This window comes from Leuciscus leuciscus (assembly GCF_965113295.1).
Source record: "Leuciscus leuciscus genome assembly, chromosome: 10".
NCBI lineage: Eukaryota > Metazoa > Chordata > Actinopteri > Cypriniformes > Leuciscidae > Leuciscus > Leuciscus leuciscus.
The window spans coordinates 17,843,564-17,910,982 of record NC_138734.1 but is presented as its reverse complement, the minus strand read 5'-3'; the positions used below and the strand labels follow the sequence as shown (position 1 = coordinate 17,910,982).

At 38.9% G+C, this 67,419-nt stretch overlaps 2 protein-coding genes and 2 long non-coding RNA genes across 5 annotated transcripts; 1 reads left to right on the top strand and 3 right to left on the bottom strand.

The window, feature by feature from the left end:
* Positions 1–15,792: 15,792 nt before the first annotated feature.
* On the bottom strand, positions 15,793–19,373 carry LOC309508700 (piggyBac transposable element-derived protein 4-like). Its single transcript, XM_082183182.1, has 3 exons — positions 18,899–19,373; positions 17,924–18,010; positions 15,793–17,695 (listed from the first exon to the last, which is right to left on the bottom strand). The coding sequence occupies exons 1-3, from the start codon at positions 19,153–19,155 to the stop codon at positions 16,090–16,092; spliced, it is 1,950 nt and encodes a 649-aa protein (XP_082039308.1). The 5' UTR covers positions 19,156–19,373; the 3' UTR covers positions 15,793–16,089.
* A 14,242-nt stretch (positions 19,374–33,615) lies between these two features.
* LOC309508283 (extracellular calcium-sensing receptor-like) lies at positions 33,616–37,228 on the bottom strand (the record flags this gene model as incomplete). Its single annotated transcript, XM_082182813.1, has 6 exons — positions 36,819–37,228; positions 36,344–36,635; positions 35,336–36,127; positions 34,943–35,170; positions 34,693–34,816; positions 33,616–34,523 (listed from the first exon to the last, which is right to left on the bottom strand). Exons 1-6 carry the CDS (start codon positions 37,031–37,033, stop codon positions 33,616–33,618), a joined length of 2,559 nt encoding a protein of 852 aa, XP_082038939.1. The 5' UTR covers positions 37,034–37,228.
* Positions 37,229–39,336: 2,108 nt separating this feature from the next.
* On the top strand, positions 39,337–40,637 carry LOC309508563. The gene is made up of 3 exons (XR_014209552.1): positions 39,337–39,351; positions 39,442–40,207; positions 40,561–40,637. It is a non-coding gene; the product is annotated as an uncharacterized lncRNA (long non-coding RNA).
* LOC309508540 lies at positions 40,427–43,921 on the bottom strand. 2 transcript variants are annotated; one of them, XR_014209520.1, is made up of 3 exons: positions 43,705–43,921; positions 41,028–41,645; positions 40,427–40,923 (listed from the first exon to the last, which is right to left on the bottom strand). It is a non-coding gene; the product is annotated as an uncharacterized lncRNA (long non-coding RNA). The 2 variants fall into 2 exon arrangements; XR_014209521.1 differs by having other exon boundaries at positions 41,028–41,639; positions 43,705–43,920.
* Between the last annotated feature and the right edge of the window lie 23,498 nt (positions 43,922–67,419).

Genomic DNA, 67,419 nt, shown 5'->3' with positions numbered 1-67,419 from the left:
CAACAACTCCGCCACAGTCTGGAATACAGCCAACAACAAATCGACACGCTTACACAAAAAAACAGTTCACTCCAGAACTCCGTTACAACTATCACAACGCAACTGTCTACTGTTACCACTCAGCTGGCCTCCATCACTTCCGAAAATAAAACGATGAAAGAAACAATTCTGGACTTACAAGCACGTAGCATGAGGGACAACCTGATCTTCACCGGCATCGCTGAATCACCCACTGACGAACCCGAGAAAGCAGTCAAAGATTTTATGGTTAAACAGCTCAAACTTCCAACAGAAACTGTCAACAACATCACTTTTCACCGTGTTCATCGTTTAGGAAAAAAAATCAGTAACGCCACCCGACCCCGCCCAATCATTGTTAAATTCGAACATTTTAAACAAAAATATTTGGTTCAACGGCAGGGCAAACAGTTAAAGGACACTCACTACGGACTTAACGACCAGTTTCCACAAGAAATCATCCATAGACATAAACAGCTAATCCCCATCCGCAAGCAAATGATGAAAGACGGCAAAAGAGCAATACTTACAGTGGACAAATTATACATTGATGGACAGTTATTCAAAGACAAGGACATCACCCCCTGGCTCTACTAGAACCCTTCCCTCAACAATATCATTCCAGCCATGACGCCCCCCACCCCCCTTCATTTCTTGTATCTATAATATAATGCACCTATGTCTCGCGGCACTATACATGTATGCACCTCAGTCACCTATGTTTTGTTTTTCAACCTTTGTGTTTTTTGTTTTATGTGACTTGCTGTAAATGCTTATGTTTGTTTAGTGCTATCATGTCCTACTGTTCTGTTTTCTATGTTCAGCACAATTCATTTACATATATATGTCAGTATAGAAATATTAGCTCAATATGCAACTCAGATTCATAACCTGGAACATCCGTGGCGTTAGCTCTCAAATAAAAAAAAATATAGTTCTCAACTATTTGGATAATCTACAGGCAGATATATGTTTACTACAAGAAACACACCTTGCAGATTCAAAACGAAACACCCTAAGATCAGCACAATTCACTCACTCATTTTCAGCCACTTATAATTCAAAACAAAGAGGAGTATGCATCCTGATAAGCAAAAAAATTCAATTTGTTCATCATACAACTATTTCAGACCCAGAAGGACGCTTTATTATCATAAACATAACAATTAACAATAACCCGGTAACAATCGCCAGCATACGGCCCAAATTTAGATAACCCTGCCTTTTTCCACACTTTTTTTTCTTCCATTTCAAATTTTTCAAACGGCCCGGTAATTATAGGAGGCGATTTTAACACCGTAATTGACCCATCACTTGACAGATCCGCAAGTAATAAAAGACACTGGCAATCCACTGACACAATAATACAGTCCATGAGAGATTTTGGCCTTGGTGATGGTTGGAGGCTACAGCATCCAACTGACAAAGAATATACATTTTACTCGTAAGTCCATCATAGCTACTCCCGTATAGACTTTTTCCTAACTAGCAATTCAATTATACCAAATATCTCAGAGCACAAAATCTACTCCATCAGCATCAGTGACCATGCTCCAGTAACATTCATATGGAATCCAGCTAATTTACATAAACACATCAGTAGATGGCGTTTTAACATTTCACTTCTTAAAGACCCAGAGTTTGACAGTTATCTTAAAAGAGAGTGGACATCCTTCCTAGAAATAAACGACTCACCAAAGTTATCAGCTTCATTACTTTGGGAAACAGGCAAAGCAGTATTACGAGGTACAATCATTTCATTCTCCGTCCATAAAAAGAAAATAGAAAAACAAGAAGAAATCAGACTAGAAAATAAAATAAAAGAACTTGAAATATTACATGCAAACAACCAAACAGAAGCAATATATAATGAATTAAGAAAACAAAAATTCCTACTAAACGAAATCATAAATAAAAAAACTCAATTTCTAATTCATAGACTCCGTCAAGAAACCTACCATCATAGCAACAAATCTAGTAAATATTTGGCCAATCAGATCAAAAGAAACAGAGAAAAAGTAACAATTGCAACTATTAAGGACTCAGCAGGGAAGCCTACCAACTCTCCACAAGAAATAAATACAATATTTCGAAACTTCTATGCCAAACTTTATTCATCTGATAATAACATAAGACAAGATGATATTAATTTATTTTTCAATAATATTCAACTCCCAAAACTTAACACCGAACAAATCAGCGCACTGGATAATCCAATCATAGAAAAAGAACTCCATATCGCCCTGAGTCTAATGCCTAACAATAAAGCACCAGGACCTGATGGCTTCCCTGCTGAGTTCTATAAACATTTCTGGTCCATTTTATCTCCATTATTCATCAGAGCAATAACGGAAATAAAAGAAAATTCAAGATTACCAGTGCACATGAATACAGCCACTATTTCACTTATTCCTAAACCTAATAAAGATCCAACCCTTCCGTCAAACTACCGTCCTATATCTCTCATTAACGTAGACATTAAAATAATCAGTAAAGTTCTTGCACATAGAATTGAAAAAATTATCCCGCTCATAATCCACCCGGATCAGACTGGTTTTATTAAAGGTAGGCAGGCATCCAACAACACACGCAGATTATACGATTTAATCCATTATTCATCACTACAACAGGAAAATACCATTATAGTCACTTTAGATGCAGAAAAAGCTTTTGACAGAGTCAATTGGAATTTTTTATTCACCACATTACAAAAATTTGGCTTTGGTGAGTCGTTTATTAATTGGATTAAAATTCTATACACAGCACCTTCTGCCACAGTCACAACCAATGGACTAACATCACAAAGCTTCACACTGCACAGGGGGACTAGGCAAGGATGCCCACTCTCTCCTTCTTTATTCACCATCTTCATTGAACCCTTAGCAGCAGCCATCCGTCAGAACCCACTCATCAGAGGAATCCACACACCCCAAACACAACACAAGATTAGCTTATATGCCGATGACATTTTACTCTTTTTGCAAAATCCTCAATCATCCATGCAAGAAATAACTAAAACCATTGATTTATACTCTACAATATCAGATTATGCAATAAATTGGAATAAATCTTCAATTCTTCCGCTACATCAAACTAAATGGGATGTTGCAGCCCAGGTATCACCTATTCCTTTATGCACAGGCCACATCACTTATTTAGGCGTTAAGGTTTCCTCCAGGCTGTCAGAGCTGACTGGACTCAACTTCACTCCTCTACTTAAAACATTAGAAGACGACCTTCACCGCTGGCACAACTTACCACTCTCCATCCAGGGCAGAATAGCTATAATCAAAATGACAGTACTTCCAAAAATAAATTATTTTTTCTCAATGATCCCAACCCAACCTTCTCTCAATTGGTTCAAATCTTTAGACTCCATCATTACCCGATTCTACTGGAAAAATAAACCACCACGTATAAAATTAAGCACTTTACAAAAACCCAAATCCTTAGGAGGATTAGAAGCACCGCATTTTTACCATTACTCACTAGCAAACCAACTTCAATACATATATAAATGGACTCACCCCACTCAGTCAGACATGGCCACATGGCTAGACATAGAACAATCACTCTGCGAAAAATTGCACATATCAGACATCCCATTTCTTAGTCAGTCCATTAAACGCCACCCATGTTTCAAATCATTGACAATAGCCTCTGCTCTGACAGCCTGGTGGAAATATCATCACATCACAAACTCCAATCAGGCCCCATCTGAACTCACCCCACTCTGGAATAACCCTGATTTCACAAGCAACAAAAAAACACTCAATTTCCATAAATGGGCACAAAAGGGCATCTCACATTTAAAGCACATTTTTCAGTCTAACAACTTTGTTTCATTTTCTTACTTAGTCCAGGAGTACGGTATCGGGAGCAATCAATTCTTGAATTATCTGCAACTCAAATCAGCTGTATTATCCAAAATCAACAACAGAACTATCAACATTCACCTTCCTACCGCATTAGCAGATTTAATTAATATATCCTCCCCGAAAAAATTACTTTCCAAAATATACAAAATTATAGCTAATTCAAATAAAACCATATCTTTACCAACAATCAAATGGAAAGAAGACCTTTCCATTGCTCCTGATACCGACTTCTGGACTCAAATTTGTAAAAATATTTATTCCATGACTAAAAACGCCAACCTTCAGCTCATACAGTATAAGATAGTGATCGACCGATATTGATTTTTTATAACCGATACCGATTATTTGCATGTTTATGTGCCGATTACCGATATGCAGAACCGATATTTATTTACTGTTATACTTCTGTTTTTGACACAATTATTACAACACAAATGAACTGAACAAACAATTTTATTTATAACAATCACTCCCTCCTTGCATACATAAAAAACTTTATATTTATACACAAATAAATAGAGGGGTCTGAGTCCAAAAAATAAAGTGCATTGTTACTAAGTGTCTTTGTTTAAAAATAAAAGCTTTGATGAGGTAAAAAATAAAGCACAAAAATTATTCTAACATATATTCAAAGATAGTTGAGTGATGTATCTTTAAGTGGTTCCACATGTTGGAGGTATTTTTTGTATTGTATTTTGTATTGAAATGTAATTCATTTTAAACAGTTTTAGAAGGTTTATATGTGCCATTTAATAGGTTTAAAGAGTGAGGAATAATTCACTGGGTAATATTAATTCACTGAATAATATTAGCTGGAATATAACATTATCAGGAAAGTAACAAACAAAACAGCATATTTGCATTTTCCAACTAGTATGTTATTAATTATTAATAATGTTTTTGTCGGTCTAGATCATGAAATCCTTTCTGACAAAGTGCTGTTTAGTTTATCTATGCGTTTACACAGAACTATATAACTTACTCAACCGCGATCGCGCGTGGAGATAATAAATAATTAATTTCCACAGAGCGGTATTTATTTAGATTTGTATTAGCGAAATAATGGTTATGCAGTAAATGATAATATAATTTAGGTTGTTTAAACGAGATAATCTTGTCAAAAGTTTCATGCAGTAGCCGTGCTTGAGCATTCCTGGTCATCAACCCAGTGAGTGCGCAGCAATATGAACAAACTTTTTTTTTTCGAGACTATATAAACAGCACTTTGTCAGTTGACATTTCATGATCTAGATTGAATCTAGATCATGAAATGCCAACTGACAAAGTGCTGTTTATCTATGCATTTATTTTACACAGAACTCAACCGCGATCGCGCGTGGAGATAATAAATAATTAATTTCCACAAAGCGGTATATTTAGATGTGTAACGTTATTAGCGAAATAATTGCTATGTAGTAAATAATATAATCTAGGATGTTTAAACAAGATAATCTTGTCAAAAGTTTCATTCAGTGGCCGTGAGCATCCTGATCATCAACCCAGTGAGTGCTCAGCAATATGAACGAACTTTTTTCTCGAGACTAATGGTGAGCAAATACAACTGATAGAGAATTCAATTCAGTGCTTTTATTTTCAACATGCACTCATTCATGTCTGTTTTATTTAATTCATGTAAAGTTACGTCTTTATTGGGGCAGGACATGACGGATTACGCTACGTGACTCCATGAGTTCGTCTCAATTTTTTAGAACCAAGCTGCATAAATAAACTAGGCTATATCAGGCATTCATGTCTCAAATCTCATTTCTGCATGTCTGTTATGTTAAATAAAGTTGAAAAATTAAAGCAAAGCAAGCAGAACATATGTTTTACCTGTGCACAGAGTTGTTGTTGACTGATCTCCTCAGACGCGGGCTGCAATGGCGGAATTCTCAAAACGGCCACAAGATGGCGCCGTTTATCGGCGAATCCGATATTACAAAACCGATACCCGATTATGGGAAAATGCTTAAATATCGGTAAAAATATCGGTAAACCGATACATCGGTCGATCACTAGTATAAGACTCTTCATAGAACACACTACACTGGGGAAAGGCTGGCTAAAATGGGATTCACATCAGGAATTTGCTCACACTGCTCACAAAACTGCCTGGACACATATATCCATGCCACATGGCACTGCCCACCCATTAAACACTTTTGGAAAGACGTCACTGAATCCCTGTCCCGCCTCCTGGGCTGCCACATCCCATTATCCCCCTTACTCTGTCTACTAGGTGATCTATCAACTCTCAATCAGGAAATAACAAATAAAAGGATACTCCTTGTAGCCCTAGCCATCGCCAAGAAAACCATCTTCTTGAACTGGAAATCCCGAAGCACTATTTACATAACACACTGGAAAAATTTGCTCATAGACTACATCTCCCTGGAATATTTTACACCTCATTACAACTGTATATCGGAACCTCAACACTCCAGATCAGACCTCATCCAACTATTACAAATCTAACACACTCATCCTGATTAATTATGTATTCATTTATTATTATACATTTATACAAGGTTTTAGTAATATTGTGAGTATTTTTATTATTATAATTATTATTGACAGTATGGTTATTAATATTTTCAATATCATAGAAACATTTAACAGTGATGGAATGATGGCGATGTGATGATAATTTGCTTGATATAAGGACGATAATGGTATAATGTATATATTAAATGTTTAAAATAAATAAATGAATAAATAAATAGATAAATGAAATGATGATGATAATAGTGATATAAATATATAAAATATAAAAATATAAACAATACAAGTCAACACCTAACACATGACACAGATGATTTTAATGCACCAAATGCTGATCTTAATGCACTTCACCTTCTTTTAATGCACCACCTTAGTTTAGGCATACATACAAATAGTAACTGTACAGTGAATGAGAAGAAAGGGAAAGAAAAAAAAAAAAAAAAAAAAAAAAAAATGGGAGGGGAAAAAAACATGCACACAGAAACTAGGAGAGGTGTGGTATGTGTTGGGTGTGTGTATTGTTATTATTATTGTTATTATTGTTATTATTATCATCATTATTACTGCTATTATTATTATTGATATCACTGTCGCCGTCATCGCAAAGTATTATCATCATCGCCATCTTTAGCATTACTATTATTAGATGAAATAAAATAAAAATAAAAAACTTTATTATTACTATTGTTGTTATTATTATTATTATTATTATTATTATTACTATTGTTGTTGTTATATTATTATTGATATAACTATTGATATTTAGTATTACTATTATTACTGTTATTACTGTTATTATTATTGATATACATGTTGTTATTATTATTGTTATTATTGATTTTATCAATATCAATAGTACATCAGCATTTCTAAGATCAATCACACCTGGCATTTGCATTGGGCGTCCAGTAATAATCTCATGAGGACTCAGTCCTACTGTTCTGTTAGGTGACGCTCTCATACTACACAGTACTGCTGGCAGCGCTTCAACCCATGGTACTCCTTCCTGATGCATTTTGCTTAACCTGATTTTGATTGTTCTGTTTGATCGTTCAACCTGTCCTGATGCTTGTGGCCTGTAGGGACAGTGCAGATTCCACTTAACCTTCAACATTCTGGACACCTCCTTGACAACCTGTCCTGTGAAGTGTGTACCTTGATCTGAGTCAATGCAATCTGGTAATCCCCATCTGGGAATGAAATCAGTGACAAGACATTTAGCGGTATGTGCAGCTGTACCACGCCCTGTTGGATAAGCTTCTATCCATCTTGAGAACTTGTCTATTACTACCAAAACGTCAGTTTTTCCCTTACAACGAGGCAACGATATGTAATCAACTTGCAAATGACGAAATGGTCCTGGTGGAGCTGGGGTATGTGCTGCTGGTGTAATGGCTGCTGGTACATCATTATTTTTCTGACATGTAACACACCTTTTGGCTGTTTCTGTGGCTACATTTCTGAATTTTGGATTCCACCATTGATTTGAGAACCTGTGATTCACCGTTGCTGGACCACTATGACCCAAATTGTGTATTTGTTGAGCCAAATATGGCAGCAGTGATTCGGGAGCAACATACTTCCCCCCTTTGGTCCAGCAGCCAGATGAATCGACGGTGGCTCCTTTGTCTAACCATGTCCATGCTTCATATAGAGGAACATCTTTGTACAAATCAATGATAGATTCAGGAGGCAGAATTGTCTTCTGTGCTGTACTACCTGAACACACTTGTACAGTTACATAGGAACAAGCCTGTTTAGTTGCTACATCTGCAAGAGCATTACCTTTAGCTTCTGTAGTGTTAGTTGTGAGATGTGCTTTCACTTTGATCACCGCTAATTTCTTTGGAAGTTTCATGGCAAACGTAAGATCTTTCACTAATTCAGCATGCTTAATGGGGGATCCAGCAGAAGTTAGAACTGTCTGCTTTGCCAAATGACACCAAAATAATGAATAACCCCAAAAGCATACCTGGAATCTGTGTAGATATTTGCAACTGATCCTGAAGCTAGTGTGCATGCTCTAGTTAAAGCTACCAGTTCTGCAGCCTGAGCTGAAAAATGATCTGGAAGACGACCTGAAGCTACCACCTCAGTGGTGGACGTTACTGCATAACCTGCTCGTCTGTTCCCTTCAATTACTTGAGCTGAACCATCAACAAACAACTCAAATTCTGCATTCTCTATGGGAGTTTCTGCTATTTCACTTGTCGCTGCGTATGTAAGCGTAACATAATCATGAGTCATTTCGCCTTCATCCTCTAACACAACTTCAGTCATTGCAGACATCATACATGTTGAGGGGTTCGTGACTGGTGCACACTGTAAAACAATGTTCGGGGCTGTGAGAGTAGTTAACCAATTTCCCCAACGAGAGGAAGTGACAGAAGTGACTTTTGCTTGATTCATTAGTGCGGACACTGTGTGAGGGCATCTTACGTTTACAGTCTGTCCTAACACCATTCCTGATGAAGCCTGAAGCGCTAGATGAACTGCCTGTACTGCTCTGAGGCATGGTCCCATACCTTGAGCTACTATGTCAAGTTTACCAGAATAGTAATGAATTGGGCGTAAACTGCCCCCATGATCTTGCATTAGACATGCAGTCATGAAGCCTACGTGTTCATGGACATAAAGCACAAATGGTCTATCAGATTGGGCAATTCCTAATGCTGGTGCTTGACATAGTGCTCTTTTCAAATCATTGAATGCTTTGAGGTGAAGTTCTTCTATACAAACAATATCTGAATCTTTACCATGGCCTTTCAACAAGTCATAGAGAGGCTGAGCAATCGAGGCATATTCTTCAATCCACGGTCTACAGTAACCTGCTGTTCCTAAAAATGAGCGGAGTGTTTTAATGGTAGTAGACGGAGGTATGGCTTTGACTGAAGCCGCTCGATCCTGTGTAATGGATCTATTTCCTGCACCAATTGTTTGACCCAGAAATGTGACTTGCTTTTTAGCAATTTGAGCTTTGTGAAAGCTGCATTTGTGTCCTTTTTTATGCAAATAGTCCAACAATGCTGCCAATTCAGTTTGATGTACCTCGTGATCTGCTGAGGCAATCAAAATATCATCGACATATTGGATCATATTGGACTGTTTTACTGGACATTCTGGGTCACACAAATCACGTCTGACAGCCTGATGGTATATGGTCGGGGAGTTTTGAAATCCCTGAGCCAATCGGGTCCACTGATATTGTTCATGGTCAACTGTGAAAGCTAACCATGGCTGGCTGTCAGAGTGCAATGGTACAGAAAAGATTCCATTAGACATATCAATTACTGAAAAAATCGTACAATCTAATGGTAAGCCATTACAAATTGTAGATGGATCTGCCACTAGCGGGGTGATTTTATCAATATGTTTATTGGCTACTCTGTAGTCTATTGTAAGTCTCCATGTTGCATTGGACTTTTTGATGGGCCATATGGGTGAATTACATGGGCTATTGGTTTTAACTAGCACTCCTTGCGTCAGCAACTTTTCTACAATAGGTTTAATTCCCTGTATGGCTTCCTTACTGATCGGATACTGTTTGGTAACCGGGGGTGGAGTTCCTGTCAATTTGACTGGTTCTACACCTGTCAATAAACCACAATCATCCTTGTCATTAGCCCAAATTGGATGATTCAGTAAGAAAGCATACTCTGGAGGGATTGCATTATTGGTAGAAACATGTGCTGAGGAAATTTTAATGCTAGCAGATTCTGAGGACATGTCTAAAGTTAGATGTACTTGTTTCAGTAGATCCATGCCTAAAATTGCACCTGTATTAAATGGAGCACATAGCAATTTTGTAGTCAGAGTTTTCGGGCCAAATTGTACCTCTATGGGCGGGGTTTCATACAAAACAGAATCTTCACCTATTATGCCAGTTAAAGAAAGTTTGGTTTTCTTGTACGGGATGTCTAAACCTTTAGCCAATTTTGTAGGAATTATTGTAATTTCTGCACCTGTATCAAGCAAAAAATCTATCTCTCTCTCTTGTATGCTACCTTTCACAAAAATTATTTTGTCATTATGATGAATTACAGGGGAAAGGTAGCTACTCACAGCCCCAACAATTACTTTTTTTTTTCCTGTTCTTTTTGTGCTCTTAGAAGAGCCTGAGCGAGCTGTCCTAAAGTTTCAGTGGACATTGGCGGAACTATGTCAGGGTTGTAGGCAGGCTGAGAAGGAGCAGAATTATGCATTCTATTTCTTTTATTATCTTGCAACTTCTTCCTACACTGTTTCTCCCAATGTCCTAATTTTCCACAGTAGTGGCATTTGTCTTCTTTTTTAGACCACCTATTGTCTTGTTTCGTTGGGTTAAACGTAGCTGCTGCTACTCTCACTTGGGTTTTAACATTAGCATCTCTTTCCCATGCAGCTAACCTGTCTAGGTTACTTCTGAGAGTTTCGTTACCCCACGTAATATCGAGGAATGGCAAGGCTGATCTGTACTCAGCCATAAGACCATCTGCCCAAATACGGATCAGAGCTCCTTTATCATCTAGTACACTTTCCGGGTCATCAACGATTCCACTATAAGTTACAGCTACCTGACAGAACCTCTCAGTATATTCACTAACAGTTTCTTCTTTTTTTTGTACACAACTGGTAATTTTCGACCAATCTATTTTGGGTCCTAAGAGATTCTTTAGGATTTTCAAAACACCTTCTCTCAAATCGCCTTTACTGGCATGTTGCAGTTCGGAAGTAACAGCAGACTCAAAATTGTTGAATTCAGATTCAGTTAGAATTTGTGACATCAGCTGTGTGACTTCTGGCAACGACATGTCGTAAAGACGCATTTTACTGATCAATGCTCTTCTAAATTCAGAAAAATGTGTGCGTGCTGAGGGTAAGCTCTGGGATAGTCTCTCTACATCTTTAGGTCCTAGTGCTTTGGCAACAGTTTGTATTTGGACAACAGAAGAGTTGGGAGGAACACTTTCAGTTCCCTCAATTCCCTGAGACCTTCTCCTAGCGCCACATACCTTTACTGAGTCTACAGGCTCATCAGTTACTGATTGAATGGCTACATCTGTTTCAAAGAAAGCTTGTAAATCAGGGTAAATGTTATCCAGCTGACTAACTTCTTCTACATCAGTTTTTCCTATAGCTTTGTTGCGGTTCAATTTCTTAGTCAACGAAGATATTCTAGCACGGAGCTCATTGATCTGTTTCTCTAGCTCTGAGTTTCGCTTAGACTGTTCTGTAGCTTTTGCTAAAACAAATTCTCTGTGACAACAAATAATGCCCTTCACATTGTTTTTGCGGATGCTTGCTCCAAGCACCTTTTTACACTCATCTACTGACCAAGTTTTGTCTGGGTGAATTTCATATTTCTGAGTTAGTTCCTGTCTAACTTTTTCAGTGACTATTAGGTCCATTTGTTCTCTTAACATTTTTTTGAATTCACTTTCTGACCACAATGGAGTCGCAAAACCACCTTTTTCCATTGTGGGGATCAGTCTGGCATTTTTTCTAAACATTTCTGTGAGTTTTCTTTGTTACCACACAATCAAAAAAAAAAAAAAAAAAAACTAAAACTTCTCTCTAGTGTCTACACAGAGGGTACACTTGTTAACACATCAGCTATTGTTAACTCTCCAAATGACCAACACTTCACACTTAACTTCCCTGCCTACAAGAACAGAGGATAAACCAAAATATTAGCGATGATGCTAACCGTCCCTGATAAAGCAGAGGATAAACCTTCACTAACTTTTACAGAGGATAAACCTTCTCTAGCAATGTAGAGGATAATGCAATTTCATCTCTAATTTTTTTTTTTTTTAGAGGATAAACCAAAATATTAGCACTAATGCTAAATCTTCCCTTTAAAGCAGAGGATAAACCTTCACTAACTTTATAGAGGATAAACCTTCTCTAGCAATGTAGAGGATAATGAAATTTCATCTCTAAAAAAAACTTTTTTAGAGGATAAACTTAGTTAACCAAACCCTGCAGCTGTCTGTTAACTCTTCTCTGACAGCGCAGAGGATAAACAAATTTGTACTGGTCTTTAAAGGTTCTTTTGAATAGAGTAGCACTCACCAACCCTTGGTTGTAAAGGAAGATTCAGTCTGGAAATCTTTGTTCAGCTGGAAGTTTCGCTCTGGATTCCAAAAGATGCAGTCTGGAAAGCAGATCTTTGTTTGAGCTTGAAGTTTTCAATCTGGAGGAAGCTGGAAAGATTCAGTCTGGCAGTCTTTGTTTAGCTAGAAGTTTCGCTCTGGATTCCAAAAGATGCAGTCTGGAAAGCAGATCTTTTGTTGAGCTTGCTGTTTCAATCTGGATTCAGGTGAAGAAGCTGGAACTCTATCCGGGTCACGGCACCAAATTGTTGTAAACTCAGAATCGAAGACCAGGAGACTTTTGTGATCATGTTCAAGAAAGTTATTCTTTATTGAGGACTTCGCGTTGACGTGGCTGCAGTTCTTCCAAAGTCTGACTAAGTGGACGTTCTCATACAGTTTATATACATTTAGGGGCAGGAACCAAAACTTTGTGATGAGACAGGTTTAGGAACCTGTTCTAGACTGAGAGTGCTGCCCATCCTAATCCACTCAGCATATCTATTCAAATGCTGAGACCCGAGTACAGGACTGGCAGGACTCTCTTGCTAAAACACAAGCTCCAAGAGCCATTAAAAGTTTCAGTAAAACAGGACTGACCGGAGTCTTATGCTAGAAAACTCTGATAATAATAATTTATACCTAACCTTAACATGCTAAATTCAATGTAAACCTAAATTAAACATTTTAATAAATTTGTAATACAACAGAACCAAGCAAGTTGACTCATGAAACCATTTGTTTATTATATCGCATATCGCAATCACAATATTGACCTCAATTATCGCAATATGACTTTTTCCCCAAATCGTGCAGCCCTAGTTGTGAGAATACCGCCTTTTCTAGTATCTTTGACAGAAAAGGTAGATTCGAGATTGGCCTGTAATTGACTAATTCTGTACGATCGTTTTGCAATAAGTTGCGTTTTTTTAACAAGCAGTTTAATCATATCCAGCTTAGCATAGCAAGTTTTTGGTATGTATCCTAATGACAAAGATGAATTAATGATATTAAGAAGAGGATCTATGACCTATAAGTGAAGAAGTTCATAAAGTCATTACTGCTGTGCTGCTTGGAAACTTCTTGGCTTGAAGCTTTATTTTTCGTTAGTTTAGCCACTGTTTCAAATAAATACCTATGGTTTTGTTTATTTTCTTCGAATAGGGTTGAAAAATAGCAGCTTTTAAGGCCTCTCTGTATACAATCGAGCTCTCTTTCCATGAAATGCGAAATACCTCTAGTTTTGTTTCCTTCCAGTTGCGCTCCATTTTTCTGGCTGCTCTCTTAAAGGGTCATGAAACCCTAAACCAAATTTTCTGAGATTTTAACAGAGGTATGTGTGTTGAACACCATTGAAGACAATGTTAGCATCTGTTAGATTTAATATTAGGGGGAAAATGGTTAAATTTGATTTTTTTTCCGCTATTTTCATCTTCCGGGTTTAAAATCTTCATTGTGCCCAGAGCACTATAGTACTTTGATGACTCATCGGTGTCTCATAATTATTCATGTAACTGAGTTTTCTTATCCAATGAGAAGACACTTGCTCTTAGTTATTCATGACACCACGTGGATGTAATGATTCACTAGACTCAGTAGGATCCATTTGCAGCTTTTAATAAGAAAGGTCGTACAGGCGGGGTCAAACAGGGCAGATAGAGCAAGGTAGATGAAACAGCAGGGGTAATCCAAATAACAGGCAGAATTCAGGGCAGGCAGCAATAATCAAAAGTCCAAGAACAGTCCAAGTCAGGCCAGGCAGATAACAATCAAACAAATGAGGAAACAGTCCAAGATCAGAAACCAGATAAACGCTCAGAAAAGATCACCAAGGCAAATCAAGACTTCGCAGAGAAGTGGTGAGTGGAAGTGGCTTATATGTGTGTGTGTAAATGCAGTGCAGGTGTGAAGTAATCAGTGCAGTGCAGGTGTATGAATTAATCAGTCCAGGTAGATGCAGGATGGGAAATGTAGTCTGTGAGTGAATATGATAGTCCGGTGTGGAGTGCCCTCTGGTGGCTCTCAAGGGCACTCCAGCTGGCGACCGTTACAGTGGAACTTTCCAATGACAGACATGTCAAACTGTGATATCGCGTAGTAGATCCTACGCGATATCACAGTTTGACATGTCTGTCATTGGAAAGTTCCACGTGGTGTCATGAATAACTATGCAAAGATGGGCGATACTGCAAATTTCGGTATCGATCCGATACCAAGTAAATACACGGCCAGTATCGCCGATATCGATACCGTTTATAAAACTACCCTAATTATAGTACTAGCCTACTACTAGCCTACTAGTACTAGCCTACTGTTCAAAAGTTTGGGGTCTGTAAGATTTTAAATTCTCTTCTGCATTTGTTTGATCAAAAATACAGTAAAAACTGTAATATTATAATTTAACATAGGCTATCTGTTTTCTATGCCATAGTAAACTGTAATTTATTCATGTGATCAAAGCTGAATTTTCGGCATCATTACTCCAGTCATGATGATAATTCATTTTAAAGGTGAACTAAGTTACTTTTTTACCTTAACCCTCTGAGGTCTAAGGTGTTTTTGGGGCCCTTGGGATGTTTTGACATGCCCTGACATTAGTGCTTTTTTCAGTTATTTATAAACATGTTAATGGCAAAGGTGTAAATTCACTCTATATAGCACAAACAGGGCTAGCATAATATGTGAGCAACAAGTATGTAGATGTTTGTATTTTTAAGAGAATAATGTTTATGCGTGGTTATTGAAAAAAATTAAAATGAAAGTTGCTGAAACAAGATCACAAAACTCATACTAAATATGCGTCAATAAGACTTTTGACAAATGGATGTTATCGCTTCGGGTTCTGGCTTCAAAATTATGTGAAAATAGTCTTGCTTTATCGTTCACAGAAAACAGTACATTGATTTAAATTGTGTAAGACAGGTTTTGCTTGCAAAGCCAATATGCGAGGTGGGCGTGAAGGAGGAGTGGTTTACACCTTAGAATACACCCACTTTGCATAATTAGCCATTCATTCAGGTGTGACACTGACTGAGCCACAATGCAAGGACAAAAGATATATTTAGAAGAAGGCTTTTATTGACCATTTAAGATTTTGCTTACATCTATCTTGTAAATATGTTTTGCTATTTTATTAAAAAGGTTACAATTACAACAATAATTACAATTTCAACAATATTTCAAGTGTACTCTTTCTTTGTAAAAAAATGATTATAGGCCTACATTTTATCATATGTATTCATTAGTTTGAATATAGCCAACATTGGAACAGCTAACATCTTAGTTGATGACGTTATTTTTGACAAAAATTTTATTTTATATATATATATATATAGAACATATGAGCAGAAATTGCTAAACAAAAGCTTATTTGATGTGGCTGTATATTCTACAGTAAATAAAAAAATAATCAGTCGGCTATAAACAAAGCAATTGTGAGCGATAAATAAACAAAAGTAAAGGCAGGTATCTCACAGTAAATGCTTATGCCCCGTTGATGCGGGCTCTAAGCGAATCAAATGTGAGCAAAAAAAACAACAAAAAAACATATCAGAATGATTTCTGAACTCTGATGGTTAGTGGAAGGTGGTCAGCAGAGCACACACATCTGAACACAGTCACACATCTTTATGCCACTCTTGAAAACAGTTCCTGTTCAGTTGAAGACATAAGTGAACATTGCATGCCTGGCATTTCCATGGTGTTAATTGCTTTTTACCACGCACTGCTTTGCAATGCACACATGAGCGGCGACCAACTGTGGCAACATCCCTGTCATCTGAAGTCAGCTCAGCTCCTGGAACCGGTACATGGTCACTATCGGTCCGTTTTGGTGCCGTTTTCTGTGACACACCACAGAGCTCTGTGATAAGTTGCTCCATAAACTCTTTATGGGACAAGTTACCATGTAGCTCTTTGTGCACAATGAAAGAGTTGGTGGAAGCAATGTCCAAGAAGTGTAGAAAAATCTTTCTGTACCACTTCATGGTTTTGTGCTGTGTTGTGTAATACTGTATCAGCTGATCAGACAGGTCAACGCCCCCCATGTGCTTGTTGTATTCAGTCACAGGTGCAGGACATGGAAATGTCTTTGTCCTCCATGTATCTTGCGTTTTCACCCTCCTCTGCGCAGTGTTTCCTGTATAAGCAGGATGGATGGTAGAACAGACAGATACCTCTCGTGTGTCCATCCACTTCACAAATACAAGAGGACCATCGCGAATCCACCTGATGGATCCCCTGGCAGATTTTTTAGAGAGTGAATTAGCTGCATTCCGAGGGCAGTCCTTCCTGTTGTCCCTGTAAGTCCCACATGCACCAAACTTCATTGCAAACAAGTCTTTGAGGAGCTTTGGACTTGTATAAAAATTGTCCATGTACACATGGTACCCAGAACCTAAAAATGTGTGGTCTAAAAGAGATGTTACAGCATCATATGACAGTCCATGGCCTGTGGGAAAGTTGTTCTTTCCTGTGTACACAGAAAAGTCCACAGTGTATCCATTCGATGAGTCTGCAAGAACAAACAACTTGAAACCCCATCTGGTTGGCTTGGCTTTCATGTACTGCGTCATACCTGTGTGTGCTTTGCATGCCACCATTCTTTCATCCACAGCTAAGTTTCTTTTAGGATGATAGATGGATTTACAAGCCTGACGGATCGTGTCCATGAGAGGTTTGACCCTGCAAAGACGGTCATGTTCAGGTGTGCCCCTCTTTCTGTCATTATCCATATCTGCATCTGGGTGACTCATGTGCACATTCCATGAAATGATGCGGTATCTGTCCCGGGACATAACTGTAGCTGGAAAGGGTACGGAGAAAACACTGCTTTGCCGCCAGTAGTCGCTGATGGAGCTGACCTTCACCATGGCCATGTAAAATAGCAACCCAATGTAGCGGTACATCTCACTGATGCTGACATCTGTCCATTTATATTTGCTGCCCTTTGCAGTTGCCTTGGCAGCCTGGGCATTGGTGTTGTGGCACAGAGTTGAGACAGCACTTTCTGAAAAAAATTGTTTGAATAGACTCATGGGTGAATGTGAGTCAACAGGGCTCAGTTGTGGTCCAGTTTCCCGTGCAGGACGGAAGCGCACAGTCTGTGGAACCATGTCAACATCAGTCTCTGTTTTCCATGCCAGAGTGGACTGCCTGTTGCTTGCCTGCTTGTTTGCCTTGGCTCTCTTCGGGACAGGTGCTTGGACATGTTCATTGTCACATCTGTAAAAAAAAACACAAAAAAAAACAAAACAAAAAAACACGTGAGCATGCTGATAACACAATCAAAGAAATTGTATTATCATTATCGATCACTAATGGCCATGGATAAAAAAAGACAACGTTTTTTTGTCATTTCACACAAGAATAGGTAGGCTACTTTTATATTATGACGCTGTAAACACAATCAGGCTACATTTCATCTGTAAAATATTACGTCTATGCACTTACTCAGTATGATTCTCCATCGCACTGAGAACTGAACGACACCTGCGTGCCCCTCTGCGGGGTGCTGGAGAAGGAGAGCTTGACACATTCCTAAAAAAACAACAACAAAGTAAAACTGTTAGCATACATTATTCAAAGTAAACTGATGAGCAATTGATGGTTATGGACACACAATGTTTTGTTGATAGGCCATAGGATGGAGAAATATCTATTTATGGGCCGTAGACCGCGTCACCGCGAGTATCTGTTGATGGGCTATATACACCGCATGCATTTAGTGACGCACGCAATGAACGGATCGTTCGCGAACGATCACTACACTACATTTAAAAAATGTACACCTGTATTCACAAACATCTGTGCATAAGGCAGTATTGAAGCATGATAAACTGTCATAGGCTAACCAAAACCGAACATTTATATAAAAATATAATGTATTTAGACAGTATCACATATTTTACCAGAGGCTGAAATATATTTGCACTAAATCACATTATATAAACTAAGTAGATATTCACAAACATGCTACATTACGCATAAGGCAGTATTGAAGCATGATAAACACTGTCATAGGCTAACCAAAACCGAACATTTATATAAAAATATAATGTATTTAGACAGTAGCCTATCACATATTTTACCAGAGGCTGAAATATATTTGCACTAAATCACATTACACCTAAGCAGATATTCACAAACATGCTACATTACGCATAAGGCAGTATTTTAGCATTTTAACCAGTGTCATAAGCTAATCAAAACTGAGTGAAATATATTTCATATACAAATATATTTAAAGAGCAATATTACATTTAAAAAAGTTTACACTTGAGCGTATACACGAATGTTAGGGATATTGTAAGGCAATCGTTCCTGTAAGATGTCAAAAGCTAGCCAAAACTAGGCAAAATATAGTCTGAAAATTCATATGAGTTCTATATTATCAGAAAAATAATTATATAACAGTAAACAACTTACTCAGAACATGTATCCTCGGCGGGATCAATTCGCTCTTGAAAATGCACCCGTTCATCGTCCGAATTGCAATCTTCCTCTGAGGAAAAGGTGAATTCTTCCTCGCTGTCCAGAATCATCTGAAGGGCGTCTTTACCGGAGAAACGTGCCATCCTCGGAGCGCGATGAACTATCAGTGAATCGGATGAAGAGACTGTGTTTTTATGGCATTGATCGGGGGGCGTGTGCGATGCAAATAGATTACCTAAACTATTTACCATTTGAATAGCGCCGGGGGCGGGGCGGCCTCAGCTCATTAAAGAGATAATGAAGCAGAAGGAAAAACGGTACCTCTCCTTGCTTTCAAACGGATTACATAAGCTGAGAATATTTGTTTTTTATATAAATTACTTCGTTTAAAAGAAGAGATTTCAAGCTTCATAAAGACATATATCACGTGTCTGTGTGAGAAGGATTCGCGGAGTTATTGTTCATTTTCGGACGCGTTTCAGAATGGACTACACTGACAGAGAGAAGGCAGAACTCGCTTCGTGCTTATTTTTCTTTATTTGTCAAAAAGCAAAACACTTTGTTTTTATTGTGAGTATACACAAAAATAATACACATTTAACAGAATCGATTGATGTATGACACGTGTTTGTAATATCAAAGTCAACAGAGCAAAATTAATCTCTTTTGAACTGATAAAAAAAAAAGCGAGCTGGTATCGCCGGCGAGACCGCCGACTTCAGGGGGTTAACCGAACAGCTTCGGAGTCATTGGAATGGTTATATGACATTTTTCGGGTTGAATGGTGGTCGTCTCGCACCCCCCGAGCGCCTGTGAGCGGAAAGCGTCAGGAAGTATCGCGTGATATCAGGTCTCGCAATGTAACGAATTGCTTTACGGCACTGCACACATAAGCCGTTTCTCAATATGCGTTCTTGTTTGGACTTGTGTTCTTGTGGACTTGTGAAACGTCATCAGTCGCTGCCCAAGTACTGTTCCAATTCAAAGTTCACATCTAGCCAAGTCCAGTTCAAATCCTCGGATGTGTTCTTGATCCGCCCCTTTTACCGAGGATGCATCGAGAGGTGACTTGTGCGGACTTGAGACAGCCAGGTATCCCAGAATGCATCTCACACCAACCAGCAAGCGTCAATAGCAGAGGAGAAACCCCGCGTAATTTAAAAATACTGCTGTAATTGTGTCACGAAATGTAGTTTTAACCCTCTGGGGACCAAAAACGTGCCCCTGCGTTTTGCTCGTTTTTTTTTTTAGCAATGTAAAATAAGCTCAAACTGCTGTTAATTTTGATCTTTCATTTTCGTGTTATACATCAATCGATCCTGTTCAGTTTCTATTTTTTTTCTGTATACTCACAATAAAAATAAAGTGTTGTGCTTTTTGCCAAATAAAGAAAAATAAACATGATTCAAGTCCTGCACTCTCTCTGTCTGTGAAGTCCAATTTGAAATGCGTTCGAAAATGATCTGATACTCCGCGAAAATTCAGTCAAACAGGTAAACATACCCACGGGCATAAAGCTTGAAATCGCTTCTCTTAAATGAAGTAATTTATATAAAAAACAAATATTCTCAGCTTGTGAAATCTGTATTAAAAGAGAGCGATTCCAGTCAAGCTTATTAGAGCTCATTCAAATGTAATGTAACCACGCCCCGGAGAGCGCGCGCTATTCAAACGCAAATTCTGAACCATTTCAGACCTATGAAACGCCCACATCAGCTGTAAACACATGCAGCGCGCCGCGAGTGAGGCATAGCCTACCTAATAATCCTGGAGAAAAGTTTCCTGAGAACAGTGCTGATATGAGGAGCAATAGATGAGGAGAGAGGTAGGCTAAGTTATCTTTTCTCAAGTGTTATGTGGAATAACGTTATGGAATAACGTAAGTGTAGGCCTATGTAAACCGCAAAAAGATGAATCGCGTTTCTATAATATGAATCGCGTTTCTGTGAGATGAATGAAGGGTACATATTTGTAAAGACTGTTTAGCCTAAATATGAATCGCGTGTCTGTGTGTGAAAGAATAAACCGCTTTAATCAACTAAAATGCTTTGCTATAGCCTACTGAGATGAGTAAAAATCAACTGAAATATGTTGAAATAAAATGTCTTTGTATAAGCAACGTATTAAACTGCAAATTAACATTAATATGCCCTAATATTTCATAAAAACAACGTTACAGTCAGGCGAAATATGAAAGACAACATTTTGTTGACTAGATTTGGGTACAGTTTTTACTGTAGAATATACTGCCACATCAATATATATATATATATATATATATATATATATATATATATATATATATATATATATATATATATGCAAAATACTATTTTTGTCAAAAATAAAGTCATCAACTAAGTTGTTAGATGTTCCAATGTTGGCTATATTCAAACTAATGAATACACATGATAAAATGTAGGCCTATAATAATTTTTTTACAAAGAAAGAGTACACTTGAATTATTGTTGAAATTGTAATTATTGTTGTAATTGTAACCTTTTTTAATAAAATAGCAAAACATATTTACAAGATAGATAAAAACACTGGCTCAGTCAGTGTCACACCTGAATGAATGGCTCATTACGCAAGTAATTATGCATAATGGGTGGGACATTGTATTCTCAGGTGTAAACCACTCCTCCTTCACGCCCCACTCGCATATTGGCTTTCCAAGCAAAACCTGTCTTACACAATTTAAATCAATGTATTGTTTTATGTGAACGATAAAGCAAGACTATTTTCACATAATTTTGAAGCCAGAACTCGAAGTGAAAACATCCATTAGTCAAAAGTCTTGTGGACACATATTTAGTATGTGTTTTGTGGTCTTATTTCAACAACTTTCTTTTTTTTTTTTTTATATAACCACGCATAAACATTATTCTCTTAAAAATACAAACATCTACATACATCTTGCTCACATATTCTGCTAGCCCTGTTTGTGCTATATAGAGTGAATTTACACCTTTGCCATTAACATGTTTATAAATAACTGAAAAAAGCACAAATGTTAGGGCATGTCAGAACATCTCAAGGGCCCCAAAAACACCTTGGTCCTCAGAGGGTTAAGAGTATTTCAGGCGAGAATGTAGTTGTTTAAAGCTCAAATCTTTGGTTTATTTATAAAGATAGCGCCTATTTAAAAAATTTGATCTGACGTTTTCGGAGTTGTGAGAACCAGGCAATCGGACGCTCGGTGCTCATGTACCCCGCCGAGAACATCCTTTCCTCGGTTAGTGCTGCTGATGTTTGCCGCTGGCTCGGATGTCTCCAGTCTAGTCTCTCTAGTATCTTCTCTCTAGTGGAGAGATATAAATTGTCTTGTGTATATCTAACGGACAATTTATTTATTTATTTATTTTATTTGTCTTTTTAATCTATAATTTGTTCCCTGGCAAAACGTTAAGGTGAGGGCAAAGTGAAGTTTCATAGCTTTATTTAGTCTATTTAACTTTAACGTTGTAGCCTAGAGAGCTGACTTATGTTTGACTGAATCGTTTGCTTTATTATTGTATAGCTTCTTATACCTTTTAGGCTACTTATACTTTTATAATGGCTATTATTGATCATTAAAACTGACATTTAACAAAAAAGGTTATGTCATTTTATTTTATATATTTAAAACATATAAAATATTTTATTATACATGTTGCCTACATTCTCTTCACTGTATGTACATATATAATATAATAAAATGACACAACCCTGTCTCTTTTTGCTAAATGTTAGTTTTAATGATCAATATTATGATGTTTTTTATTTATCATATTTTTTTAATTAAAACAAAAAGAGTCAGTGTTGTGCTTTATATTTCGTGTTATAAATATGCAGTGAAGATAATCAATTGAGTTGCCTGAACCACATTTGTGTGGCCATTATGTTTAAGATTTTTTTAAATGAAAATGAAAAGAGGCAGAGTGGTGGTTTATAACATATTTTGTTTTATTTGTAGCCTAGATATACATAAAGAGATAACCGGAGTAGCCAGAGCGAGCTGAGTGACGCGATCAAGTACGCCGCTGTTCCATTTCAGAATTATCGGACTTGTGTCCTCCCGTCCTCGGGAGTTCGTTCTCCTGAGTCGAACTTGTCAAGTCCGAACTACCAAGGACTCAAGTCCGAACTTTGCGTACTTGCGATTGAGAAACGGCTATACACTATCTAAACATTTATTTGCTAGCCTTCTGTGTATCATACATACCTCAGTGGACATGGCTCCGTGCGTTCGCCGGGTTCTTTGAAAACAAATGCACATGACCAGCGGGAGAAGATGGGAGGGGGGAGAGTCGCCAACGAGTTTTGATGACAGTGTTGTCAAATATCTATTCCGAAGCTGTAGGGGGAGCTTTATAGAGAAACCCGCGAGCAAAAAGCGAATAAGAAAACATTTCTTATTATTATCAATGTTGAAAACAGTTTCATATTTTTGTGGAAACCATACATTTTATGCAGAATTATTTGATGAACAAAGTTGAAAGAACAGCATTTATATGAAGTAGATTTTTTTTTAACAGTGTAAAACCCTTGACTGTCACTTTTGATCAATTTAAAGGGATACTCCACTTTAAAATAAAAATTCCGTCATATACTCACCAGTGGCGGCTGGTGCTAAACATTTTTTTGGGGTCACAACAAACTGAATTATTAATCCAGGACTGAATGTAGGCTAATTGTTAAATAACAATTTAACAGTGCTAATAATGTAGCTATCATTAGCCTAAAGTTTAGCTAAAACTTCAGCCGGTAGGGTTGGGAAATAGCCAATTGCCAAATAAATCTGAATTTTTGGCCTAAATGGCGATGTATGGTATAATCTGAGTATTTAATTATTATTTTTCTATTTGAATTAAAAAAAAAAACTGTATTTTTTTATTTTTTATATATATTTAATATCCTGATCAATATTGTCCTACAAACAATGTTCATATTGAAGGTTATAAAAACAAACATAGTGTAACCTTGCTGTCTATCTGCAGTCTATCCAAAAAAGGGGTCAAATCACATTACATTCTAACATTGCAACATTACTGTTACGAAACGGCTCCGAGACTCGAAGGTGAAGATCCAAATGCAGTTTATTTACAGAGTAGTCGTACAGGCAGGGTCATCAACAGCGAACAGATCAAAGGAGGAAACACAGAGACTATCCAAATAACAGGCAGAGGTCAGGGCAGGCAGCAATAATCAGAGTCCAATAAACAATCCGAGTCAGGCCAGGCAGAGAAACAATCAGGAAACGGTGAAACAGTCCAAGGTCAGCAAAACAAGAATCAAACACGGGTAAATAACGCTCAGAAATGTAGTAACAGTAAAACAAGACTTCGCCCTGAGTGAATGTGAAAACCAAGTATTTATGGTGTGAGTGAAACAAGATGATAAGACACAGGTGAATGAGATGAGTGCTGATGAGTCCGGGCAGTGAGTTATGGGAAATGTAGTTTATGAGGAAGTGATCCTAGTCTATTGTGGAGCGCCCTCTGGTGGCTCTCGAGGGCACTCCAGCTGGTTATCGTTACAATTACAATCTAAAAACAAAATAATGCTTTTTAAAGAAGTAGTTAAATTTACTAAACTTAAAATAAAAAAATAAAAAAATAAAAAAACAAAGCTAATATCATAAAAATACACAAAGTACACAGGTTTGAAATTCTCTAGCACATTTATGTTCACCAACAACAACAAATATTCAACAACAAATATTTTAGCTAAATATATTTATAATTTAGTGTTAATGTATATTTTAGTCAGAATAATTGCGCTCCTATTCTATTGCGCTCCGTCTGTTCCGCGCGCATGCACGCGGCGGCGCTCGTTCACGGAAGTTTAGCTTGCAGAAAGCTCGCCCCCTCATGACAGCAAACTGGAAATATTGACTTTCTAACATTTACAGATGGAGAATATGTCCGTGAAATGTAAGTTATGCACTGAGGAAATTATTGGATGTCACTTCAGCTTATGGCTAAATATTATTAGAGGTATATTTGTTTCCAGCAATCGCTGCACAAGTGAAGTTTACGTATGATGACGAAAGCACGTTAGTGCGAGCCCTCCTGGAACCCATAGAGAATGCATTGCAGTGCCTGCAGTTCGAAAAAAAAAATCTTTGAATGTAAGTCTATGGGAACACTCTGGGCGATTTTCGGCCATAGTGAAATTGCCCAAAAAGAGGCGGTACTCCACAGAACGTGACTTGGCGCTGATTGGACTATATTCAGAGGCAGAACAACAGTGAGTGACTGCTAGCGTAACTCTGTGGTTGAATGAGATTGTGATTGAAAAAGTCCCTTTCACACTTTGGTGGTGCGTCGCCCGATCACCCTAATGAAGAAACCGCCGCTGATACTCACCCTCATGTTGTTTCAAACCTGTATGAATTTCTTTCTTCTGCTGAACAGAAAGGAAGATATTTAGAAGAATGTCAGTAACCAGACAGTTTCTGGTCCCATTGACTTCCATAGTATATATTTTTTCCTACTATGGAAGTCAATGGGACCAGAAACTGTCTGGTTACTGACATTCTTCTATCTTCCTTTCTGTTCAGCAGAAGAAAGAAATTCATACAGGTTTGAAACAACATGAGGGTCAGTATATGATGACAGAATTTTCATTTTAAAGTGGAGTATCCCTTTAATGCATCGATCCTTGTTGAATAAAAATATTAATGTACACTTTTAGTTTGTTTATTGCGAAATAACTCCCGATTGTTTCTCTGTCATCTAAGCAAGGCTTCATTTCCCAAACACACTGGGCCTGTGAGCTCAGCGAAGCACCAGCATCGAACGCTCTCTGTGATTGATTGGTTTCGTCTTGTATCCAGATGACTAGGAGAAAAAGTTCTATCCTACACAATTATCCGCTAACATTCGCTTATTTTTCCACTTAGAAGCTTATTTTACACACTGAATTGCGTGCGATATTTTTACGTGAGGATCGATCCTTTTCGATACCACGTCAGTATCGAAAGTATCTACCTAGATGAGAGAGGCAATGATGGGACACGCGTCTGTTCCAGTGCATCTTTCCCTTGCTGCCAGGGCTAGACTCTGGCTGCGGGTGGTTGGTTGGCCATCAACCACGGACACATCTAAACTATGTCCCTGCGTCCCAATGTGCATACTATCCGCCCTATCTGCCCTAAATAGTATTGACAATACTAATGTCACATACTATTTAGGATGGATAGTATGTACATTGGGACGCAGGCCATGTGTGTAGCAACCATTCAACTGGAGAATGGTGGACTTCGGCCTTGTACAGCAATGCAGGTTGCGTCTTGCGAGTGATGCGGTCCCGAGGACTTTTCTATCGCTTCAGAGGTGTGTGTGTGTGTGTTTGTGTCTAAAATGTAACCCTGACCGTTTTACTTGCCTTTTGTTAAATAATCACTCGTTAATAAAATTGAGATATTTCGATAATACGTCAATTGTATGGAACGTATGCTTAATTTGTGCAAATTTCTATGTCCCTGGCCATCTTTATTATGTGGGTTTAGGGGGCGCGTAGATCTAGGCTATGTACGGAATGTTTTGTTTTTTTTCAAATATATGCATTTATAGTGTGTATATAAACAAATATATGTTTTATAATGACATGATTATACATATACATGTACATTTATATGTTTTAAATACAATTACGATTACTGTAGGCTAATATATGTAGCAGGGCATTCAGTTACTTTTGAAAGGACAAAAATAAGGTGTCAGTGTATTTCATTAGACTAACTTTGCCAGCTATAAAAAAATCTAGCATTTCCTCACGTTTTACCACAGATTTGTAGTGACAGTTGATATGCATGGGCCACTGGCGATGACAGTCCCCTCCCCTCCTCTGCCATGCCATACCACACCCCACCCACTCCCCTCCCTTCTTCTCACAGCCATCCACGCCCATTTAAGTTGCATTTTTCCACTGTTCCACTGTTACACCACGATAAAGAATGCGTATCACTCCATCCCACGGGCAGCTTTGGGGCTCTCTGATCACTGTTTGGTTCATCTTATACCGACCTACAGGCAGAAACTGAAATCAGCTAAACCTGTAATAAGGACTGTAAAAAAATGGACCAACGAAGCAGAGCAGGATCTACAGGCCTGCTTCGATTGCACTGATTGGACTGTTTTTGAAGCTGCAGCCACCGATCTGGATGAGCTCACAGATACTGTAACATCATATATCAGTTTCTGTGAGGATACATGCATTCCTACCAGGACATTCTTATCATTCACTAATGATAAACCATGGTTTACTGGGAAACTCAAACAGCTTCGTCATGCCAAAGAGGATGCTTACAGAAGTGGGGATAAAATCTTGTATAACCAGGCCAGAAACAGACTGACAAAGGAGATCAGAGTTGCTAAAAGAAGCTACTCTGAAAAGCTGAAAAAACTGTTTTCAGCCAACGACCCGGCATCAGTCCGGAGAGGCCTGAGGAACATCACCAACTACAAATCACCATCCCCCCCATCTGTGGAGAATCAACAACTGGCTGACACTCTCAATGCATTCTATTGCAGGTTTGAGAAGCCCAGACTCACACCTCACACCCGCTCTGATGTGCACTTCACACATCCACCATCACCTCCTGCAACCCCTCTCCTCCCCCCTTCTGCCATCCAACCTGAGCTTAAGGTCTGTGTGGAGGACGTGAGCCGAGTCTTCAAAAAACAGAAGACTAGGAAAGCTTCAGGCCCAGACGGCATCTCATCTGCTTGTCTAAAAGCCTGCGCTGACCAACTGGCCCCAGTCTTCACGCAGATCTTCAACAGATCATTGGAGCAATGTGAAGTTCCCTGCTGCTTCAAACGCTCCACTATCATTCCGGTTCCCAAAAAACCTAAAATCACTGGACTTAATGACTACAGACCTGTCGCTCTCACGTCTGTGGTCATGAAGTCGTTTGAAAGACTGGTGTTGGCCTATCTGAAGGACATCACTGGACCCCTGCTGGATCCCTTTCAGTTTGCTTACAGAGCAAACAGGTCTGTGGATGATGCAGTCAACATGGGACTGCACTATATCCTGCAACATCTTGACAGACCTGGGACTTATGCACGGATCTTATTTGTGGACTTCAGTTCGGCCTTCAATACCATCATCCCTGATCTTCTCACAGCCAAACTGACTCAGCTCTCCATGCCATCCTCAATCTGTCAGTGGATCTCCAGCTTCCTGACGGACCGGCAGCAGCGAGTGAGACTGGGGAAGCTCACATCCAGGACCCTCACCATCAGCACTGGCGCCCCCCAAGGGTGCGTTCTCTCCCCACTGCTCTTCTCCCTGTACACTAATGACTGCACTTCTAAAGACCCCTCTGTCAAGCTCCTGAAATTTGCAGACGACACCACCGTCATCGGTCTCATCCAAAATGGTGACGAGTCTGCTTACAGACTGGGGGTTGAACAGCTGGCTGTCTGGTGCAGCTATAACAACCTTGAGCTGAACACGCTCAAAACAGTGGAGATGATTGTGGATTTCAGGAGAAAATCCCCAGCACTCCCCCCTCTCACCATCATGAACAGCACTGTGGAAGCAGTGGAGTCATTCAGGTTCCTGGGCTCTACCATCTCTCAGGATCTGAAGTGGGCAAATCACATTGACTCCATTGTGAAAAAGGCCCAGCAGAGACTGTACTTCCTTCGCCAGCTGAAGAAGTTCAATCTGCCACAGGAGCTGCTGATCCAGTTCTACTCAGCCGTCATTGAGTCTGTTTTAAGCACTTCCATCACTGTCTGGTTTGGTTCAGCTACCAAATCGGACATCAGGAGACTACAACGGACAGTCCGGACTGCAGAGAGGATTATTGGTGCCCCCTTGCCAACCCTCCAGGACCTGTACTCTTCCAGAGTGAGGAAGAGAGCAGGTAAAATCATCACAGACTCCACTCACCCTGGACACCCCCTGTTTGAACTGTTACCGTCAGGACGGCGACACAGATCACTGGCCACAAGAACATCCAGGCACAGGAACAGTTTCTTTCCACAGGCCATTTCCCTTCTGAACACTTAACATGCCCCCCAAGGCATATGCCTGTAAGTGCAATACTCCCACTGTCTAGTGCAATATTCTCTAACTCAGGTGATATTTATATTTATATTATTCATACTACTCAAAATACTGTAAATATGTTCATAATCTGTAACATGCACTAGACTCCCACTGTCTAGTGTAATATTCTCTAACTCAGGTGATATTTATATTTATATTTATATTATTCATACTACTCAAAATACTGTAAATATGTTCATAATCTGTAAATGTTTATTCGGACTAAACCCAACTGTGACCCCTTTTTTACTTTTATACTATTTAAAAAAAAAATATATATATATATATATATTTTATTCTTAGAATTTGTATTACTATGTTTCTTGTTGTATTTGTATTTGTATATGTGCACTGGAAGCTTCAGTACCAAGAAAAATTCCTTGTGGGTGCAAGCACACTTGGCAATAAAGCTCTTTCTGATTCTGATTCTGATTCTGATTTTTCAAAAAGATTGTGAGCTAGACTTGAGCTGAAAGAGGGGGGTTTCATGACCCTTTAAGGGCCCGAGTGTGCTCATTGTACCATGGCGTTGGACTATTTTCTTTAATCTTCTTTAAGCGCAATGGAGCTACTGTGTCTAAAGTGCTGGAAAAGAGAGAGTTAAAAGTTTCTGTCGCAATATCAAGTTCTTCTAAGCTATTTGATCAGGAAGTTTATTAATAAAGAAATCTTTAGTGGCAGAAGTGATAGGTCTAACATATTTGTAACACGGAGTCGGCTTTGCAGCCTTGGCTAAATTAAGTTTACACGAGACTAGATAATGATCCGAGATGTCATCGCTCTGCTGCAGAATTTCAACGCCATCAACATTGATTCCGTGTGATAAAATTAGATCTAGAGTATGATTACGACAATGAGTAGGTCCTGACACATGTTGTCTAACTCCAATAGAGTAAAGAATGTCTTTAAATGCCAGTCCCAATGCATCTTTTTCGTTATCTACATGTATATTAAAATCACCAACAATTATGACTTTATCTGCAACCAGTACTAACTCTGATAGAAAGTCAGCAAATTCTTTGATAAAGTCTGAATGGTGCCCTGGTGGCCTGTTTACAGTAGCCAGCACAAATCTCAAACGTGATTTATCATTTACACTATACAGTATATTGCTATATTAAGCGCCAACACTTCAAAATAATAATATTTGAAAATAGACTTATTTGTAATTCTAAGCCAGGTTTCTGTCAAACACAGCACATCTAGATTATAGTCTGTAATCACATCATTAACAATAAGTGCTTTTGAAGTAAGGGATCTAATATTCAGTAACCCAAGCTTTTTCATTTGCTCATTTGTATTATCTGTTTTTTATTTGTTGAACATCAATACAATTTTTACCCTTAGATGGGTTTGGAAGTTTTTTGCATGTCCTAATTCGGGGAACAGACACAGTCTCTATGTGATGATATCTAGGTGAAAGAGGCTCTATGTGATGGGATTTATCTGACCTTGGTGACGTGAGACAGCTAGCAGACGGTCGGTTTAGCCAGTCTGTCTGCTTCCTGACCTGAGCCACAGATTGTCATGTTTGAGCTCTAAGACTATGTGCCATATTACTAGAGAGAAGAGCAGCACCATCCCAGGAGGGATGAATACCATCTTTTTTCAACAGGTCAGGTCTGCCCAAAAACTTTTCCAATTGTCTATGAATTCTATAATATTTTGCGGACAACTAGCCTTAGACAACTAGCCATTGAGTGAGGACAATCTACTAAGTATCTCATCACTCCTGCGAACAGGAAGGGGGGTTGTCTTATTGTGCTTGAATGAATTAAAAGCATTCGCATGAATAAGAGCATAATCATATAATGTACCGCTAGACAAAAGATGACGGGAGAAAGCGGATGCCGTGTTAATTACATTAAATATTTTTAACGAGCTAAACGTTAACGCTTTAATTTTTACAGCACTACTAATTTACTCTTTCAATAATTCAAGCACTTTTCAAGTACCTCTTCATAAATATGTCTGTTTTCAAATTTTTTCATTTTTTTTTTCATTTTTGGTAAAATGCTTTTAGTGCAAAGGGTTCATGAACTGTATCTGTTTTAGTTTGGGTATGCCATTTCTTGGGATTTTTTCAAAAGTGGAGGTGAAGACTAACAGATTCAATTACATAGACAACTGTCTGATTTTGGCCCAGTCTGAGGAGCTTGCGCTTTGTCATCAGCTTGTCATCCTCACTCATCTTGTATCTCTGGGGTTGAGACTCAACGCCAAGAAAATCGTTATCTCTCCTGCCCAGAGGACAACGTATTTAGGCTTAGTATGGTACTCGGTAACCATGCGGGCACAGCTGTCCCCCGCACATGTCGAGTCCAGGGGATTTTGTCCAAGGGCCCAGGTTTTAGAGCACAACATAGTACTGAATCAGCACTTTTAAAAGTATATAATGATATTTTATTAAGTGTTGATTCTGGAGCTTCTGCAATCTTGTGTTATTAGATCTAGTGCAGCATTTGATACCATAGATAGATCATAGTATCTTGGTTTCCTGCCTGGAGCACTATGTTGGTTTTCGGGGAGCTGCCCTTCAGTGGATTAAGTATGATTTATCTAACAAGCTTTGCAGTTAATCTGGATGAATTTTTATCAACTCCAGCTCCACTAACTTGTGGGGTTCCTCAAGGTTCCATTCTTACTCCTGTTTTGCTTTCATTATATATGCTTCCTTTGGGATTTATTGTTAAGAAGTATGGTGTTTATTTTCATTGCTATGCTGATACGCAGATTTATTTGCCACTGCAACATAATGACAAGAGTGCCGTAACTCCTCTTTTAGCTTGTATAAATGACATAAAAAGCTGGATGTCCCTAATTTTTTCTAAAACTTAATGACAAAAGAAACAGAGGTCATTATATTTGGGCCATCCGATAATTTTGGGCCACCTAATCTCATTCTTGATCCACTGGCCCTGCAGTTGTGAGGAATCTGGGTGTGTTATTTGACAAAGCTTTTATATTTGGTAAGCAAATAAACGCTGTGAACTTCTGGCAAAAGTAAAGAGTTTTATTTCCATTAATGATCTTGAGAAAGTCATTCATGCCTTCAATTTTTCACAGCTTGACTATTTTAACTCTCTTTATATGGGAGTTAGCCAGACTGCACTGCTGCGTTTGCAGGCAGTCGAGAATGCGGCTGCTAGACTGTTGACAAATTCTCGCAAGCATGAGCATATTAGCATATGGTTGCCGGTGCGTTTCAGAATTGAATATAAACTTTTTTCTTTTTCTATTTCTATTTTTGTAAATCTGCTAGATCTCTTAAGTCCTCTGATCAACTGCTCCTGACTATTCCCAGATCCAGACTGAAACTTAGGGGTTTGCATACCTTTGCATATCAGAATGGCTCCAACAATATCCATTTTTCGCAAGATGCTAATGACAAATGCTTCCCGCATGGGCTGGGGTGCGGTCGAAGATGGCCGGTCAGCCCAAGAGATCTGGAGAGGTTATCATCTCAATTGGCACATCAACCCTCTCGAATTGATCCTATATTTCTGACCCTGAAGTACTTACTCCAACAGTTAAGGCACTACTATGTCCTACTGCGGGTGGACAACACTACTGTAGTCGCCTACAGAAATCACCAAGGCTCTAGAAGAAAGTCATTGTCCAGTTTAAGTAAGTTCAGAGTTGATTCATTTCCTCTGTAAAAATCATTAGTTATTAATTTAGGGGCCATTTACTCAACACAGTTTTCAAATGAAAACTTTTAAAAGCGTTCATTTTGGTGGCCTGAGAATGCAAACTTTGAAACAGGTTTCAAAGTGCAAGTTTTTGAAAATGATACCGTTATCATCTCTGTGTGAACTTCAAAACTTGAATCTGTGAAAACGGTGATGGCATGCACATGTGTATTATGTGTTTAGTTTATTGGCATGCAAGTTTGAATGCATATGTGCACAGGCTTGTAGTCTTTCTTAACAGAGTGACATTGCCAACTACTTGTCTGGCATGCATAATACAACACTTTTAGTCTTTTATTTTTTTTTGCTTTTTATTTTTTTTTGCTTTTATACAATAGATAAATAAATGTTCATCCAACTTGCTCTCCTTACAATACAACAATAAATAATCATAGAATAATTACCCCCATTTCATTCATTCATTCATTCATAACAAATATAAGCAAAATAAAAGGCTCAAGGAAGGAGGAACCCATCTTCTTCATCCCAGGACACAAAGATATCATTAACCATCCAAGCTTATTTTAACAAATGTGTTCTCTGTTTCTGATACATTTTAATTTGTTATACTATATATTGGACTTTTTTAATGTTGTTGTTGTTGTTGTTTGTTTGTTTACTTATATCTTACGATATTTACAATGTTTGTCCTTCATTCCTTCTGCTCCGCCTTGGTCCTCCAAGCCAGTGGCGTCGCCCTGGTTCTCCATCCCTCTATCTCTGCCTTGGTTCCCAGCCTTCTTTTGACTCTGCCTTGGTCTTCCATGTTTAGTTCCTGTTTTCTTTCCATTGCTAGTTTGTTTCCATAGTTACTAATATTATTATAATATTAACATGACTAATATTAACATTTATATTTGTTATAAGTTAGACATTTCATGTTACATTTTATCTATGTATTTGTTACAAAATACAAAGTTGCAGTAAAGTGTGCTTTTATAAAATCAATTCACAGATCATGTCAGTCAGTCAGTTTGATGCCATTTTGCCTATCATATGCTTTTTGGAATTCTTCTCTGGTTTAAGTAAAATCAGATAGCATTTGGGGAGAAAAATACAGAAAAGTAAGCCAAAACTGGAAGCTAAAATAGAAAATATCTCTACTGCCACAGTAAATTTTCCAGGAGAGCTTACATAAGCTGGAATAAAAGCAATCCATACAGCACAGAATATGAGCATACTGAATGTGATGAATTTGGCTTCATTGAACTTATCAGGCAATTTACGGCCCAAAAAAGCCAAAATGAAACACAAAAGTGCAAGAAATCCTACATAACCTAGTACAGCCCAGAAACCTATATATGAACCTACATCACACTCTAAAATGATCTTTTCCTTGAAATAATTTAGATTTTTAAAGGGAAAAGGTGGAGATATTGTTAACCAAAGCACACAGATAAGTACTTGTATGAGTGTGAAACCAAGAACACTGACCCTTTGTTGAGGAGGCCCAAACCATTTCATGACGTTACTTCCTGGAAGTGTGGCTCTGAAGGCCATTAACACCACCATAGTTTTCCCCAGAACACAAGAGATACAGAGAACAAAAGTGATCCCAAATGCTGTGTGGCGCAACAGACAGGACCACTCAGTGGGCCGACCAATGAAAGTAAGTGAACAGAGAAAACACAATATCAGTGAAAACAGGAGCAGGAAGCTCAATTCTGAGTTGTTGGCTTTCACAATTGGGGTATTTTTATATCTGAAGAATATTAATGCAATTATCATTGTTAAAACTGCACCAACAATTGAAATTGTTGTAAGCAAGATTCCCATGATCTCCTCAAAAGACAAAAATTCAGTCTCCTTCTCAACACATCCATCCTTTTGCAGATTTGACCAGAAGTCTTGATGGCACCGCAGGCATGTTATAGAATCTATATTAGGTGTGATAAATAAAATAATATTTAAAATAAATGTACCACAAATAAAGATTAGATAGATTCAGCAAACTTCTGAAATTATTCCATTGAACATTTAGATAACTTTGCCTAGTTGTAGCTATATTTACTCTGAGACCGTCCTTTTAATTCATTTATACTAGACCTGTAGTGTTACTGATCTCTCCCTCTGTGCATGGTATGCAGTCATAACAACATATATGTTTTCCTTTCTTCACAGCTTTCCTAGTGCCAGGGGGGCAGCTCTCACTGCACACAGACTCCGGGACCTGTAACATGGATTTCAACTTTATACACTTTTTGAACATATTGCTGTATGTATGCAATTATAAGATTCATTATCATCACCACACATAATATACTTAATGTTATGGCATTTCACATTTTATCCTCACCTTTGTTATATTATTTGCCCATACAATTGAAGCCATATTCACTGCCAAACGATCTTTCATGGGAAGAGAGGCATCATAAAGGCCAACAGTGACAAATTCATCATGTTTTTTTGTACTTGGTTGCCAATTTATTACCTCATATTTTGCCACTACCTCACCATTCTCATCAAAGTAAATCTCTTCGCCATCTTTGGTTTTGAAACGCACCTTCCGTAGGTGCTTCAGAAACTGACAAAAAATACAGTATTTAAAAATATTTAACTATTCGTTGGCTGAAATGTTTTATTCAAGAAATTGTTTGAGTTCATTTTTAGTCTATACAATACAATTGTATAACAGTCCATCCAATTTTAATAAAGTTCTTCACAAAATATTAACTTAGTGTTAACCCACTTTTAAATGATCAATCTGTTTCTTTGTGGCACATTTTTCCTTGCATCCCAGAAGGTCATGCAGTGTATGAGCAACAGCATATACTCCTTTGTACACATTGCTAAAGATGGGCATTAATGACATGTCTGTGAAAGTGTTTTGCATCTGGGATGGTTCCTCCTTTCCTGTACATGCAGTTGTGGACACTGAATCATTCTTGGTGGAGTATTTACACTGAAACAGGGCTTCCCAGAGCTCAGTAAAAATAGCACTTCCTGAAGACTTCAGTGGCTTAATGTCTAGAATAAATTCCTTTAGACCGGTCACCTGTGTTTTGGGTATTGCCAGACCAATGGCCCCTTGTAGAATGTGGTGCTTATCCAGACTGGCAATGACAGAATCAGAGATCCAGCCCTCTGTACCTACCCACTGGTAACCAGTAATATTGTATTCAACAAATTTATGCAGCAGAACTTCCAAGTCCCAGTGCACAAGAAATCCCACAATAACTCGCGAAGTAGAGCTTTTAATCTGCTCAATTATCCTCATTACTTTATCTTCAGGATAGGTTCTAAAAAATGGGAGAGAATATTCCAAACAGATACCCATCTGTTCAGCTACCTTTGTGAAAGTGGCCATCCCATTATTACCATAATCATCATCTGTTCTTATGGCACCCACCCAGGTCCATCCAAAGTGTCTAACCAGTTCTGCCAGTGCCCTACTCTGGTAGTAATCACTTGTAATAGTTCGAAGAAATGAAGGATATTTGGTTTTGTCACTGAGACACTCACAGGTGGCATAGTGACTGATCTAAGAAACAATTAAATAGTGTGACATGTTATTTAGTAATCATGAGTGGCTTACATTTTCTGAATGAAAATATATATTTTTTTAAATAAATGTACCTGCTGCTATTATTATTATTATTATTATTAGTGGAGGTGGTTGTTATAAAAATCAACAATACTTAAATAAAATAACTTTACTGCCATATAGGAACTACTTGTCAAAAAGAGGAATTAATACCATCGGAAGACTGAATGGTCCAATACTTTTTGCCATCGCCATGCATGCTGATGAGGTTGTGTCTCCTAGTATGGTTTGTGCATATGTTTGCTTCGTGCAGGGTCCATCGGAGGTTGTGTTCTCATGTCCATTAGCAAGAGCCATAGTTACTCTGACTGACATTGCCATTGAACCGCATGTGTCATAGATCTTGTAGCCTAATGAGACCCCAGGTAGCAAAGTGGAACTGTTATTGATTTCCTCAACAGCGAAAAGCATGGATTGCACATACTGGAAGTCTCTATAGTTAAGACTTGGTTAGGAAACAAACAAACAAACAAAAAAACATTCATTACATTTGGCTGAATCATAATATTATATTTCAATATTCTAAAGCTATATATAGTGAAACATTTAGTCATGTCTAAATTTTGTTGATTTGGTGAGAACATTTATGTTCAAAATTTTGAAATACACTGATTTAGGTGTTGCCTACCTGACACACTTCAGTGGAGGTGGTGTAACAGAATATGTTAGTTGTCTGATCTCCCAGCTGCTATGAAAAGAGAAAACACCTCCAATTATGATGTCTCCATCTTTCCATAACTGAGGGTATACAGGCTGTCCTTGCAGAGTACAGGTAGTTTCATTAGCTCTGGTGAAAGTAATGATGGTCATTACTACATGCATGAGTGCAAAGAATGGCTCCATCCACCCACTGAATAGATGAAACTCAGAGACGTGGCAAGTATGAAATTGCAATGGGTTGAACGGGAAGGATTTTGTGATATTTATAGAGATGAATGGTACTATAAATAGTAATGGTACTATTGGGAAAATAGTTGGACATTTTATGAAGGAGGTTCTCTATCCTGACATGAAGGAAATGTAGGCTGTAAAAAAAAATCAAGCATGTTTACCACGTTTTTTTAGTCTAATCTTTATTTTGTATGATCATTATTTAGAAATTAGAGTTTATTGTCATTTGAGCAGTACACTTTAATTTTCGTTGCTGATGTTGGCCATTATTAACATTATGAAGTCTATTCTTTAGTTTGGTGAACATAACCAAAAAAGCATAATTATCTTTGTTGAAATCCTTTCATGATTGTACTATATACATATATTTGCTAGAAAAATAAATAAATACAAAATAAAAATAAATAAAATAAAATAAATTACACACACTAAAATGTGTTGGTGCAGTAATGTGTTTCATTCTCTCAACATTAGCGGCCATAGGTTCAAAACCTGCATACGTATACAACTTGTATTAAACCAATCAAAATATTACATATGCATATCTGTAAAGGTATATCAGAAACTGGGGCACATTTAGATACATTTTATTATGTGACTTCTGAGATCGGAGCATGGCACTACAAAGAACATTGCCACACTAGGCAAATATGAACAATAACTGGACCGAAATATAAGAATCTGATGACAAAATAACTGCCTTTGGTTAATTTGGTCACTTTAGACCGAAAAATTATGTTTTATTAACAAAGTTCGGGAGAAGCACGTTCAGATAATTAACCCATTTAACACGAGAGGAGCTCATTCAGTTAATCAACTCAGTTATCAATAAGAGGTATACAGCAGACTTAGCTCTGCTCGTTGACAGTTAATCAGCATTTGGCCCTGCCCTAAGTTCCCTTACAAAAAAGAAGTTTATTCAAGTGTGCTATTACAACTAATAATTGTAATATTCTTTTCAACTAAAAATAAGAAAGTATACTTTCAGTCTACTTTTTATGTACTTCTCAGAAATATACTTCAAATTCCACTTAAGTATACTTGACTTATACTGACAGAAAAGTCTAAGTATATTTGGCCTCTACTTGTTGATCGAGATATAGGCCTACTTAAAGGTATAATTAAGTCAAGTCAAGTCAAATCAAGTTTATTTGTATAGCGCTTTTCACAATACAGATTGTATCAAAGCAGCTTCACAGTATTAAATTAAAATAATACAACAAAGTTTGTTTCAAGAGGAATTTATTGATTTGATAAAATTAAATTAAATATCCCCAAAATATCCCCAACTGAGCAAGCCAAAGGCAACAGTGGCAAGGAACCGAAAAACTCCATCAAGTGACCTAATGGTGTCCTAAAACTCCATCAGGTGACCTAATGGAAAAAAAAAACCTTGGGAGAACCCAGGCTCAGTCGGGGGCCAGTTCTCCTCTGGCATTTATGAGCTAGAGGCCGGATTGTAGTTTGAACTGTAGGATTATATGAATGCCTGGCTGAAGAGATGCAACTTTAATCTCGTTTTAAACTGGGAGAGCGAGTCTGAGCAACGAACAGTATCAGGAAGACTATTCCAGAGTTTTGGAGCCAAATGTGAAAATGCTCTCCCTCCTTTGGTGGTTCTGGATATCCTAGGTATGACCAAAAGCCTTGAATTTAGTGATCTTAAAGAGCGCAATGGATTATAGGGTGATAGAAGATCCGTTAAATAGACTGGAGCTAAGCCGTTTAGGGCTTTAAAAGTCAGTAGCAATATCTTATAATTAATACGGAGCTTTATAGGTAACCAATGCAGTGATGATAAAATCGGTGTTATATGATCATATTTTCTTGATCTCGTAAGAACTCTAGCGGCGGCATTTTGGACTAACTGTAGCTTGTTTATTGAGGATGCAGGACAACCAGCTAATAAAGCATTACAGTAATCCAGTCTCGAGGTCATGAATGCATGAACTAACTTTTCTGCATCAGAAACTGATAGCATATTACGTAGCTTAGCAATGTTTCTAAGGTGGAAAAAGGCTGTTTTTGTAACATATGAAATATGATTTTCAAAAGACAGGTTGCAATCGAGTATAACACCCAGGTCTTTTACTGTAGAGGATAAAGTAACAGGACATCCTATGATGTTAAAGTTGTATTGTGCGAGGTTTTGTGGGCGTTTTTTTTAACCGATAAGTATTACCTCTGTCTTGTCTGGATTTAATAAAAGAAAATTACGCGTCATCCAATCTTTTATATCTTTAACACACTGTCAATTTGGAAAATTTAGCGTTTTCATCCGGCCGTGATGAAATATATATTTGAGTGTCATCAGCATAACAATGGAAACTAATTTCATGTTTCCTTATAATATTTCCAAGTGGCATCATATATATGGAAAATAACAGAGGGCCTAATACAGATCCCTGCGGCACTCCATAGTTTACTGGAGTTATGATCGATTTTTCTCCATTTAAATAGACAAAATGGTAGCGGTCAGATAGGTATGATTTGAACCAGCTTAGTGCTTGTCCTTGAACACCAGTATAATTTTGTAGTCGATCTAAGAGTATTGTGTGATCTATAGTATCGAACGCAGCACTAAGATCAAGTAAAACTAGTATTGAGATACAGCCTTGGTCAGAAGCTAAAAGTAAATCATTTGTGATTTTAACGAGCGCAGTTTCAGTGCTATGATGCGGTCTGAATCCAGACTGAAACTTTTCATAGATATCATTTTGTTGCAAGAAAGAGCCCAGTTGAGCGGACACCACTTTTTCTAATATTTTAGACATAAATGGAAGATTTGAAATGGGTCTATAATTTTGTCACCGGTGCAGGCCGGGGCGGACTCGGATGACCAGCCGCCCCTGACTCCAGACACCACCGTGAGGAGCCGACACCACAGGCACGCAACAGATGGACAAAGGAGGCGGCAAGTAATTGAGTTCAAAAGTAACAATCTTTATTGAATAACAATCAACTTGAGAAAAGAATAAGCAACTCTTTTCTTCTAGGGCTATTTGACCGGAGTAGCCGCTGGATCGATTCTTCACTGTCTTCGGGACACAATAGTGCGATAGTGACTCTAAAAGCTTACTTCACAGCGTTGCTGCACATCTACAGGACTCAGACAGTAAGTAACAGGTAATGTATTCTTCTCAGTATCAGATACGTCGTCGGGCACAATGGTGGGACAGTGACTCTAAAAGCTTACTTCACAGCGTTGCTGCACATCTGCAGGACTCAGACGGTACGTAACAGGTAATGTATTCTTCTCAGTATCAGATACGTCATCGGGCACAATGGTGGGACAGTGACTCTAAAAGCTTACTTCACAGCGTTGCTGCACATCTGCAGGACTCAGACGGTAAGGAACAGGTAAAGTTTCCTCTCTCAACAGCAGATTCTCTTATCAGGACATGAAAGGGGAATTGTAACTTTAAAACTCACTTCACAGCGTTGCTGCACATCTGCAGGACTCAGACGGTAAGTAACAGGTAATGTTTCTTCTCTCAACAGCAGATTCTCTTATCATGACATGAAGGGGAAATTGTGACTTTAAAACTCACTTCACAGCGTTGCTGCACATCTGCAGGACTCAGACGGTAAGTAACAGGCAATATTTCTTCTCTCAACAGCAGATTCTCTTATCATGACATGAAGGGGAAATTGTGACTTTAAAACTCACTTCACAGCGTTGCTGCAGTCTTCAGGATTCTTCTCCCAGCATCAAACACTTTCATCAGACATTCGCGAGAGACTCAATAGGCAGCTTTACCAGCGAGGTTGTACCTCTTCAGAGCTCAGTCAGTAAGTATAATGGTTCGGACTTTTCCACAGCCATACGGTTTTTCCCGAGACTTGTAATTTCAGAGAAAAAGAGAGGTTAACAAGAGCCTTCAGTGAGGAATTACTCCACGACAATACTCAGTGGAAGAGAAGATAATACAAAGCATTACTTCACCAGTTCAGTTGTTTCGTTCTGGAATTTGGATGGAGACAAGTAGATCATTTCACAAGAATGAAAGCAGGCGTTGGGAGACTTTTCTCAGCATAGCACACAGCACTCGTGTTCACTACAAATCCACAGCATTAATTCGGCGTGCATCAGGTAAGGCAAACAACTGCAAATCACTCACACAGTAGGGCTGGTCAGAAGCCTCGCTTCATCCATGCATTTCAATGGGAATATTCAACTCTCAGTTCTTCTCCAGTGTATCTGAAACAGATGTCCTCCTCAATAGTAAATTTCACATTCACAGTCTTTTCTTCAAGCTTTACATTTGATTCAATGATGTAATTAATTCACTTATCTTTCTCTCTTCCTCTTCCAGCACAGATCCGAACCACAGTTCAATCCAGTAGTATTCCACCAGCAGCTCTAAACAACAGACTCAAATGGCAGTTCTTCACTTACACGAATTTCCAGGATTACAGCGTCCAATGTAAGCGCCCAAACAGGAGATCTTCTACCTCCAGACGCGACGACAGAGACCCAGCCAAACAACTAGTCAACTGAACACCGACCAGCAACTGCACCACAAGCAACCGTCTTGACCGACTGAATCCAACCCCACTTCTTCTTCTTCTTCTTCTTCTTCTTGCTTTTTTACGGCGGATCGCAGACAGATATGTGCATTACCGCCACCTATCTAGGAAATGGACCATTGACACAACTATAACCTCTATTTACCCGCACAGAGGCTTCATAGAGTTTCATCCGGCGCTGCGTGTTCAGCTCCTCCGTCTACTCTCAGCCCCCATGACAGGTAGAAGAAGAAAAAAAAAAAAAAAAAAATAAAACCCCTAATTTAAATGCGCTTATTTAACCCAGTATTTCCCAAATATTCTACCATTAGATTTATTATACTCCTATCTGACTTTAATACATTTTGAATAGTGAACTTAACTCCTATATTATTTAATTCCTCCTTCAACTCTTTCCTTTCAACATTATATCTCCTACAGTGCATTACTACATGCTCAACTGTTTCACTAACTTCACATGCCTCACATAAACCTGTTGGACTCTTACCTATTAAATGCAATGTACTATTCAATCTTGTATGTCCCAATCTTAATCTTGTAATCATATTCTCCTCATACCTACACCTACCTGATACTCTTCCTTTACCCACTATTGGCTCTATTTGATGCATATGTCTACCTTTTATTTCATTATCCCAATATTGCTGCCATATTTTCAGAATATTTTTTTTAATAATTGACTTAATTTCTGATCTACTAAATAAAATCGGTATATCTACTATATCTCGTTCTATTGCCTTTTTTGCTAATGCATCAGCCTCCTCATTACCTCTCAGCCCAATATGTGCTGGAACCCACAAAAACTGTACTTCTAAACTAGCTTGTTTGATTGAATATAATTCTTGAATTATCTCTATTACCATATCCTGTCTTGTTTCTGACTTCATCTCCTTCAAACTTATTAGAGCTGAACTACAATCTGAACATACTACTGCCTTGGATATTTTAACTTCCCTAATCCACCTTATTGCCATAATTATTGCAAACATCTCTCCAGTATACACCGATAAACAATCTGATATCCTTTTATTCTTATACACTTTAACCTTTGGAATAATGAATGCAGAACCCACATGATCAGTTTTTGGATCTTTTGATGCATCTGTAAAAATGTGCATATATTCCCCATATCTTGACCCAATATACTCCCTTACATTATATACTTCTGTTTCATATGAACCTTCCTTTTGTCTTTTTTCTAATAAACTTAAATCTACTTCTGGTTGGGGCATAACCCATAATGGTACTGGAGATAATGGAATTATTGGAGCATATCCAACCTCCTCCAATCTCATATCTCTAACTAATTTCCCCACACTCCATCCAAAACTATTACCCTCTTTCTTCTCATGTTCCCAGCTAGGACTCATTACCTTCCTTGTTGGATGATCCTCTCTCTGTCCTCTCAAATTTGCCCAATAAGATGCCATTAATTGCTGTCTTCTTATCTGCAATGGCATTTCACCCATCTCTACCTGAAGAGCCGAAACTGGAGAAGTTGGATATGCTCCGCAGCAAATTCTTAATGCTTGAGATTGAATTCTTTCTATTTTAACTAAATGAGATTTATTTGCAGAACCATATACAATACAACCATAATCCATTATAGATCTTATCATAGATATATATATAGTTTTTAAAGCCAATCTATCTGCTCCCCATTCCTGACCTGAAATACATCTCATTACATTCACAACTCGCTTACATCTTCCCACCATTTTCTCAATATGCTCTTTCCAAGTTAATCTAGTATCAAACCAAACTCCTAGAAATCTTACTGTACTTACACGCTCTAATTCTTTTTTGTATAATTTTAACTTAACATCCATATTCCTCCTCATTTTAGTAAAAACTATTATTTTTGTCTTTTCCACTGAAAACTTAAAACCATTTTCCCCTGACCACTTTTCTACTTCATTTAGCGCACATTGCATTTTCTTTATGTTATACTCTATATTCTTTCCTCTAAACCAGATAGCCCCATCATCAGCAAACAATGATTTCCCCATACTTCTATCAATCCTTAAAAAAACATCATTAATCATAATAATAAATAAAAGTGGACTTATTACACTGCCCTGAGGTGTCCCCACTTCTTCTCCCCTGAACGGCTCCTTTATCCTCCTCTTGTGAAGCGAAAAGCCTGTGCAAACGCCGCTCCTCTCTCTCCCACACCTGCCGTGCATCAGCGGTAATTAGGTCGGGCAATGCCTCGGCTACACCCGGAACCGGAGTAAGGCGTTACACCAAAATAATCCCCTCGGGGAACATGGAAAAAGGGTTCCGCTTTTCCAAGCATTCTGTCACCCGTGACAATTTGCTAGATTATTATGATCTAATTGTGGTTTCTTAATGAGAGGTTTTATAACTGCCAGTTTAAATGTTCTTGGAACATGACCTAAAGATAAAGACGAGTTAATAATATTGAGGAGAGGCACTTCCACTACAGGTAACACTTCTTTCAGTAGTTTAGTTGGTATAGGATCTAATAAACATGTTGTTGTTTTAGATGAAGTGATAAGTTTATTTAACTCTTTTTGTTCTATAGTTGTAAAGCACTGTAATTGTTCTTGCGGGGTGATAATTGAAGCTGAATTATAAGGCGCGATTGAAGATTGAACGTTTACAATTGTGGTTCTGATGCTTTCTATTTTCTCAGTGAAGAAGTTCATGAAATCATTACTACTGAACTGTAACGGGATATTTTGTTCGGGTGACGTCTGTTTATTTGTTAGTCTAGCCACGGTGTTAAATAAAAACCTTGGATTGTTTTGGTTGTTTTCTATTAGTTTGCGGAGGTGCTCAGCCCTGGCCGCTTTTAGGGCCTTTTTATAACGTGACATACTGTCTTTCCACGCGATTCTAAAGACCTCTTAATTAGTTTGTTTCCATTTACGCTCTAAAATACGGGTTTCTCTCTTTAAAACATGCGTAGTATTGTTATACCATGGTGCTTTATTTTTCTCTCTGACCTTTTTTAATTTAATAGGTGCAACCACATCCAATGTTCTAGAGAGAATGGTGCTCATAGTGCTAGTTAGTTCTTCTAGTTCATCTGTTTGTTTGGGTTCAGGCTGCAGCTGAGACAGATTAGATAAGCAATTTCAGAAATTATCTATGGTGGATGGGAGGATTGTTCTGCCTGGTTGATAGCGCGACGCCGCATGACATATTACAGCAGTACGTAATATGCAAGTTACCATGTAGTGATCAGTGACTTCATCACTTTGTGGAATGATATCTATATCGGTTGGATCGGTTCCATGTGATATAATTAAATCGAGTGTATGATTAAGACGATGTGTTGGTCTGGTGACGTTTTGCTTGACCCCAAATTAATTTAATAAATCTGTAAACACAGCTCCTAACGCATCATTTGGATTATCTACGTGTATGTTAAAATCTCCAACAATTAATGCTTTATCGACATTGACTAATAGGTCTGAGAGAAAATCTGCAAACTCTTTTAGGAAATCAGCGTAAGGCCCTGGCGGTCTATATACGGTAGCCAAGGCTAGAGATAATTGTCATGAATCAGACCTCTGTGGCTCTCTCTGATGGCCACCGGAGGGCACCCTCACCTGAGTATTGACTTTCCCGGACTACATTTCCCATGCACCCCGTACAGAGACTAATCACCTGCACAGGTGTTTTCCATTATCTGCTCTACTTAAGCAGCATTCACACTCATACTCATTGCGAAGTCTTGTTTTGCCCCGGCTGACATTTCTAAGCGTTTACCTTGATATTCTGTGACCCTTCTGTGTATGATCTTGGATTGTTAAACTACTGTTGATTCTCTGCCGCCTGCCCTTGTGATCTTGCTCTCTGGAACTTTGACTGCTTTTCTGCCTGCCCTGACTCTTGCCTGGTATCGTTTCTGTTTCTGCTCTGCCTCTGATATTCCTGCCACTGTTGTTTGAACACTGCCTGTTTGACCCTGATCTTGATTATTAAAGATAATCTTCAAATGGATCCACATGCTTCAGATCCCTCATTACAATAATAGGGATGTTTTTCTAACATCTAAGAGCGTAACATTTAGTACAAGTACTTCAAATGAAATAAACTTATAACCCGTTTTCTGAGTAACATTTAGAATATCTCTATAAATGGTTGCAACACCTCCGCCACGACCAATCAGACGGGGCTCATGCTTATAACAGTATCCAGGAGGAGTAGACTCATTAATACCGAAATAATCATTTGGTTTAAGCCAGGTTTCAGTAAGGCAAAGTACATCGAAGCTATTATCTGTGACTATTTCATTTACAATAACTGCCTTAGGTGTGAGTGATCTAATGTTTAGAAGACCTAGCTTTAGAAATAGTTTTTGTTTACTAATAGCAACATTTTCTGTTTTAATAACAATTAGATTTTTCCTAGATCCTGCAGTAGATTTATTATTTGATCTCACTAAACGAGGAATAGACACGGTTTCTATGCAATGTTCTACACTAGTATTTATATCAGTTACATTGGTGCAGCAGAGACTATGATTTGGACTTTTGGTTACTAGTCAAAGGGTATTTAACATTTTGGAGATGTTATCTGACAGAAGATCCGCTCCGAATCTGCTTGGGTGTAAGCCATCAGCACGGAAAAGCCTAGGACGCTCCCAAAACAGATTCCAATTATTTACAAAGAGCAGTTTCTGCTCATTGCACCATGACATTAACCATTCATTTAGCGCAAATAATCTGCTGAACTTTTCATGCCCTAATCGGTACGTGGGAAGCGGTCCTGACACAATGATCGTTGTTTCAGGCGATGTGCTGCGTACCGTATCGATTCGATTCCTGAAGTCTTTCTTCAGAATCTCCGTCTGGCGCAGCCTGATGTCGTTCACTCCCGCGTGCAGGACCACAGTTCCGACGCGCTCGTCACCGTTCAGGATCTCGGGAACGCGAGCAGCGATTTCAGAAACACGAGCACCAGGAAAGCAGTGACTGTGCACCTTACTTTTACCTAACGTAGCGTGTACGTGCCGAACGATGGAATTGCCTATGATCACAGCATCGCGTTCTGTTTCGCGTAGAGGGGAGAAGCGGTTTTGTGTGGATAACTCGAAAACCGGGAGGGTCGGAGAAAGTCTTGGTCTAAACCTGACTCGCGTCTTCCGCTGCGGAACCACCCAGGCTTCGTGGTGGCGTGTTGGAGCCGGAGTGAACGAGACCATGGCTGATTGCGACCGATGCTGAGGAACGCACGGAGTAGACGCGGTCGGAGTCAGCGGGTTAGTAACGTTAAACACTGATTTGTGTGCATCGGCGCGTGATGTTTCAAGAGCCAAACACCGGTCTCTCAGCTCGGCCTGTCTCAATAAAAGGTCGTGGATCTGTTTCTCAACAGCTTCCAGCTCAGACTGCAGTGCGTGCAGCTCAAATGTGTCCTCACCTGCACCAAAAGGTAGACTACTTACATCTGATATATTCGCCATTTTAACAGATGGACAGTGAGTTAGCAACGAAGCTACCAGTGATGCTATCAATATTAATACTAATTTATGACTGAAGTCTTGGATATAATCCGTTTATTAGGGCCCAAGCCCTGAAAGGGCGAAGGCCCTATTGTTTCCGGTAGGATTATTAGGGCCCAAGCCCTGAAAGGGCGAAGGCCCTATTGTTTCCGGTAGGATTATTTATTATTAGGGCCCAAGCCCTGAAAGGGCGAAGGCCCTATTGTTTCCGGTAGGATTATTATTAGGGCCCAAGCCCTGAAAGGGCGAAGGCCCTATTGTTTTTCTGTCAACCTTTCTGGCACTTTTGAGACCCTTAACGTGCTCGAAAACTCTTGAAACTTTGCACATGGGTCAGAACCCGCGGCCATCAGGGCCGGGCTGAAGCTGGTACCCGGGCGTGGCAGGGGGACTCAACAGCGCCCCCTTGAACGGGGTCCGAAAACTTGGTCCATAAATCAGACACGCTTGCATGTAATAATATGAAACTCGGTACACATATAGATCTCATCGGGCCGAACAACTTTCCTACTTTTACTTTTTACGCCAGCCCAACAGGAAGTCGGCTATTATGGGTTGTTTGGAAACGCATGCTGTGGAATTTAATGTACTCCTCCTAGAGAATTCATCCAATCGCCTCCAAACTCGGCCAGCATGAAGTCAAGACATTGAGGACGCTAAATTGCGGACGGATTTTTGATATCTTGAACGGTTTGGATGTGGCGAGGAAACGAATTTATGGCGAATAAGGGACACAGGAAGTGTATTATAACTTCAGCATACATTAACTGATCTTGATGAAACTTCCGCAGTGTGTTCGTTGTAAGAGGCCGATCACATGGATGTGACTATTGTGAGTCAACGTTATAGCGCCACCAACTGGCAGCAGAAAGTGTGTCAATTTCAAAATGCTTTGAAATCAATCTCTTATTTTTACCCGATTTGCTTCAAACTTTATGTGTATAATGTAAACACACGGCAGATGTAGACCTGAGAAAGGTTTATTGATATCTTAGATACTGTTGCCGTGGCAACGCATCAAACTTTAATATTCTTTTCAGATGCTTTTGAGACTCTTAACATACTTGAAATTGGATGAAACTCGACAGACACATCACATTCATTAGCCAGTAGACATGTGCAAAGTTTCAGAAACGGGCGTGGTGAGGGGCTCAGTAGCGCCACCTTTAGTCAAAAATGGGGTATTAGTTTTACCTACATTAACAAAAATCATTATGTATATTGTTCTCATCAAGCCGGACAACTTTCTAATTTAAAGTCATAACCTCTGACCAACAGGAAGTGAGATATTTTGGTTTGAATGTGATTTTTTAGAAGAATTTTCTCTCTGTCTCTCTGTGTGTGTGGGGTGTGGGGGATTTGTCTGTTAGGAGAGACTGCTTTTACAATTGTTTTTCAAGGTTTCAGGGGCTTTTGGGGCCCTTAACGTGCTCGAAAACTCATGAAACTTTGCACACAGGTCAGAACCTGCGGCCATCAGGGCCTGGCTGAAGCTGGTACCCGGGCGTGGCAGGGGGGCTCAACAGCGCCCCCTGGAATGGGGTCCGAAAACTTGGTCCATAGATCAAACTAGCTTGCATGAATTAATATGAAACTCAGCACACATATAGATCTCATCGGGCCTAACAACTTTCGTGCTCTAAGTTTTGCGCCAGCCCAACAGGAAGTCGGCTATTATGGGTTGTTTGGAAAACGCTTGCTGTGGAATGTGAAATACTCCTCCTAGAGAATTCATCCAATCCCCACCAAACTCGGTCAGCATGAAGTCAAGACATTGAGGATGCTAAATTGCGGACGGATTTTTGATATCTCGAACGGTTTGGCCGTGGCGAGGAAACAAATTTATGGCGAGAAAAGAGAAAGACGAAGTGTTATAACTTCTGCACACATTAACTGATCTTGATGAAACTTCAGCAGTGTGTTCATGGTAAGAGGCCGATCAGATGGATGTAACTATTGTGAGTCAAAGTTATAGCGCCACCAACTGGTAGCAGGAAGTGTGTCACTTTCAAAATGCTTTTGACAAAAGTGGGGGGGTTAGTTTTACCCACAGTTATAAAAATCAGGACGTATATTGGTCTCATCGAGCCGGACAACTTTCTAATTTACAGTCATTAGCTCAGACCAACAGGAAGTCAGATATTTTGGTTTGAATGTAGATTTTTTGGATATGTTTTTAGCTACTCCTCCTAAGTGGTTTATTTTATTCTCACCAAACTTTTTCAACATGATGAAAATACATTAAAGATGCTAAATTGTGAACGGATATTAAATATGTCAAACGGTTTTGCAATGGCGAGGGATTAAAGGAATGTCAAAAAAGGAAACACTAAAAGCCTCATATCTTCTAAAAATTTAATTGTACGCCATTTATTTCTATATACAATTATACAAATATCAGAACTAAACCCATTTTATTCTCTTTTTTTTTATTTATTTAAGAATTATGTTTAAGTTAAGTTAAGTTTAAAAACAGCCAGAATAGTTATTTAGTCCAAAAAATAAATAAATAAATTCATTCATAGTGCTATGCTGCCCTCTCATGTTCAAAATCAGGTAGGTCTATAGTATTTATATATAAATATGTTAGGGATGTGACTCTGGGAATATTTCCCCACCGGTTAATCGACGTGTGACACCGCTGGAGGCTTTTGAATCGCTAACTTAAAAACGAAAGTAAAATACGGACGTCCAGTAGGAATGAACTAAAAAACATTCACTCTGTTCTGCTCGTTCCTCGCTGTGGACGCGTTATTGCCCATGCAGCCGTGAGCATTTTAGTTTCATTTTAAAAATAGCGCCATTTCGGGGGTGGGATTGCTTGAATGTTTTTTTTACAAAAGCACAATGTTGTGTAAAAACACACACAACACACACACACACACACACACACACACACACACACACACACACACACACACACACACACACACACACATTCCAGCATTGCAATCTTGACATTGCAGCCGGTTCATTATAGCCGTAATAAAATATAATAATAAAATAGTCAACCCTTATGCAGCAAATGATAGTAGATTTCAGATCAATATATTTGTTTTCCTTACAATTTTAATTAACACTAACTTTATTCTCATCTGAATTATAAATAATTTATTTCTGTATAAAATAATACTACCGATTGAATATATAGTATTTCCAAAAGAGGGCAGTATTGGATTATTTTTAAACAGGGTTGGATGAATCCTTGAGAACAGTGTTTTACTGTAAAGAAAAGCAGAGCCAAGTGAAGCAGAGCGAGCGTTTTCAATTAATTCCTATGGAAGTAGGAATTAACTATTATTTTATGCCTAAACATACCCAGTCACAGAAAAATATAAAAGCTATCCTGTGGCTTTATATCACTTTAACACGGTAAAGGGCTCATACTGTAGGCCTACATTTCGGCTAATTATTTCCAATGCTATCACGGATCATAACCTCATCATCTAGAAACTGCCACTCAGAATACATACATAGGACATGAAGATATCATAGGGAATTGTGAACATATTTCACTGGAACTTCATCTTCATTACATCTATATATATATATATATATATATATATATATATATATATATATATATATATATATATATATATATAAATATAGCTGCGAGCAGCGATGGAGGGCCCAAGCCGGTGACACCGCCACCCCGGTGCCTTTAGTGTAACTAAAGGCACCAGGGTGGCGGTGCCACCGGCTTGGGCCCGCAATCGCTGCTATATATTTTTATTGTATTTTTATTTTATTTTATTTTTAGTGGTAGGGGTGTAGAGTAGACGCACGATAGGCGAAAAAAATAAAGTTTGTTTGTAAGTGAGTGTGGAGAAGACGCGTTCAGCCGTGATCCACGGACGTACCTTTAAGAGTATCCAGCGTTGGATCACTAATAGGCTTGAGACGCGTCTGCTCAACAGTCCGCGTTGTAACTATGAGTTTTTTTTAGGGTTTTTTTAGTGGTAGGGGTGTAGAGTAGACGCACGATAGGCGAAAAATAAATAAATAAATGTTTGTTTGTAAGTGAGTGTGGAGAAGACGCGTTCAGCCGTGATCCACTGGAGTAACCTATAAGAGTATCCGGAGTTGGATCACTAATAGGCTTGAGACGCGTCTGCTCAACAGTCCGCGTTGTAACTATGAGGTTTGAGCAGTAACGTTAGTGCTTCTCAGTGAGGAAAAGTAGAAAATGTTCGTTGTAAGCGAGTTTAAAGAGAAAAATCAAGAATTATAAATCAAATCGATAGAGCTCCAAAAACAACAACGCATTCAGACGTGACGCATGATAATAACAGGACAAGAAATTACTCACCGTGTTTGTTGAGTGTTTCTTACTCACCTGAGCTTTTATGAACTCAAAGGCGCGAGCGCGCGAGAGAAAATAAATAAATAAAAATAGCTGAGCGCACGGGTGGCGCGTTAACAGGCTAGCGAATTACTAGCGTGTTGTGCTAGTAGTAACGGAAGCTAGCGATGTCAGGTTCATCTGAGATGTTGGGTAAGCTGTATTTAGTAGTAGTATAAACAACTAGAAATTTTAGTAAATGATGGTTCAAAACAAGGAAATACGTGGCTAAGACGGAGCTTACAGCACCGAAGCAAACACACTCACAGCAGGCAGCGAGGCAGACAGGAGCAGATTAAGTATACTATAAAGTATACTATAAGTATACTATAAAGTTTAATATAAAGTTTAATTATTCAAAGTATACTTGGCTTGTAGTTGTGTTAACTCTTTTGATTGAGTAGCCTATTAAATATACTTTTTTTTGCTTAATTGGCTTAATATGCTATTTATGTTTAAAGCAATAAAACAGAAAGAAAGAAATGCAGATGTTCTGTACTTTATATTGCACATGGTATTGTACATTGTAGGCCTACTATTTTGTTTACATATTTCAAATCGTTTTTTGTGTATGTTGTTTTGTATGTGAATGGCACACAGTGGATTCACTCTCTACTTTATTCAGTCCACATTTCAGGAAGGAAATAAAAAAGTAACTCAAACCACACAATTGCAAAGATGTATTGAACTCAATTGACAAACATGTCACAGTAAGGAGACCTTAAATCAGTAGAACAATTTCAATAAACAGTTAGTTTCATTTCATTTATGCTTTTCTTTTTAGGCTGGTTTGTTCAAAAGCAGCAGATTATTTATACAGAGTTAAAGCTAACATCTCATCATTTTAAACTACTTGAAACTGCCAAAAGTGTTTCTGCGACGTTGATTCCCATCTATGAATTGCTGAGCAATATCCTCCCTATCTATACTGTCCAGTTTGTCACTGTGGATGTGACCAGTGGTGTAGTCTACGTGATACGCAGGTATACGCCGTATACCCACTAGAAAGGGCCAAGGATTTGCGTATACCCACTTAAAAAAAGCGTGAGGATACGTATCAACTTCGTTTTGTGTCAGAACTTTCACACTTTCATTCATAAATTCACCCCGTCTGTGTTTGCGAAGCGACGGATCGAATCGCGGAATCCAGTCACAAATGGAACTTGCTATATAAAGCAGAACGTCACGGAATTAGGCTATTTTTGAATGAATAAATCAAAAGTAGCTGCTGTACAATGAATCAAATCTCGATATGGACTAGTGTCTATGAATATTAAAGCTAAAAGAGACTGCAATTGTTCTACGCGTCTCTGGGAATGAGCGCTCAGTGTATGCTCCACTACACACACACACACAGAAGCACGCGTGACTCACGCTCGTGGTGTTTTCAGCGTTTCACTGTATTGAGACATGATGTAGGCTACACATGTGCATTTCATCGCAGAGCTGCTATGAGAGTCACTTGATGAGAATTTCACCATTTCATTTGATAAAACTATCGTCATTCATTCGTTTCATATACACACAGAAACTGTTATGTCTTTACGACAACCTGTCAAAATAAAAGTTCTGTATAACTTGAAGAAATTATAACAGAAATATATTACTATTGCACAGAGTATACTTCAGGCCTAATAATAATAATAATAATAATAATAATAGTTTATTAAAACACACAGAAACTCAAATGTCTACAACCCACCAAAATAAAAGTTCGGTCTAACTCAAATTAATTAGAAAGGAATTGCACAGTAAAATGTATTTTAAAATAAATTTTTTTTTCAAAAACACCATTTCTAAAAGTAAATTTGTATTTGTGCCTATAATGTTTTTTTTTTTTATTATTGTTGATAATTGTCAACTGATAAAACCTGTGCTTCAGGGACCATATTCATATAACAAATAAATAAGTTGATAACACTTAGTATTTCATAATGCTCTCAATTACATGTCGATGCATACTGTATGCATTAGTGAGTGTGGTGGTGCTTATGGGGTGACGCTCTGGGCTGGGTGAGTATGCGGCGGGGGGGAGCTGGGGGTGTTATATTAGAGTATACTCACTACAAAAAACTAGACTACACCACTGCGTTACAGTCAGACGAAATATGAAAGACAACATTTTGTTTAGTAGATTTGGGTACAGTTTTTACTGTAGAATATACTGCCACATCAAATAAGCTTTTGTTTAGCAATTTCTATATATAAAATACTATTTTTGTCAAAAATAAAGTCATCAACTAAGATGTTAGCTGTTCCAATGTTGGCTATATTCAAACTAATGAATACATAGATAAAATGTAGGCCTATAATCATTTTTTTTACAAAGAAAGAGTACACTTGAAATATTGTTGAAATTGTAATTATTGTTGTAATTGTAACCGTTTTAATAAAATAGCAAAACATATTTACAAGATAGATGTAAGCAAAATCTTAAATGGTCAATATAAGTCTTCTTCTAAATATATCTTTTGTCCTTGCATTGTGGCTCAGTCACTGTGTCACACCTGAGTGAATGGCTCATCATTATGCAGAGTGGGTGGGACATTGTATTCTAAGGTGTAAACCACTCCTCGTTCACGCCCCCCTCGCATATTGGCTTTCCAAGCAAAACCTGTTTTACATCAATTTAAATCAATGTATGGTTTTATGTGAACGATAAAGCAAGACTATTTTCACATAATTTTGAAGAAAAAACTATAGGCGACGAGATCCATTAGTCAAAAGTCTTATTGCCACATATTTAGTATGTGTTTTGTGGCCTTATTTCAAAAACTTTAATTTTTAGTTTTTTCGATAACCACGCATAAACATTATTCTCTCAAAAATGAAAACATGTACATACATGTGGCTCACATATTATTGTAGTCCTGTTTGTGCTATATAGAGTGAATTTACACCTTTGCCATTAATATGTTTATAAGCAACTGAAAAAAGCACAAATGTCAGAGCATGTCAGAACACCCCCAGGGCCCAAAAAACCGCTCAGACTCCAGAGGGTTAATCTCCGAAGACAGCTGAAGCTTCTTTCAGCCTCTGCTGAAGAAACAGGGCAAACACTTGTGTTTCCACAAGTGTTTCCACTTGGTCAAAGAGTTGGCGGACTTCTGGCAACATATTCCGAAGAATGTTTGCAGCCTCAGTAGTTGACTGATAATTATACTTGGACTTGAACATTGCTAATTGCACCCTCAGGGAAGCCCAGTGCAATTCTGGATATTGTTCCAACAGACCACCATCAGGCTCTCCTGTCAACAGTACCTTTTCAACAGAACTGATCGTAAGCAGCCCCTGCTCAAATCTTTCTTGAAACTGCATATTGACAACATCCAAGACCTTGAAAAATTCTGTCCTGAAGTAGTCTGCTGAGGAACTAGGTACATGTGCTGAACCCTGACCAGACAGGCGTTTCGGAGGCTTTCGAGCACGGGGCATTTCAATTGGAGACAGATTTAGGGAGTTACACATTTGTGTTGCTTTGTTGTAGACACTTTGGAATGCATTCTCGGTTCTCTTTTTTGCAATTGTGTCCTTCACACAGTTGACAGCAGCTAGCATTCCATCTACTGTCTGAGTGCGTCTCTGAAGAGAAGCATTGAGACACTCCAGCTCTTGTGTCACTTCTAAGGCAAGTAAAAGGCCAAGCAAAACATTGCCTTTTTGAAATCTATCAAACAACCCATTTGCCCTGCAAGCTGACTCTGAATGATCACACGCCATTTCCTCTAGAGCAAGTAACATCGGCTGATACTGGTTTAGCACAGCACGAATGCCACAGGTGCGCACTGTCCACCTTGTAGGACACAAAGTTCTGATGGCTTTGACAGATCCACTCTCTGACTTTGAAATATCCTGGAAAATTGGCTTCATTTTCACAGATTGGCCAAACAAAACTCCCACTTCATGAACCCACTGCAAAGAGTCATGGATAGCAGCAGATGCTGTACAAGCATGCTGTGTAATTAAATTTACACAGTGTGGACCACAGTGGACGTATAATGCAAGTGGCTGACTCTCTTTGATGATGGTCTGTGCCCCTGAATACTTTCCGGCCATGTTCACAGCACCATCATAAGCCTGTCCTCTCAGCCCAGTGATGGATAAGTTAAGACGAAGCAATACATCCTTCAGAACTATAGGGAAAAATATATGTATTATCATATGTTACTTCAAATGTTTCCATTTGTTATGACGTTATGAAATAAGATTGGAGTTAAAAACATGAAGCCTAATGTTTGCCGTGTTTTGCTTTTCAAACGTGTTTTGTGACTCAAACTCACAGCAAGTGCAGAGACCATTTACTGAAGCAATCGAGCCGCTCCAAACTATGAAACATTATTGTTACCACATTATACATATCTACGTTTGAGCAGATATCTACAAACACAGTATTTAACAGTAAACACGGGTCTAAACATTTTAATATTCACCATATTAGAGTAAACACTCATACTAGCCTACTTTTAGGCCTATATCATGCTGTGTTTTATTACTGAACATAAAAACATCCTTGTGTCGTACATGTATATAAATTTAGCATTGAAAGGTTGCTGTCTATAGTTCATATTTCAACATATTTCTGTCTATTTAATTAGGCTTCATCTTTTTACTCCAATCTCATTTCATAACGTACATTTTAGTCTGGCACCAGTTTGACTAGTTGCTACAATGTAAAGTTTATACAACAATAACATGCTTACTATTATGAGTGGAAATGTCTTACCTTAAAAATCTTTCTCATCTTCAAATCGTATTTTTCTAATTCTTCAGAGGTAAATCCAAGGTAAACAGCACAGCACAGCACAAACACAACGTGTCTTCCAAACTCGATGAAAAGCAGAGGAGTACTAAAGTCTGATTCTTTGTTTTTGAGAGAATGGGGCATTTACAGGTTCGCGTTCCTTCACGTGGACGATTTGCATGTGAACAGCTCGTGTGCACATGGCACGTGGGTGTGGTCGCATTAGAGCTAATGAGGACACGTTTGAGAAACTTTACATCTCGTTGCTTTCATACGGATTACTTAAACAGAGAATATTGTGTATGTATATGGTGTGGTGATTTTAACATGCATAATACTTTATGGGGAAGTATATGTACAGATTTAATGGAAGTATAGTTGAGGAAATGTTAGATGAACAAGGATTGATCTTTCTTAATGATGGTAATGGTACAGGGTTGGATGTAGTACATGGCCAAGAATCAGTGTTGTATCTCACTTTAGTTTCGGAAGATATGGCAGGGAAAAGTTTGTGGGAAGTTTCCACTATTGGCAGTGATCATTACCCTATATACTGCAATACTGGAATAGAGGTACAGATATCAGATAAAGAATATATACCCAGATGGAAACTAAGGAATGTAGATAGGAATAAATGAAAAATAGAATGTAGTAATAGATTAATTCAATTAAACTAACTAGATGTTGAAGTAGAAGAGTATAACTCCATAATTTGTAGTGCCATATATAATTCAGCAATGGAGCTAATTGGGAAGTTAAAGAAATCACATAAAAGGAAAGCAGTTCCATGGTGGAATAAGGAATGTGGAGATGCAATAAAAGAAAGGAACAATGCATTTAGAAAAGTTAAATTAACATTTGCTTTCGGTGATCTTGTTTGTTATAGAAAAGCCCAAGCAAAAGTGTGAAAAACTATAAGAGTAACAAAGAGAACATATTAGTGTGGCAGAGCAGGGACACTATGGGGTGGAGCGGAGCGCTTACTGCACACGCACTCAGCAAACTCAAATTGATATAATTTCCGACTACGCCACCTGGGGAATTTCACCCCAGGAATTAAACAACCTCTAAAGGCACGCACAGGTCCTAATCACCATTGGAGTCAGAGACATAAGTAATCGTACAAAAGTATTTTATTAACAGTTAAAAGAGGCATTGACCAGCAATCACACTCATCTCAAATTGTTAAGTTCAATCATTAGTGGCAAAGGAACCCAGGCTTACCAACAGGGGCAGTCTCAGAATATCACCCTTAATGAAAATCACTCAAATCACAGTGCACACACACTAGCACACACACCGCGACTAATGTCAGAAAAGAACACGACACACAGTAAAGGATGCCACCACCAGAAGGTCACTCGTCTGCCCCCGGGTGCCCAGGTCCTGCCAACAACCAGAAAGAAAAATGCATTAAGATAGAGCAGAGATATGCATAAACAAAATAATAATATAACAATATAAAGAGTAACTTAATGCAGTTCCAGGAAGGAACCAACCACTCGGTTCCGCCCGTATAGTCACAAATCAAGATCAAAAATAACAAAAGGAAAGCATAAACTCAAATTAAATATAAACAAATGATTAAATAAATTGGCAGTATAACTCAACCGTAAAAATGGTTAGATAAAAGCAATATATATTCAGTAATCACAATAAATGAATTGAAACCAAAATACGAATTCAGAAATACCCAACCATTGAAATCAAAGAAATAAACCAAAAAAAGGAAAACAAAGAAACTCAAAACATATCACTGAGACACAGCTTAGGAAGCACAACAAAGTTCACTTAAGAACACAGATGAAAACTCATTGAGATGCACTCAGTCTCGTGGAAACAGAACAACAACTATGATGAAGCACGGAGCGTCGGAGCGAATAGTAACTCTATGAAGCACGGAACGTCAGAGCAAACAGCAACTCTATGATGAAGCACGGAGCGTCGGAGCGACCAGTAACTCTATGATGAGGCACAGAGCATATGACAATTGACCAGAACGCCGCCATTGCCCTTGTCACGCGCCTAAAAAAACAAAACAAAGTGTTACACTGCCATTCATTCTCCCCTTGGCTTCCGGCTCGAGCAAGCATACTCACAATAGCAGATGCTGCACCGGGATTAATATCCCGAATTCCTAGCGATGCATGGAGCCAGATATCTCGTCGGCAGAGAGCGCGGATGAACTTTAGACTAACGTAAAGCATACAGATTAGTACCCGCTCGATTGAAGCAACCCATAGGAATCTCATTACACAACCGTCGTCATACATGCTTGCCTTACCGTATCAAATGTCCACATTTAAAGCCCATGTTGCAGGTTTTTTTTATTTTTTTTTATTAATATAACCTTGTATGAAAATACCATATGAAAAGTAAATGCAGGATTAAAAATTGTTTTGCAAGACATAAGGGCACAAATTTAATAGAAAACGTGACAGTTTCCTTGACCGTGTTGAAAAAACGCTTTTTTTCACCATCGCGTCATATGACGCCACATGAGGTAGTCGTTTGGCTCTGCGTTCGCGCTCAGTGCAGAGATAGGTTGGTATTCAGTTGGAGCGGTCATGATTCAGTGTGTTTTCGGTGCTTATTGTATTTCAATTAATCATCGTCGTGGTAAATGATTGTGAATTATGGCCTGTCAGGACATCGAGTCCACAGGTTTCCGAATAAAAGGACGGTGCGATCTTCCGTGCCTGTGTGCGTTTTGTGCCGGGTAAGAGACGGGACTTCACTTCTGCTTCTGCTTTGAAAAACGCGGTAGTGTGTAGCGTTCACTATAGACCGGATGATTATAATCCCGGCGATATGTGGACACTGTCCCGGCTCCTTCATCGGGTCGCCCGCGGTGACGGTCCGCCATCAGCATGTGGTTCGGCCGCCGGCGGGAAACATGACGCTCACGGATCCGTCAGACATTGTACATCTGTTTTACAAAATGTGCCTTGTCTTAATTTAATTAATTAACATATCCTACATAAACTTGTAATGTACTGCATTTATGTGTTTGTTATTAGTCTGCAGAAGACACTATTATTATTATTATTATAAATATAATATATTATGTTCTATAATTCATTTTCAATCTGTAAAAACCGACTTTAATGTTTGTGTTGGCTGTTTCTACATATAAAGTTTTTGTACAGTAAGACAGTTGTGATTGTGATAATTTTTTTTATTCATCGTCACCAAATGGGTCAATTCAAAGCCTTTATAAAGTCCCCCTTCCTCTGGAAACTGTCTCCTAGTGGCTGACACACATAACACATGCAGGTAAGGGTCTAAGTACTAGCTTTGCTATTGCCTGATACATGATGATAATAATCTGTACAGTATTATGATCTGAGCATAGTGTTGTACATATCGTCGGCTAACGTGAATACATCTATAAGCTAACACTGTTCTCTCGCCCTGTTCTCCTCACACCACAACTCACAGTTGTTCTGTCTAACCCTGGCCTGTCCTTCTCACTTGGCTTCATTTCAGGCTCATAATTATATGATATCATCATATATATGAATTATATATATATATATATATATATATATATATATCATACGACATACGAGTAAACATTTAGACTACAATTCCCCCAGCTTTCCGAGCTGTCATGGCGATCCATTGCTTTCCTATTGTTTACTTTGACCGCTCTACCTCATGTTACGTCACTTCCGGTTCGGCGGTTTTCAAATGCGGAAGTAAAAATTTCTCACAAAAACGACTCCAGAAGCCTAAATAGCGTTTTATAAGTATATGTTTATATTTAAATATAGTTCCTACATTATTTTTCTATACATTGGCTTACTGGGTACTCTAACCTGCAACATGGGCTATGCATGGAGCCAGATATCTCGTCGGCAGAGAGCGCGGATGAACTTTAGACTAACGTAAAGCATACAGATTAGTACCCGCTCGATTGAAGCAACCCATAGGAATCTCATTACACAACCGTCGTCATACATGCTTGCCTTACCGTATCAAATGTCCACATTTAATTCTCCAGCAGGCAACACACCAGTAACCAGCACATGTCAACACTAGCAGCAGGGCGCGTAGGTGACGTCACGGCCCCAGAAAGTGACGCACACCTGTGACTGGCAGCCCGTGCTCTTATACACTCATTGTCCCAGCCCATTGGCCAAACCTCAAATTACAAAATTAGGAAGGGTAATAACCCATCCTGCCACATTAGATTTTTACAACTCTATAGGATGGGAAACACAGATATCAGACATCTGGGATGTGATAAGGAAAATGGGAGGAAATGAGGAAAAACAAAGATATACATGTACTAAAATATGAAGGAAAAACTGCTATATCTGTTAGCGAAACAGCTGAAATGTTAGCCAAGGCATTTAAGATCCATAGTAATTAGAATCTAACAGTAGAGGAAAAGAGATCTAGAAGAGATCAGGGAAACCCTGATGTTCTAGAGAAATGTAATGGAATTGTAATGGAAGTTCCATGGATGTTACATTCTCTTTATTTGAACTTAAAAGAGGTATTGCAGGAGCTAAAGAAACATCCCCAGGGGAAGATGATATATGCTACAGCATGATAGAACACCTTTCTGAAGAGGCTAGTCAAGTTATACTGAAACTATACAATAAAGTATGGGAGTCAGGTATGATCTGCTCTAGCTGGAAACATTCAATTGTTATTCCTATTAAAAAACCCGAAAAGGACCAATCAGAAGACACAAGCTATAGACCTATAGCATTAACGTCAGTTATGTGTAAAATTATGGAAAAAAACGGTGACTAAATGATTAATGTATTTTATTGAAAGCAGAAACCTGTTCTCACCTTATCAAAGTGGATTTCGGCAAGGTCAAAATGCTATGGATTCAGTCCTTTCAAAGCGGTGTCTGTGAAACCACTATAGCAAACCCATTCATTTAACCCCTTAACGCCTACTGTCATAAATATGCGACAAACCGTTTGACTCAATCAACCAGCCGAGATAGCGTCTGCATTCCCCCAATGCCGGTTAGTGCATATTCGCTACGGACCTAGGAACCTTCGACAAGCACTTGTTTCTAGTGGGACCGCAAAGTGACGGACTTATTTCCTGTTTCCGCACGAGGATTACTCCGGTCGCGAAGTTATGGATATGAGTCGGGAAAGTTTGATCCTGAGGTGTATATAAGGTAAGTTGTACTAAGATAAAAATACTTACTTGCTTATTGTGTGCTTATACACTCGACGTAATGAGGTGAAATATGTGTGACAAGTATTTTTGAAGTTATTGTAATATTTAGCTTTGTAGCATATTAGCGACAGTAGGCCATAAGCCTAATGCTGACCGCTAACCAGCGCTATATAGAAAAACGCTTTTCGTGACGGCTTATCTAGGTAATCCTTTGTATTTTGCTTAGTTATTTTCAATAGTCTGTATACAGACACCATGCTGGGATACACCATGCTGGGATATAAATACAAAAGCTATTTATTTTTATGCAGATCCGAATGAAACCTTCCGTGTTTTACGGCAAGCACGTAAATGCGCAACCTCACGTCAGAGCTCCCCCAGAGGAAAGTGAGGATAGTTGTCTCAGCGATAGTGCAGGCAGTGATGAGGAATATGTTCCCAAGCCAGGTGATGAAGAGAGCTGCAGTGAGAGCGACAGGAGCAGCAGTGATGAGGAAAATGTTGTCAAGCCAGGTGAATCAGGATTTAAAATTAGCACCAGCACCAGCCAAATGCTGGTTAATTTTTATGTTAGCTGGTACTAGATTTTAGACTGAAAATGCTGATTTCCGATTGAATGGCTAGTGAATTTCGCCAGTTTATCCATAGATTATTCATAGATTTTCACATTTCTAAAAGTTAATTTTGACCCCTGCAGGTGTGAGGAGCAGCAGCAGTGAGGAGGAGGTTCAAGATGCGGGCAGTGCGGGCAGCGATGGCGAATGTGTTCCCGAGCCAGGGGATGAAGAGAGCAACAGGAGCAGCAGTGATGAGGAGGTTGATAGCACCAGTGCCCAAGCTGCAAGAAAGACACAAAAGAGACAAAACAAAGACAAAGTGGCGTGGAAGACGGTGAAACAGACTCAGAGCTCTGCAAAAAAAGTGCCAGTGTGGCAAGGTGCTCTGCCAGACAGTGACACAATCAAACAGCCTGTTGATTATTTCAGACAGTTTTTTGACACTGAACTTTTGGATCTTATTGTCAATCAGAGCAATCTGTACAGCACACAAGAAAATCCAAACCATGCCTTGAAATTAGATCAGAAAGAATTGGAGCAGTTCATTGGAACTGTCCTGTACATGAGTGTTATCCGCTTACCTCGCTCTAGGATCTACTGGTCTAATGCATGTCGTGTAGAGCAGGTGGCTGATGTGATGCCCCGCGACAGGTGGGAAGAAATTAAACATTTCATTCATTTGAATGACAACACGGCACCCAACAACAGTGACAGACTGTTCAAAATTAGGCCACTAATTGATTCCCTGCTCCCAAAATTCCAAGCTCTGCCTCAAGATCAGATGCTGTCCATTGACGAACAAATGGTGCCATTCAAAGGCAGATCTGTTCTAAAACAGTACATGCCCAAAAAGCCGTACAAATGGGGATACAAAATCTTTGTTTTGTGTGACACAAAAGGCCTGGTGCACTCATTTGATGTTTATGCAGGGAAATCTGATCCTCCACCAGGTTCACAAGACATAGGGGCAAGCGGGAACGTCGTGCTAAAACTTGCACAAGTTATTGAAGGCTCTGTCAACCACCTGCTTTACTTTGATAATTGGTTTTCCTCGCTCGATTTGTTTGTAGCTCTTGCAAACAGGGGTATACCAGCCCTTGGCACTGTGCGGCAAAATCGCCTGCGAGGCTGCAGTTTCAGCGAAGACAAAAAGCTCAAAAAGAAGGGAAGAGGGACATTGGAGGAGCAACAGGCTGTTGTTGACCGTGTGGAAATTAGGGCTGTCAAATGGTTTGACAACAGAGGGGTGATTGTTGCCAGCACTTTTGCAAGTGCCCAGCCTGTTTCCTTCATAGAGAGGTGGGACAGAAAGCAAAGGAGGAAAGTGTCTGTGGAATGTCCTAGCATCATCACCCTCTATAACAAGTTTATGGGTGGTGTTGATGCACTTGATGCCCTAATCGCCTACTACCGCATCCACATCAGGTCTAAGAAGTACTACCACCGATTCTTCTTTCACTTCGTGGACATGGTGGTTGTCAACGGCTGGTTGCTCTATCGGCGTGATTGTGACAATATGAATGTTCCACGGAAGAAGCAGAAGGACTTGCTGGCTTTCAAGCTTTCCATTGCACAGGCCCTCTGCATGCAAGGCAAAGATCTGTCAGCCAAAAAGAGGGGGCGGCCTTCGTCTGACATGGAGCGAGAGTTCAAGAAGAAGCAGCGCAGGGGACCAACTAAGGCTATTCCCATACAAGATGTCCGTGCTGATGCTGTGGGTCACTGGCCGCAAATCAACAGTGTGCGGCAACGCTGCAAATTCCCTACGTGCACGGGCCACACTAGCTTCAAGTGTACAAAATGTAATGTTCACTTGTGCCTAAACAAGAACAAAAACTGCTTCTGTGCATTCCACGAGTGAGAAAAACATTGTTATGTTACATTGTTGTGCGTGCTTGCGTGCTTGCATGCCTGAGTGTGTGTATGTATGTATGCATGTGTGTCCACGTGTGTGTGTGTGTGTGTGTGTGTGTGTGTGTGTGTGTGTGTGTGTGTGTGTGTGGAGGTTAACCCTGGGGCTACCCAAGAGGTGTTTCACGGCCCCTGCTCCTTAAATAATTAAAGAGTGGAGTAGCATTGTTATGTTACATTGTTATAGTACAAAGAACTGCTTCTGTGCATTCCACGAGTGAGAAAAACATTGTTACATTGTTGTGCGTGCGTGCGTGCATGCCTGAGTGTTTGTATGTATGTATGCATGTGTGTCCACGTGTGCGTGAATGTGTGCATGTGTTTGTTTGTATGTATGCATGTGTGTGTGTGCGTGCGTGAGTGTATGTATGTATGCATGTGTGTCCACGTGTGCGTGTGTGTGTGTGTGTGTGTGTGCGTGCATGTGTGTGTTTGTATGTATGCATGTGTGTGTGTGTGTGTGTGTGTGTGTGTGTGTGCGTGCGTGAGTGTATGTATGTATGTATGTGTGTCCACGTGTGCGTGAATGCGTGCATGTGTGTGTTTGTATGTATGCGTGTGCGTGTGCGTGCGTGCGTGCGTGCGTGTGTGCGTGTGTGTGTGTGTGTGTGTGGAGGTTAACCCTGGGGCTACCCAAGAGGTGTTTCACGGCCCCTGCTCCTTAAATAATTAAAGAGTGGAGTAGCATTGTTATGTTACATTGTTATAGTACAAATAACTGCTTCTGTGCATTCCCTCTCATTCTTTCAGGTTCAGCAACATACATTTGAAAACTTAATTTACAATTCAAATCAATCTACAATTCAAATTAATGCAATGTTTCCTATAGCCTTAACACTAACGTTTGTGTATATTGTGTTGGTGACATGAAAGTGGTCATAATTCTTATTATTGAATACCTGCTGTTGCATATTTATATAAATAAATAAGTTAAAAAAAGGGTGAATAAATAAAACATTGTTTTTTCCACTGTTATTTTACTGTGTTTTTGTTATCTTATTATTGACCATTATGCCTGCTGTTGCTTATTTTACTGTGTTTTTGTTATCTTATTATTGACCATTATGCCTGCTGTTGCAAATTTGCAACATACCAAATTGACCCCAAATTGACCATTATGCCTGTTGTCGCAAATTTGCAACATACCAAAATTTCTATTTATTTGTTGTGCAAAAGTGAAATTGATAATCTCAACATTATTTACCATCTACTTAAAGGCAAAAACACACATAAAACATTTTTTTATATACAGCTATATAAATTCAGGCGTTAAGGGGTTAATGGGTGAGTGGGAGTTTTATAGAAAGGTCCCAAGGGCCCCGAATTCTGCACGGTGACCCGAGCGACATATCGAAAGCGCTGGGCTCTTGAGCGAAGGCAAAACATTTTCAGCCTCTATCTCCAGTTTTTTTTAGCTCACTTTCAGCTCGAGGTGAAAGTGAGCTCAAAAAGACTGGAGATAGAGGCTGAAAATGTTTTGCCTTCGCTCAAGAGCCCAGCGCTTTCGATATGTCGCTCGGGTCACCGTGGAGCTACTTTAAATATTTTTATGTGCCTCATCCCGGGGCGCTTTTTTTTCTTTTCATCTCAGCAAGTAGCCAGCAGCCATAACACCCTGTATCCTAAGACTGGTTGCTCACTGAAGCTAAGCAGGGCTGAGCCTGGTTAGTACCTGGATGGGAGACCTCTTGAGAAAACCAGGTTGCTGCTGGAAGAGGTGTTAGTGAGGCCAGTAGGGGGTGCTCACCCTGTGGTCTGTGTGGGTCCTAATGCCCCAGTATAGTGATGGGGACACTATACTGTCAAAGAGCACCGTCCTTCGGATGAGACGTTAAACCGAGGTCCTGACTCTCTGTGGTCATTAAAAATCCCAGGATGTCCTTCGAAAAAGAGTAGGGGTGTAACCCAGGCATCCTGACCAAATTTGCTCATTGGCCCCTGTCCATCATGGCCTCCTAATCATCCCCATATACTGATTGGCTTCATCACTGTCTCTTCTCCACCAATAAACTGGTGTGTGGTGGGCGTTCTGGCGCAATATGGCTGCCGTCGCATCATCCAAGTGGATGCTGCACTTTGGTGGTGGTTGAGGAGATTACTTTACTTTACTTTATACTTTCTTTGTACTTTATTTGTGCCTTAAAGGGAAATTTGTTTTGGGCAATACAGGTGAAAGCTGCATAACAAGATTCTCACATCAATACCATAACAATCACACAGTTGTGTCCTTTGCACCAGATTTTAACAGCCTTGTAGCCAAAGGAACAAAATAATTTTTGTATCGGTTGTATCTAAACCTTGGGATACAATAACGTCAACCAGATGGAAGTGGTTCGAATTCTGGATAAAACACATGAGAAGGGTCCAAAATCATTTTCCTCGCCTGTTTAAAAATAATTTTGTTAAATATAGACTGAATATTGGGGTAAGCCCCCAGACCAACCACCTTCATTGCTGTACGCACCAAACGGTTCAACTGAGATCTAAGAGTAACTGTCAAATTACTGAACCAGGCCGCTAAACCATACAGTAAGATGGACTCAATACAGGCATGATAAAACATCAACATGACCCTCTGAGAAACTCAAAATTCTCAGCCTCCGTAAAAAGTATTTTTTGTTGTTGCACCCTTCGACACATGCACCCCCCATGAAAGTTTATTATCAATATGCAGACCTAAATATTTGTATGAAGCAACCTGTCTAATGGGCTCATTGTGTATCATGATAGGTAAGTGGTTGCCTACTAATTTGAAATCAAAAATAATTTCCCCTGTTTTTCTAACGTTAATTACAAGACGATGTTCTTTACTCCATGTAACAAAGTTAGCGATCTCTGTGGTATAATGTTGAATGTCCTTATCTTTATACAGAAGACCAAGAATAGCAGTATCAACTGAGAATTTAACAATATTCCCTGGATGGTGACACCTATATTTGAAGAGTTCGGTTGCAAAACGCGATAAACGCCATTTTTTGACATTTGGATTTTATTATTGGAAATCACTGTTCAGATGTACCTTAATCTATGTGTGAATTGCTGCCATTAATAAGATTTAAAAATGTAAATTTTAAGCCTACTACAAAATGTATTTTTTCACAAAACGCGATATCCGCCAGCCCAGTTTCTTTACAAAGTGCGATATAACGGTTAGGCTATAGAACGTTCAGGATGCTGCGCGAGCTCATGATGTCACGCGAGGAGAGAGTCACCGCCGGTGAAGTGCTCCGAGTTTGCTCAGTGATTTAACGATAATATCAAAACAAAAAACATATTTTTAAAAAGAGGATTCAATAGGCTAACTAAAAAACGTTTACCATTTTATACTGTAGGCGAGCTGTCAGTCACGTAGGCTACGTCAACAGCTGTCTGTCAGTCAGAAAATCAAAGCTTCAGAGTCAAGCTAACGTTATGGATTTCGATGACGGATTGGAGCCGGTCATTCCAGCTGCTGTTGGGAGAAAGAGGAAGGCATCTAAAGAAAATCATCAAAGGGAGAAGACCAAACGGGCAAGGCATTCAGGGGAGGGAAAACATCCAAAGATTAATTGTGGTCATCGTGCGACTGCGAGTAATGTTGGTCTGTGTCATGCCGACAAACTGTCAGATGAAGATGTAGCC

Excerpts from the sequence above, each read along its gene's own strand:
- LOC309508700 (XM_082183182.1), bottom strand. The coding sequence starts at position 19,155 with ATGGTAAATAGTTTAGGTAATCTATTTGCATCGCACACGCCCCCCGAT. Across the intron at positions 18,011-18,898 it reads GCCGAGGATACATGTTCTGA|GAATGTGTCAAGCTCTCCTT; the intron begins GTAAGTTGTTTA and ends TTGTTTTTTTAG. Across the intron at positions 17,696-17,923 it reads GCGATGGAGAATCATACTGA|ATGTGACAATGAACATGTCC; the intron begins GTAAGTGCATAG and ends TTTTTTTTACAG.